Source organism: Microtus pennsylvanicus, chromosome 6 (genome assembly GCF_037038515.1).
Source record: "Microtus pennsylvanicus isolate mMicPen1 chromosome 6, mMicPen1.hap1, whole genome shotgun sequence".
NCBI classification, from domain to species: Eukaryota; Metazoa; Chordata; class Mammalia; order Rodentia; family Cricetidae; genus Microtus; species Microtus pennsylvanicus.
Window position 1 is genome coordinate 47051116 of NC_134584.1, and position 72089 is coordinate 47123204.

The 72089-nt window shown below is 41.1% G+C and overlaps 1 protein-coding gene across 5 annotated transcripts; it reads left to right on the plus strand.

Moving 5' to 3' along the window:
* The first annotated feature begins 9834 nt into the window (after positions 1-9834).
* Positions 9835-43858, plus strand: Srek1 (splicing regulatory glutamic acid and lysine rich protein 1). 5 transcript variants are annotated; one of them, XM_075976148.1, is made up of 13 exons: positions 9859-10119; positions 18389-18522; positions 20741-23339; positions 23627-23751; positions 26141-26305; positions 26758-26936; positions 28130-28260; positions 29080-29194; positions 32350-32469; positions 32788-33108; positions 37506-37601; positions 40650-40794; positions 41756-43858. In XM_075976148.1, the coding sequence occupies exons 4-13, from the start codon at positions 23680-23682 to the stop codon at positions 41894-41896; spliced, it is 1485 nt and encodes a 494-aa protein (XP_075832263.1). In that variant the 5' UTR covers positions 9859-10119; positions 18389-18522; positions 20741-23339; positions 23627-23679; the 3' UTR covers positions 41897-43858. The 5 variants fall into 5 exon arrangements, with proteins under 5 accessions (XP_075832261.1, XP_075832262.1, XP_075832263.1 ...); XM_075976149.1 differs by having other exon boundaries at positions 9881-10119; positions 23216-23339; XM_075976150.1 differs by having other exon boundaries at positions 9917-10119; positions 23216-23339; positions 23627-23742.
* The last annotated feature ends 28231 nt before the right edge of the window (positions 43859-72089 follow it).

Genomic DNA, 72089 nt, shown 5'->3' on the forward strand with positions numbered 1-72089 from the left:
CTGGAATGTGCCACCACATTCAGGGTGAGTCTTCCCTTCAGCAAATGTAATCCAGACATTCCTCACAGGTATGCCCATAGGTTAGTTTAGTCTAGACTACCCCCTCCCAAGTATGACCAATCTTGTCCAATAGATACTGTCAAGTAGACAATATCTCCCATCACACTTATGTAATACAGACATCACCAGACATCAAATATGACTAATAGCGTGGCACACTGGAGTAAGGCTGGAGGGAGTATAGCACACCCTGGAGATGAGGGCTAGGGAACTGACAAGGGCAAAGGGCAGCAGGCTTCGCATGCAGATCAGGAAATGATAATAGATCTCTTTGGGGGTGTTTTGAGTATTAACAATGGGATATCCGGAGGAGGTGACTAAGGGATTTCTAGATATTCAAATCTGGCTTGGGGTACCAGGTCTGGGTAGAAAGCACTGATTGTGAAATGTTGGTATAAATGTCAAAGCTAAAGACAAATATGAGCAGGTAGAAAGAAAAATAAAAAGTGGGTCAACACAGGGGTCAAAATATAAAAAGGAAAAGAAGAAAAAAGAAGTGGGAAATGGAGATGGGAAGGGGAGGAGGAGAAAAGTGATAAGATTGAGAACAGAAAACTTCTAGAAAAAAAAATCACAGTTCCCAATCCTACATGAGAATGTCTGATTTTATCTGAAAAGAGCTGTTTGGCTGGAGTGTGGAACATTCCTTTTATGGCACAGTGGAAGCTGAAGTTCAACAGTAAAGGAAAACGGAGAAGTGGGGTCCAAATATTAGAAATACTGGGTACTATGAGAAAATTGAAAACTGCCTATTACAAACACTAGGAAATTCTATGCAAAACATCAAAAATATTAAGTGCTTAACTAAATCCTCCCATTCTTCTGTTCCCTCCATCCCACCCACATATGCACACAGAAAATAGCAATGAACAACTTCCAAAAATAAAGCAGGAACTAGAGCTGGAGAGAAAATGGGGTTCGTACTGAATTTGACTAGGTGCTTGTCTCAAAGGCTGAGTCTTTGGAGGCTAAGGTATATCTCCAATATCCAGATTTAGGAAATCAAAAATTCTGAGGGAGGAAAAGAAATAAGAAATTCTTAGATAAACTCATCATAGTGAACCTTCAGAAAAGCTGATGATGAAGGTAAAATTTGCTAAAATTTGATTTTTAAAAAGTTATCTGAAAAAAAAAGTTATCTGATTCAGGGGCTGGATAGATGGCTCAGAAGTTAAGAGCACTGCCTGCTCTTCCAGAGGTCCTGAGTTCAATTCCGAGCAACCACATGGTGGCTCACAACCATCTATAATGAGATCTGGTGCCCTCTTCTGGTCTGGTGGCATACATACAGACAGAACACTGTATACATAATAAATAAATAAATCTTTAAAAAAAGTTATCTTCACAACTGGGCAGTGGTGGCACACACTTTTAATCCCAGCACTTGGAGGCAAAGACAGGTGGATCTCTGAGTTTGAGGACGGCCAGGGATAAAAAGAAAAAAACCAAAACAAAACAAAAAGGAGCCATATGTGATATACAGCTATCTTTGTTTTAATCAAAACAATAAGTACCTAGACAGCTGAGTCGTAGCAAGACTGATGCAAAAACAAAGAAAAATCTACAGAACCACAATAAACAAGCTGTCACTATACACAACAAGATAGGTGAGTCTCAAATGCATTATACCAAATAGTAAGCAGTCTTGACATGCTATGCACGACATGGATTCATTTTCATGACATCTTAGAGAAGGCAGACATGTAGAGATGGGAACCCGGTGAAAGGTGAGTAGTGTTTAACTACAGATGGGTGCATGAAAGAATACTTTGGGTGATGGGGATACTTTTCATGTTTGTTAAAATAGTAGCTCCATGAAACTCATTTGTTAAAACTCTTTGATGTCTATTGTAAATGGAGACTGCTTTTCTGTTTCCCAGCAGTCCAGACCCGAATAATCAAACAGATTATTAATTATAACACTGCTTGGCCAATGGTTTAGGTGTATTACTACCTAGCTCTTACATCTTAAATTAACCCATTTCCATTTTTCTATGTATCACCACGAGGCTGTGGCCTACCAGTAAGATTCCAGTGTCTTTCTCCTTCGGCAGCAATATGGCATCTCCCTGAGTCCACCTTCTTTCCCCTGCATTCATGTTAGTTTTCCTGCCTAGCTCTATTCTCTCCTGCCATAAACCAAAGCAGCTTCTTTATAAAACCAATGGTAATAAAACATATTCACAACATATGAACACAGAGAGGAATCTCACATCAGTCTATTCTAAAAAGACAAAGGCCTTATAAGAAAATTATTGATAGTATCATTATTAACATAAATGTGAAAAGTTCCAACAAAAATACTAGTACATTGAACCCAGAAGCATAGCCCAAGGATAATAATCACGAGCCACCCTTGCATTCCTGGAATACTATCATGCTTGATCTAGAAAAATCATTTGCCGAAATCCAACACAATTTTATGGTTTCTCTGCTTCATCTTTCCATCATCTTATAGGTGTAGAATCATCTATCTGGCACTGTCTGTGTAACAAGTTCTGGCCAACTGCTACAATCAGATATTTAGCTCCAGGAGTGAGATTCCCTTTGGATTCAATGTCCTGGTACATCTGTCCAGTGAAAAACATTTTCCCACCTAGATGGGATTCTGACTCGGAGGCACTCAGCTACAATTTCACAGATGGCAGCTTCACTTCATTGGCTCCTCAGTCATGCACATACACCAAATGTTTGGACCTCCAGCACTGAGTTCGATTGCCATGGCAATGATACTATCAGATTACCTCATTATGATTTAAATGAACTAAGGTCTGTACATGACTAATTGATCTTACCACATCCCTGTCTTGGGCCGTATGTGCCAGCAGCAGTCATGCATTTATTTCAGGAACAAAGAGGTTTCTCTTTCTGGTACTTAGTCTGACTGTTGGCTCACTGCTTTTTCTACATTGGTGGCCTTATAAGAAGATTCCTTCTGCACATGAGCTCTTAAGAAAACTTTCTAGTATGGGGACCCATGGAGAAATGGGACCACTTATACAATAGGTTAAAATCACACCCAATACCAGCCATTCTTTAAGGTAAGTTGATGACAAATACAAGATATATGACAGTATTCTTAAAGAAAAGAGTGAAATAACCAACAATAAGAAGAAAATGAATAACATTAAAAATTCTAAGTGGTATCTTCAAATTTTTGAAGCTCACGTGTTCATAAAGAACAGAGCACTAGAACACTGCTTGCTTTTTGCTCTAAATTCAGCCTTAATCTGTGCAAAGATTTTGGCCTTTGCTTCCTGTAGAAAGTTGTTGCTTTTAGGTATCTGTACCTCTATTTTAAATTCAGTATATGTTTATCAGGTGTCACGAACTGTGCCATGGTTTGGATATGGGTGAAGGGTGTTCCTCAAAAGTTAAAGTTCTAGAAAGTCCCCACTATGGTATAATATTGAGGTGGTAGAAGTCCTAATTGAGCCTAATTAATCAGGTCATGGTGATGCACTTCTCCAAAGGAACTAATGCAAGTTTTGAGATGCAGATTTAAGTCACATGAAAATGGGTTGGTATAAGGTATGTTGGCTATCTCAGTTTTCTCTCTTGATTTCTGTCTTATCATTGACACAGCTTCCAGCTCTCAGGCCACCAGCATGAGGTATTCATCAGAGTTGAGCTAGTTTCATGCTCTTGATCTTCCAAAATCCATGAGTTAAATAATTACCATCATAACAGCGCAGTTAAGGTTTAGACTGGCAGTAAACAGGAGGTACCGTATTACCTCTATATGGTGCAACTTAAGTTTTTAAGAAGTGCTTAACATTTTAAGAAGTGCTCCTGGATAATAAAAAAATTACAGATTCACAATAAAACAGATTCAGACATTTTGCAGATCACTTTTTAAATTCATATTCTATAATTCAAAACTGTTTTGGGATTTCAATCTGTTTAGCTTATGATCTTTGGGGTAGCAAGCTCTAGGGCGTGGTCTTGTCTGCCTAAAAGTTAAGGGGAGGGGTCGGGCTCTCTTGCTTTCTTGGTGGTTGGACCCCAGCACCCCTGGACAGAGCAGCAGGACATAGCAGCTGGACTGCCATAGCATCTAATCTTTATCAGTGAAGTGTTTACTCCCGTTTTATACCTAAAAAAATTCTTGAGACCCTTTAACGAACTATCGTGGTAACACAAAACCAAGGTACTAGCTAGGGTGGTGGTGCTTGCATGGAGTCCCGGCACTGCAATCCCAGCACTGGAGTCCCTGCATTGGAGTCCCAGCACTGGAGTCCCAGCACTGGAGTCCCTGCACTGGAGTCCCAGCACTGGAGTCCCTGCACTGGAGTCCCTGCACTGGAGTCCCTGCATTGGAGTCCCTGCACTGCAGTCCCAGCACTGAGTCCCTGCACTGGAGTCCCTGCACTGGAGTCCCTGCACTGGAGTCCCTGCACTGGAGTCCCTGCACTGGAGTTCCAGCACTGGAGTCCCAACACTGAGTCCCCACACTGGAGTCCCTGAACTGCAATCCCAGCACTGGAGTCCCTGCATTGGAGTCCCAGCACTGAGTCCCAGCACTGGAGTCCCTGCATTGGAGTCCCAGCACTGAGTCCCAGCACTGGAGTCCCTGCATTGGAGTCCCAGCACTGAGTCCCAGCACTGGAGTCCCTGCACTGGAGTCCCAGCACTGGAGTCCCTGCATTGGAGTCCCTGCACTGCAGTCCCAACACTGAGTCCCCACACTGGAGGCCCTGAACTGCAATCCCTGCACTGGAGTCCCTGCACTGGAGTCCCTGCACTGCAGTCCCTGCACTGCAGTCCCAACACTGAGTCCCCACACTGGAGTCCCTGAACTGCAATCCCAGCACTGAGTCACCGCACAGAGCCCCCCACACCCACTGGAGTCCCAGCTTGGTGTCCTTGCACTGGAATCTTTGCACTGGAGTCGCATCACTGAATAGATTGAAGAAGAGGCTCTAGAGTTGGAGACCAGTCTGTGGTAGATCGCAAGATTCCACCTCAAAAAGCAAAACAGGACTAGAGAGAAGCTCGGAGGTTAAGAGCACTGGTTTGCTCTTGCAGCACAGCTGGGTTCAGTTCCCAGAACCCTCACAGCTCATGAACATCTGTAACTCCAGTTCCTAGAGATTCAATGACCTCTTCTCTACCACTCTGCCACCCCCTCGCACCGTGGGAGGCATGAGGCACACATGTGGTGAACAAACATACATTCAGGCAAGATACCTATACACACATTAAATAACAATAAAACATCTTTAAATGCAATACAAAGCAAATACACAGAGGTGGGCAGAGAAAAGAACCTCCTCAAGTACCTGGAAGACCGCCTCATTTGATACAGAGATCCCACACCAAAGTGATCATGTTTGCATATATCAATGTATGTATATATAAGAAGCCTGGCTTTTACTTTAGTTATATTTATTAATTTTTTTCATACAATATATTTTAATCCTAGTCTGTTCCCTCTCCAGCTCCTTCCAGATCCTCCCTACCTCCCTACTCACCCAACTCCCCTCCCTCAAGTAAAAAACAAAAATCAAAACAAGTAATAATTCAAAAAAGCGTGTGCACATGTGCGCGGGCACACACACACACACACACACACACACACACACACACATACAACACAGAACCCTTTTAGTGTTGGCTACTCCTGGGCATGGGTACTGCCTTGGACTGTGGTTGATATACCAACTGTCACTCTATTGGAGAAAGCTCATTTCCCCTTTGCCAGAAGAAACAGTCCAGTTTTTAAGGAAATCATCACATATACTTAAGGTCCTTCTTGTAAACTAAAACTCATTTTTGGGGTACAGCTCAGTGGCAGGGCACGTTCTTAACATGAGAGATGGTCCTGAGTGCAATCCAGAGCCCTGGAGGAGAGGGGTGCCTCCCAGGATTCTTAATTCATATATTTTTTAATTACTTTTTTTTTGCTCCTTTGCCTTTTGAATAAACACAACACACCTGAATTAAAGTGAAATGTTTTAAAACTAGGTTTCCTTTGTGTGGTGACTAATTGCAATTTAATGAGATATGGAATGACCCAGGGCACAGGCCTCTGGGCATGCCTGTGGAGGACTCCCATGGCTAGGTTAACTCCATGGGAAGACATGCCTGCTGGGCTGGGATTCTGGACTGTATAAAAAGGAAAAAGTGAGCTGAACACAGGAACCCATCTGCCTCTGCCCCTGGATTGCAGGTCTAAGGATACCAACTGCTTACTCACCTGCTGCTGTGACGTCCCCACCGTTGTGGACTGTAACTTGGAACTATGAGCTGGAATAAATAATTCCTTCAAGTTTATTTGCCAAGCGTATTTTGTCACAGCAGCAGAAAAAGCAAAACACTTTGTCATTGGCTTGTGTTTTTGTTTGGTTGTTGTGCTGCAGACTGAATGCAGCTCTGACCTCTGCATGTGTTATGGCTATACATGCATGTGTTATGGCTATACATGCATGTGTTATGGCTATACATGCATGTGTTATGGCTATACATGCAGGCAAATAGCAAATAGGTGTGTCAAGTGTGAACACGGCCCACAGAGACCAGAGAGGTTGGACCCTTGCATCTGGAGTTCCAGGAGGTTATGAGCTGCCTGCCATGGGTCCTGGGTCTCTAACCCAGGTTCTCTGAAAGAGCAGTGCTTGCTAAGCCATCTCTCCAGTCCCCAATGGAAGAGAAGAATTTTAAACAACTACAGAGAGACATTAATGGTCACATACTGTAAAGGAGATACATTTGCTTTTCCAAATTCACCTTTGGTTTTCAGCATTGTGTAAATGAATGTTTGATGGTGCAATATTAAACACTGTCGACAGAGGGTGCTAGAGACTCAACATGGCAGAAAAGGTCTATTTCCCCACCCCCACACTATTCTGGTGGGCTTTTACTTGGGTACTCCTTGTGTAATGAATGATTTCATCAGAAACAGCAGTGGATGTGGCTTTAACAGCGTGGGCAGTATCATTAGTCTGGGTCCTACAGCGCATCCCACACAAGGAAACAAGTCTTGAGCAATATTATCAACCAGCTTGACCCAAGTGACAGGATGGCTCATTTTGCTTTTCAGCCTGACACATCTGCGAAGAGGGAGCCTTCAGGAATTACGTGTACCATATTGAAACCGTGGACATGCCTGTGGGTGTTTTCTTGCTAACTGGTAAGGGAGGGCCAGGCCTACTGTGGGCTGTACCATCCCTGGGCAGGTGGGCTTGGGGTATGTAAGGTAGCTGAGCCTGTGAACAAGTCAGAGTTCCCATGGTTCCTGTCTGCTCCTGCTTGAATCCTACTCTGACTTGCTTCAGCGATGGACTGTGATCCAAGGTGTTTAAGTCAAATGAACCCCTTTGCTCCCCAAGTTGCTTTGGTCGTGGTGCTTGTCACAGCAATGGAAAAGCAAACTAGAATAGTGGCCTAATATTCTGACTGCAGAAGGCACAGTCTTCTCAAGTGCACAAAGAGCAGTCTTCAAGACAAGGCTTAGCGACTTTAAATTCTTACAATATTCGAGGTGGCATATACAAGTTCAGTAAACCTTGTATTTCATTTGAAAACTCAGTAATACATGAGTGTTTTGCTGGGGACAGCTACTTTACCTGTACAGAAGTTCTTGTTTTGTTTTACATTGATCATTAAAAAAAAAATCCAGGTTCATGGTGGCACACACCTTTAATCTCAAGGATTTGGGAGACAGATGGATCTCTATGAATTCAAGGCCAGTACATGGTGCATTTGAAAAAAAATCAGTGTTGCATTTCTTTACAAGGAACTTACTTGAAATTTACAGCTAGTGTAGTGTGAGTGGACAGAGGTGAAGAATATCCAGAACTCAGTTTAGAAACAGCCTTGTTTCCTGATTGTCAGTCCTTTAACCTACCATTATATCTATCCATCCACCCATCATCCATCCATCCATCCATCCATCCATCCATCCATCCATCCATCCATCATGCATTACCCACCCATCCATCCATCCACCTGCCCATCCACCCATCCATCCATCACCCACCCATCCATCTTCCATCCATCCACCCACCCATCTACCCATCCATCCATCATCCACCCATCCATCATCCATCCACCCACCCATCCATCCACCCATCCATCATCCATCCACCCATCCACCCATCCACCCATCCATCATCCATCCACCCATCCACCCATCCATCATCCATCCACCCATCCACCCATCCACCCATCCATCATCCATCCACCCATCCACCCATCCATCATCCATCCACCCATCCATCCACCCACCCCTCCATCATCCATCCATCCACCCACCCATCCATCCATCATCCACCCATCCATCATCCACCCATCCATCCATCCACCCATCCATCATCCATCCACCCATCCACCCACCCATCCATCCACCCATCCATCATCCATCATCCATCCACCCATCCACCCATCCATCATCCATCCACCCATCCATCCATCCACCCATCCATCATCCATCCACCCATCCACCCATCCATCATCCATCCACCCATCCATCCATCCACCCATCCATCATCCATCCACCCATCCATCATCCATCCACCCATCCATCCACCCACCCCTCCATCATCCATCCATCCACCCACCCATCCATCCATCATCCACCCATCCATCATCCACCCATCCATCCATCCATCCATCCATCATCCATCCACCCATCCACCCACCCATCCATCCACCCATCCATCATCCATCCACCCATCCATCATCCATCCACCCATCCATCATCCATCCACCCATCCATCATCCATCCACCCATCCATCATCCATCCACCCATCCATCATCCATCCACCCATCCATCATTCATCCATCATCCATCCACCCATCCATCCATCCATCCACCTACCTATCCATCCATCATCCATCCATCCATATGTCCATCTATTGGCAGAATCTCATGTAGCCCACCCAGTCTCGCCTCAACTTGCTTTGTCTTCATGGATGACCTTGAATTTCTGATCGCCCTACCTCCACCTCCCCAGCGCTGAGATAACCAGTTTACGGCAGTTTCAGGTTTACCGGATCAACACCGGGCTTTCAAGGAGAACATTTACCGACGTGACTACACCCTCAGCCCTACTGTTGCTTTTAGCTCACCAGCACAAATGTTAATGTGAAAAGTCTCAATAATAGTATGTTTCTCGATATTTGGGCCTACAGGAATGGACTCCAGACCATGCACTTTGGAGATAGCCGCTCTGGTTGAATAGTATTGTGCCATATTAAAGTGCAAGTTCTATATGGACCGCAGGTGCCTTTGTCTAACAGTATAAATATCAAGGCCTGATAGTGAATAAATTGTATTTTATAAACAATGACACCTACTCATTTACTTTAATTCAGTCGGAATCTCCATACTTGGTGTGGAAATTTCCAAGGATTCTCACTATCAGGGTGCATGCCAACTTTAAAAACAGGTTAAGTGGGGCAGTAGCCTGTACTTAAGAAAGCTATAGTTTGGTCAGGTATTTATTTGTACTGTCCAGACGTTATTGCCTTTTCCCCCCAATGCAGCCCAGGCCTCTTGATTCCTCCTCGGTGTTCGTAGCCGACCAGCAGGAGCCGGGCTTCCTACGATGACGGACGCACAGAGTTTCAGGGGACAACCTCCGCTCCTCGACCCGCGGCAGCGGTGAAACATCTCTGGGGACACAGTGACGCCTAGCAGCCGCCGCCGCAACCAGGCCGGGAGGCTGGAGCAGCCAGGACCCGCGGGAGCCGCCGCGTTACCAGGGCGACACTTCCGGCCGGCGCGCGCAGCCCCCAGAGCAGGAGAGTCGCGCGGCGGGCGGCTAGACGTGCCCGGCGCCGCGAATTAGCCCGCGGGAGCGCGCTCGCGGCCGCGCGTCTGCGCTTCCCAGGCTCCGTCGCTGACGCGTCGTGGACGTTGGGGAGCGGGAAGGCAGCGGCAGCGGGGCCGGGATGAACAGCGGCGGCGGCTTCGGTTTGGGCTTAGGCTTCGGCCTCTTCCCTACGGCGGTGATTCAGGTGACGAACCTCTCGTCGGCGGTGACCAGCGAGCAGATGAGGACGCTCTTTTCCTTCCTAGGCGATATCGAGGAGCTGCGGCTCTACCCCCCAGAGTGAGTGCTGGAGCCCGGCGGGGGGAGGGGCGCGCCGCCATCGAGACCTCGGGCGCCGAGGCGTGGGGGAGCGCGGGCGTCACGTGACCGCGCGCTTCCCTAGGCGGCCATGTTTGATGAGGGCACCGGGCCGCTTGCCCGGTTCCCGGCGTTGGGATTTTGTTGATTAACCTCGACGCGCGGTGCCTGCGAAGGACTTAGGAGTGGCTTCCCCTTTCTAGCCTGCGGGACTGTGGTTGATGTCCGGGCTTCGAACTGGGTGCCCCCAGCCCTTAGGTTCCCCCCCGAACTTAAGATGGCCGCAGGTGGGCCCTCATGGCAAATGCTCATAACGTTTTTGCACTGGAAGAAATCGTGGAGAACGCCTGCTATGGCCCGGACCTCTAGGTTTTAGTGTCAGGGTGCTAGTGCTGTTGAGCGTGCCTTTGACAACACGGAATCAGGGCTGGTTTTGTTCCCCGGGGTGATCACAGACATTTACTATCTTTTTGGTGTTTCTCACCGAGCCCGTATCTACGATCTTAAAAGATCACGTCAATACCTCCTTTTGGCAGCAGCCTGAATTTTTCTCCTAGAAGGTCACACTGGCTCAAACCTTTCAAAAACTATAAGTCAGTGCGGAATTATCTCTGCTGCGTCTGTGTGTTTAAAAATCAGGGCTTAATTGGCATTTTTATGTCGAGATCGCTTCCCAGTTAGTGTACTTGAAGTGGTACATTTCCTTATACAATGTTAACTAATCAGATAACTCGTTAATGGTTTTCCCGTTCTTAAAATTCTCGTACTCACAAACTTTAAGAAAAATATTGCAGTATTTTGTTCTTTATGTTAAAATCATTTGGAGGAAAAGGGTACTTGTTACGATTTTTTTTTTCGTAAAAGAATTCGTCTTATTTCGTAGTGCTGCATATAGAGCGTTTTTTTCTCCCTACTATCTGTCTGTAAGTATTGGAACCACTGCATATTGATGTCCTATGCATTTGAATATTTAATTTTAAATTAAATATTTTCTTTTTTTTTTGATTTTTCGAGACAGTTTTTTTTCTTGGAAATATTTCACGCATCCAGAAAAGTTGAAATACTACATTGGATGCCCATCCAATTCACTGATTTGTTAGTACAGTTGGTTATTAAAATTTCATTTGTTCTAGCTGGGCGTACGCCTTTAATCCCAGCACTCGTGAGGCAGAAGCAGGTGGAGCTCTGAGTTCAGGGCCAGCCTGGTTTACAGAGTGAATTCCAGGACTTTTTTTTGTATAGGGAAACCCTATCTTGAAAAACAAAACAAAACGAAAGAGCTAACAACAAAAAAAGAGTTCATTTGTTCTAAAAGTGGGATTCCGCCTCCTCTCCTTTCTCTAGTGTATCTTCAAAGACCACTTGATTCCCCCCCCCCTTGTCTAGAATAGGCCCCTCCCTCGCTTTAAAAAAAGTCTTTCACTAAGTTGACCTTTTTATGAGGTAGTATCTTGTAGAAGGACGCTTAGTCTGTGTTTAAACAGGTTACTGGATCATGCTGAGATTCAAGCAGTATATTTTTGATAAGAGTACTGCATAAACGCATGAGCACAAGGTTTGAGCCGTGACATTACAAGCTGTGCTGTCTTAGCGGCTGAAGGTGCTTTCAGCCGTCTCACGTACTCAACAATTAGCAATGAGGAGTGTGCTTGGGGAGGACCGCGGCCTGGAAGGGTTGGAAGCCAGTCTGTAAAATACTCTGCCTTTGAGCTCTTTTTTTTGGGGGGGGGGGGTTCGAGACGGGGTTTCTCTGTAGCTTTGGTGCCTGTCCCGGAACTAGCTCTTGTAGACCAGGCTGGTCTCGAACTCACAGAGATCCGCCTGCCTCTGCCTCCCGAGTGCTGGGATTAAAGGCGTGCGCCACCACCGCCCGGCTCTTTGAGCTCTTGTAAATTAATTTTGGGACCGTAGAGTATTGAGGAAATATGTCACAGGATAAACTTCGTTCCCAGTGAGTCGCCATTGGTGTGGTGCTTGGAACTTGGGTTCAGGTGGCAGCACTGCCAGGTATTAACGACAGCTGGGAAGATGCACCTCGTTTTCAGGGCCGCAGCCCTGAGTAAACCCTCTTTCCTTTTCCTGCTTGGGAAAATGTTATTATTTGGGGTTTAAAGGTCAAAGGGAATGAAAAGGGTTGCTATTTGTATTAAAATAGAGTCATTATGTCACAAAGTAATCAATTCCTTTGGCAAAGTTGTTGCCAGACAAATGTTTACCTTTCACAAGTGCAGGAGTGGAGCCTGGTTCTGGTTTTGCAGGGACACTGACAACATTACTGGCAGGTTTTCCTCTCCATGATGCAGTTATGCAGTTTGGTGCAGTCGGTAGAACGTTTGTCAAACACAGTGATAGTTGTTTTGATTGCCTTATAGACATTGTTTTGTGATTAATATTTAGAAGTTGAGTGGTTATTCGCTTTAAAATTGGAAATACATTTCTTTAGTGAAATGTGAAAATAGCCCTATTTTGCGCTCCACCGTGTTTTTAAAACAGTCTGTCATGACCCTGAAACCGGCTTAGCTGGCTAACTAGGGATCTGCTGGGTTCCATTCCCTGGTGCTGAGAGGCATACCCCACACCTTGCTTTTCTGTGAATGCCAGGATCCTACAGATCCTTCTGAAGGCTTTGTGGAAAGTACTGTACTGTTTTCCCAGGGGCCAGTTTCATTGGAAATTTTTTTTGTGTGTGTGTTTCGAGACAGGGTTTCTCTGTGATTTTGGAGCCTGTCCTGGAACTAGCTCTGTAGACCAGGCTGGTCTCGAACTCACAGAGATCCGCCTGCGTCTGCCTCCCGAGTGCTGGGATTAAAGGCGTGCGCCACCACCGCCTGGCTTTCATTGGAATTTTTAAACTAAGCATTCCTGTAAACAAGTCAGTAACAGGCTCACCAGGTGAAAAGGCTTGCCTCTTAAGCCTGCTGTCTTTAGTTCAGTCTCAACCACCGTGGAAGGAGAGAAGTCAGCTCCTGAAGGTTAGACTCTTGACATCTCCGTACAGTTCACCCCACGTGCACACGCTTGCACAGACAGTACAGAACATTAAAGAAGAGTTTATGTAGACATTCATTAACATCATTCTTTTTTGTGTTGCTACATAATTAAGTACCCAGAATTACTGTCCAATTTTTTGCACAATAGTTGAATTTCATAGTGTATGAAAACCTATTTAAACAAATTGCTTTTTTCAGTAAGGTTTCATTGTGAGAAAATATTCATACAGAAAAATGGACGTCATGGTGTGCAGCTCAATGAATTTTTACAGAGTTAAACAGAGCAATGGAGCAAGCACACAGTGGGGAAGTACCTGCGTCCTCCAAGTTCCCCTGTGCCCTCCTTCAGTTGACTCCCCCATTACCCCACCACCACCACCCCTGCCCCCAAGGGTAATTCTTTTGATTTCTAACACTAGGGAGATTTTCACCTGTAGTTTTTCTTGCTTGCTCTGGTTTTCAAGTTCAAAGAACCAAAGTTAAAGTGTCTAACTACTTAAAGTAACTTAATTAAAGAAATAACATTCTGTGTCTGCTAGATTTTGTTGCCATGGCAAAACACCTAAGATCGTAAAGCAAGGAGTTACTTTGGCTCAGGATTTCAGAGGTTTCAGTCTGTGCTGACTGGCTCTGATTCAGCCTGTAGCCAGGCTGCTGGAAGGAGCCAGGGACAAGATAAAATCTCCTTAAAGCTACAGCCTAGTGTTTTAGCCCAGCCCCCACCTCCTAATACTACTAGTGCATTCACCTGTTTTAAGTAACACCAGCAGTTGAAGACCCAGCCTTCAACACATCAGAGCCCTTTGGAGGGAGGAGGCTGTTTCATAACCTAGCTTTAGCAGCCATTTTATGTAGAATGGAGAACAAGAAAGTCTGTAATTTTTTTTTCTTTTTTTCTTTTTTGGTTAAAGTCTGTGATCTTAGCATCACCCCACCAAACTCCTTTCATTAGCATGTTTTTCCTTCTGGCTCCCTGTATGTGCTTATTATAATACAGTGTAATCAAAGGATTTATACACTGTGATTATAAGCCTTTTTTACTTAATCCAAGCATTTTGCATATTACTGTGCTTTACAGTAATATCTAAAGACACGTCCTGTGTTGAGTGTTTTTTAAAATTCTGTTGTATGTTGGCCATCGTTTTAATTTTTAATTACAAATGAAGGAGTTTAAACTAGGTGCATTTGGAAGTGTTTGATCGTCAGTAGTGACTGGAAGGGTTGTAGGCAGTGTCAGCAGTTCATAAGAACGGCTTAGAACTGTCCCATCTAAAGCACTATTGGAGTCCTTAGATAATTCATGCATAAAACTATTTGTTCGTGTGATTTTGATAGTCTTTAAAACGGGGATTGCCAAGACCATTGGAAAACAGATAATTGCATTATGATTTATAACAGTAGCAAAATTATACTTATGAAGTAGCAACAACAATAATTTTATGGTTGGGGTCACCACAACATGAGGAGCTGTCGTAAAGGGTCTCAGCATTAGGAAGGTTGAGAACCACTGTACTATATACATTACGTGTATGTACCATGGTTGTGTTCTTTAGAATTGACCACTTTTAGATCCGTTCCCAGGTTTCTCAATCTTACTGGTACACCTTTCATGTAGTTTCTTTAAAAATTGGGCTGGTTTACTGTGTCCATAAATATTAAATTTAAAGTGAAGTGGAGATATTGATGATACATTTTTCATTTTCAGTAGTGACAATTTAGGTATGCATTTTTTTCACAAAAAGGTCTGCCAACTTAGGAAATGTAGTTCTAGTGATGGATGGCTTGTCAGATTCTTGATTAGAGAGAGGGCTGAACATATTCCTGTTTCAATTCCTAGGGCTTTAGTAGGCTTTTGACTCGCTTTAGCTGGGAAGGACAGAAAGTGTTACCTATCTCCTGTACTGGTGTTTGTTAAAAAAGATCTTTGCTAAACTGAAGAATAAAGGCTGTAATGGCCATAGAGCAGTGAGGCTTCCTGGGTCCTGGGCCTGGGAATCAGAAAGGTAACTGCAATCAAAGTGACTCTGCCTTTTTCTCTCAGGAGGCTGTTTGTCTTTGTGTATCTTCTTTGTTTCTTTATGGACCTACTCTCTACTCCCGCATCTGACACAAGCCTCTTTCTAGAAAGAGTCTGATTGTTCTGAGTTTGTCTTTTCAAGCCTGCCTACCCAAATTAGGTGGTGTGTTCAGCCAGTGAAGTGGACTCTTGTGGAAGGGGCTAGAGAAACTTATAGAATGTGTTGGGGGGGGTGTTCAAATAAATTGTGCTAATGCACTGCTGAAGCTGCATATGGTGTTCAGCGAGGGCTGCCTGAGGCCTGTGATATCTTTAGATGGTTTCAGAGGATTGAGACTTGAGTCTTAAAGAAAGGTGGAATTAGTGTAAAGGAGAGACAGAGAGGAAATCAGATTCCCTGAGTGCAGCAGCATGTCCAGAGTCCCCATGCCCAGAATATATGTCTGCAGTTTGGATATATATAAAATGAAGCCGGAACACAAAGGCGCCTCAAAGGAAATGTAATCTTAAGGGATGTGATGCAATTTAGGGTTTAAGGATCACACTGGCACTTTTGTGGAAGACCATTAATAAGGGATTAAAGTTAGACAAAGAGTGATTGACTTGGGAACTGTAAAATGATCCAGGTGTGCATTGCTGAGGTCCTGAACTAAGACATCAGTAGTGAGAATGAGGAAGGACTTAGGATGACTTGTATTTGGGAGATGAGGAAGTTGGAAAGGCCAAGGATCAGGAGTGACTCAGGATTGGCAATTCAAAGCTCAGTTTGACAAAAGAGGTTATTTCACTCAGTGAAGCACTCTGAGATGAAGTGAACCATCAGCTTTCTGTCTCTGGAACATTGCCGGTGGCTGTGGCAGAGGAAAGGGGCTAAGCTGTGGCTTCTAAGGCTTCTGCAGAACCCAGATGTTAGTTCTGTTGATCCACCAAGGCAAATTATTTGGACACAATTAAGTTCATGAAGTAGAAAAGTCTAATTTTACCGTGCACTTAGAAGGAGCATTGAAAATTTTGGTGAATAGTGTCAGTTACTGTAAAACTAGTGACTCCCAGATACCAAAACAGAGAATGTCCTGTTACTTTTAACTAAACTAAATAAGAAAATATAGGATACTGGCAGGACTGAAAAGCAGAGAAGGCAGTGAATGGATTGTGAGCTAACTGAGATAAGGGTGCATCAAAGTGTAATTACTATTCAGCAGGCAGACTCTTGGATGTGGCTGTTCAGATCTCAGGGTAGACCTAGGTTAGAGGTGTGGTCATGTAAAGGTGGTGGCTTAAATCTGAATGGGGTGTTTACTTATGTGACACCAGGTGATTGATTGCTGAGGAGGGATTTTAGTGAGGGCTGCTGTGAATTGGTGACCTTAGGTGGGTGAGAGAGAGGAAATTGAGCCGACTAGGGAAGAATTTGTAGTTTTAAAAACTACTTAAAGGGCTGGAGAGATGATTCAGTGGTTAAGAGAATTGCCTGTTCTTCTAAGGGTTCTGAGTTCAATTCCCAGCAACCACATGGTGGCTCACAACAATCTGTAATGAGATCTGGTGCCCTCTTCTGGCCTGCAGGCATACACGCAGACAGAATATTGTATACATAATAAATAAATAAATAAATAAATAAATATTTAAGAAAAACTTAAGTGGTCCCACTACTTATATACTTATATTTATAATATTGACTTAAGTTTTAAATGCAAATATTATTACAGTGTTTGGATATCAGTCTTTTTGCTGTGATAAAGGCAGCTTGAGAAAGGAAGGTTTTATTTTGGTTTATAGTTCTAGGGTTATGGTCCATTATGGAGGAGAAGATTTGGTAGCAGGAACAGGAGGTAGGTGGTCACATTAAGTCCACTGTAAGGAAGCAGAGACCTTAATGCTGTGCTCACTTGGCTCTTTCTTTTTTATGTTGTATATAGAACCTTAGCCCAGAGAATGTTACCCCTTCAACCACTGTAATCCAGATAATATGGAGTAGAACTTTCTCTTAGTGTTTGTGGATCCAGTTAGTTAGACTAGCAATGCTAACCATCACAGGTTAACAGTGTAACTGTAGCTTTAACCATTTAATGTCATTTTACATTGTTTCTACATTGCTTATGTGAAGGATTATAGAGAACAGATTTAGTAATAAATGACTGTGTAGGGGACTGGAAAGATGACTCAGTGGTTAGAGCACACACTAGTGTTAGGTTCTCCATGCCCTCTTAGGCAGCTCACTTGGGACTCCAGTTCCAGCCTTCTTCTGGACCTGATTGCCACCAGCATTCACATAGGTACACACACTTAAAAATAACATGTCTTTTTAAAGGGGTGAATTTATAGCCAGGTGGTGGTGGCACATGCCTTTCATCCAAGCATTCAGGAGGCAGAGGCAGGTAGATTTTTGTGAGTTTGAGGCCAGCCTGGGCTACAAAGCAAATTCCAGAACAGGCACCAAAGCTACACAGAGAAACCCTGTCTTAAAAAAAACAAAAACAAACAACAACAACACAAAGGTGACCTTGTAATTACTGGTTAAACAGTTAGTCAGTGTTTTAATGAGTAGTATCGATAACCCATGAAGGTAGTGATTTTATTTAATATAACAAGATCCTATTATAGACAAACTCTTTTCAACATGCTGTTTCCTTTTTATTATAGGTCTGTCTAGATTGAATTGAATCAAATGGTTTAGAGTGTCTACTGTTTTGCAAAATAAATTACATAAAATTTGTTTGTAAAAACCTTTTGTTTTTTTGTCCGAAAAGCACATTTCTCTGTAGCCTGAAGCCATCTGGTATATACAAAAACGCCTTGTTTAATTCTGTATTACCTGATTGTCTGATTATTCTGAAGTTTTCAGTGATTTCTTTTTCCGTTGTTGGCAGTGAACCTAGGACCTCCCGTGCTACCAATAGCTATGACTTTAGCTCTGTTTTTAGTGATATAAATGTTGGGTAATCAGTTAGGATTGGGAGAGACGTCTTAAGAACTGGATCTTCTAAAGAGATTTTACCAGAGAATATGTTAGCTGTTTTCAGATGTCACTCAAGGACTGATTGATTTTAAATTTCACTTGTCAGGTTTTGTAGATAGCCCTAGATTGACTTCTGCTTTGTTAGACAAGTCAGCAGTAAATGACTGAAATTTGTCTTCAGCCCATGAAAATTACCTAAGTCTGGTGAGAGAAAGAAATTGCAAATGAAAATTATAAAACCATGCAAATGTTTATTAATCCATTTGTTTTCTTTTTATCTTGCAGCAACACACCTCTTGCTTTTTCCTCCAAAGTATGTTATATTAAGTTTCGTGACCCATCAAGTGTTGGTGTGGCCCAGCATCTAACTAACACGGTTTTTATTGACAGAGCTCTGATAGTAGTTCCTTGTGCCGAAGGTTGGTATCTCATGTGTTTTTTTTTATTGTTTTAATATCTGTCCTGTGTGTTTGACTTTTCTAGAAATTGGCCAGTACTCTAAAAACACACCAGGTAGAAAATTATACTGAAGTGGTTAGTTCATTATTCATGGATATTTGAAATTTTACAACTGGACACTTAGAAAATTTATTGCATATTTGCCTTTTATAGTTGGCTTTGGCTTTTCTGTAACCAATTTGCAGATTGTAAGAAGAGCTTTCGACTTTAAAAACTTAAGTTGGTATGGAAAAGTATTTAAAATGCTTATGTAAGTGTATACTAATGGGACAGAATTAAGAGTTTCCCAAGCAAAATGCTACACATTCAGCCAAATTGGGGTTGTGACATTTTTATATTCATTTGAAAAATGCTCAGTTTATTTTTTCAAATATCCTCTTAAGGTAGTTTTTCTCAATTGTTACAAGACTATATGGTTTTATATTTAGTCTAATTTTTGCTATACACTTAGAACTTTTTTCTTTGATTGGCTTTTATTGGGGAGGGTAACTGGAAAGCAATTTTTAAAACCTCCGTCAAGGAGTGATGTCAAAGGTGGGAGCAGGGCCAAAGACCTTCTAGTTATCTGTTAAATTTTATGTCTTGCAGTGCTTTAAGAGCCAACTATTAAATTTTAGGTTTTCCCAGAGTCATTCGTGTATAATTAATTGGTTTCTGATTTCGACAATTTTAATGTACAATTAACTTAGAGTACTGACTGACTTACATAAATTTTAAAATTTGGTTATTTTCTAAATTTAAATGTCCTCAGAAATGAACTTTTTTTTTGCTGACTGATAGTAACTATTTTATAGCATAAAAGTATGCTAGAAACAATTTAATAGGCTTTTCATGTGTGATTTTAAAACTTGTTGTAATTACTAAGTTAACATTAAAATCACTTAGTGCATCAGGAATTTGTTGCACTCTGTGAGTTTTATGCTTGTTTCAGAACTCTTGCTTTAGAATGTTAAGAGCTATATAGCTCTTCCTAGACAGGTAATTTTGAAATTCCAGAACAGGAAGTTCTGGTTCCTTTTTTTTTTAACCCCCAGATAAATTAAAAGCATTTCTCTCATGTTTCAGGGGTTAGAGTAGAGAGGGAAGATGGATTGAAGTAAATTATTTGCCAAGTAGGTTTTTATCTGACACTCTTTGAGCGTAGTGAGCACCTACTTGGGGAGTAAGATGGGAGAGGAAGAGATATGAATTCTACAAAGTTTCATGCCATGAAACTGCACAGGAACTATTCTGTAGATTTCTTAACTGGAAATATCATAAGATTATAGCATAGGCTTTTATCATTACTGATTTTGAAAGAGGAGTTTTAAATCATTGGAACCTTGCTGTAATCCCATACAGTCAGAGAAGCTCTGGTTTGTAAGGAACTGTCAAGGTTATAAGCACATGGAAGTCTGTTGTTTATTTTACTTGGTAGAAATTTATAAAAACACAATCAGTTACAGCTCCTTAAATATTTTTATGCTATCATTTTGAAAGAAAATTTTTACCAATTTTGGACATGCAAATCTAAACATTTACTGCATTTTGTAGTTCCATGTTTATATTGGGAAGAAACTGATACACATTTTTTATTAGTTTTGTCAAATACAACTGATGAATTTCACAGCTGTTAAACCTGATTATGCACTGCCAACAAAGAAGTAATGCATTGCTCTATTAAAAAGGAGCGTGAGAGAAGCAAACGAAGGGAAGTGTGAGTGGAGGAAACTCTGAGTGGAGGTGTGCGGTGCTTTGTGTGCCCTGTGCACTTGACTCACTGCTCGCCTCCACGCCTTAGGAACAGCATTGTGGTGTAAATGGAAAAGGCCATGTAAAACATTTTACCTGGGTTTTCAGTTTCTTTCAGTTTGCTGGGTTTTAGTTCAGACAGTAATGTAGAAGAGGGTGGAAAAAAGTGGTGTTGATACCTATTGAGCATGAACTGTTGCTAATAAAACATGCCATTTTGAATAAAATATACTTTCATTATACTTGTCTAGATATGACCTTTTTTGTTGTTGCGTACATTTCAGATTTCCTTTTATAAATGTTAACACTTAGAAAAAATAAGATCAACATAGCAGGTGTCAGCCTAATCATCAGTCATAACTTTATGTCCACATTTTCTGGTAGATGGATTTTGACTATTAATTTGGTTTTGTATGTTTTCTCTATGTGATATTTGTGCATTATTAGATGACTAGACTGGCCAAGGCAGACCTGTTACACTTGCCTGAGTCAGGCATTGTTTGCCATGCCACTAAACCTGCCGCCAAGTGAAATCTTCATTGGGGAAATGAGATCGGAGTCTGAACCGCAGAAGATGGACGCCCTGTCTCTGTTTTTATTGTTTTACTTTAATTTCATTTCTTTTTATTTTGTCCCTTTTTTTGTTTTGTTTTGTTTTTGTTTTTGTTTTGTTAAATCTCTCTCACTTTTAGCTTGTGAGCTGGTTTTCCAGTTCTTTGTAAATGGTATTCCATTAAGAATTCATAACGTGTTGCAAATTTATGGGGGAATGATTAACAGAACTCAACCTTGAGATGAACTAAATTGTCACGCAGTAAGTTAGAGTGCAGTGCTGGGAAGATGCTCAGGGCCTTTTAATTGGTGTTTGTGGGTTGAGGTACATTTTGATCTTCAAACATTAAAACGCTTACTGGAATCGTAGGAACATTTTCTGATGGGCTCAGTGCTTATTATTTTCCCCAAGTCTACATCTCTCATAAACCCAACTGATGGCTTCAATTTTTATCCTTCCCCTAGAACTATAGGCATATAAAACCAGCAAGGAAAATTAAGTACATTTCTTTTAACAATCTGAAGGTAGGGGAAGGTCTTTGACTTTTATTAGCTTGGTCTTTAAGAAGCCTTTTGTTGCCTCTGTGGGGAATGGATATTAGAGAAAACTATTGGTTATTTACTTGCATGCATTTATTTTTTGTTTGCTTGAATTTTTTTTTTTTTTGTTGAGAATTCTTCAGAGGTTACTAGCTTTTTACATGGATTCTGAAGTCAGGACTCACAGTAGCGTGAGAAATGTTTCCCTCAGTTTTCTTTGAAGTATAGTTTGGGGAAAATGCTAAATGCTTATGTGTTTTATACTTCTATATACTCTGGTAGAATGTTAGAGGATAAATTTTATTTTGGAAATAAAGCAATGGAACTTTTCTTAAAATATCTTTAATAGAATAAGACAGAAATAATATTCAGCTTATAGTTATTGATTTTTAACAGTTTGTTGTCATGAACAGCAGGGAGAATCTGATAGCCTGCTGATACTTAAGATAGAACTGAGGCCACACAGTACTAAGTAATGAGCTTGGCTCATGATTGTGTAGCCTCTGTACTGTATGAATAGCTGGATTTAGTTACTGACAAATAATATTAAACCTAGAACTCTTTGAGGTGCGTGAATTAGGGTAATGAAGCATAGTGTGCCCACCTCAGGACAGCAGTTACTCATCAGATGTGTTCAGGTTTTAAACCTTAAAAAGTACTCTATATTTCTAATAGATAAAATGAATGTGATAATTATTATAATAGTATAGTATATGTGGCATATATAGATTTATAGTAATAGTGGTAACTGATAGTTCATTGTTATTTGATATCTTCAGTAAGGCCTACCTTGTTATCATTCTGCATGTTATGAAATTTATTCTCCAGAAGTTAAAGTAATAGCATCGTTTTTGAAATTAGTTAAATTAAATTTAGATGCTGTAAAATTAGAAAGTATGCATTTGCCCAAACCCCTAAACCAATTCCAATTTTCTTTCTATAGATAAGCTATAACCATTATCTAAAGTTTTAAATTCCAACTTGAATTCCATCCATCCTTAGAGATCTTTCCAGAAAAAGTTGTTTGGAGATTTCTCTCTTACATCTGGTTGTATTAAATAGGATTTTACCACTGAAAGCAGGCATAATACTTTTGAAAACTTGCCATATGTATTTCAGTCTTCGTAATTTTTTTTAAAGTACAGTTTTAAGATATTCTTAATTGATAATAGAAATGGTTATTTATATATGCAATCAAGTTTGAGAAATATTTTCTTTTTGCTAAAAAGTTAGGGGAAATGTGAAAGTTTTAGTTTGTCAGGTTTTTTTTTTTTAATTCAGAAACTAAATATGGTAGGACATGAACTTCAAAGTAGATTTTCCATTTTTTAAGTTGCAGGCATTTTTCTTCTTCTAAAGTGATTTTAGTTTATTCTGTTAAAAAGTTACAGACTTTATAAGAAAAGCATTTTTAAGTACTAGTTACTTTTATTCAGATAAGTATACATAAGTTGCATCTGAAAGTTAGAATGTTTTTTTATCAGTTGCCTAAGGATCTTTGGGATTGGATTCTTTCTGGCATTACTGATGTTGGTGAGGTGCCTTTTTGATGAATGGGTGTGGACCATTGAAGCTGATTGCCTGTTGTAGTTTCCTGTTTCTTTTGTTTATCTGAATTGAATGGAGGTGGAGAATTGTTAGAATTGTCTGCTCACAGTGGGTAGCTTCAGTACAGGGTAGAGACACTCATTATGGAGCAAATTTCAATTCGCACATATTTGTTTTTTTCTTTTTCTTTTTTTTTGACTAATTTGGTTATTTGCCATTTCTGGGGATTAAACTTTAAAAAATGTTCTTCTTTTCTGTATCTGATGTTCTGTGTGCTATTAGTGACGCAGCCAACACGAACGGTTGTCATGTGTAACACAACTTTCGATCACCGCGAAAACAGCGTCCTGGGAAAGCGTCCATGCTTGATATCGTTTGGTTCATGAACATTAAGTTTCCAGTACAGGTGACCCATAGCTCAAAGTGTTAAATAATTGTCTACATTATTCAGTTTTTAAAAATAATATTCCATTAATGAGATTGTTAGTCTTTGAAGTTTTGCTCACTTTTATTTTTCCTAGTAGAGCAGGATAAAAGGAAAGACTTATGTTCTTATTTGTTTCTTTGTACGGATCTGCTAGATAGATTCATTTATTATTATTATTTTTTAAGTGCAAGGGTAATTGTAAAATCATAGTGTAAAGTTGGTGTGGTGTTTCTGCTCGCCATAATATTTGGAACTTGCCTCTGCAGGTAAAATCCCAGAGGAAGCCAAAGCCCTTTCTTTACTGGCTCCTGCTCCAACCATGACAAGCCTGGTGCCTGGTGCAGGATTGCTTCCCATCCCGACCTCCAGCCCTCTGACGGCAGTGAGTAGTGTAAGTCGTCTTGGTGGGTGAGCACTGACTGTGAAAACTGGTGAGGAAGGAGGGGGAAGTTGTTTTCACCTTGTGTTAGTGACACCATCCAAAGTCCATACATAAGAACTTACCCCACATCATCTTACTTGAGCTTGTTTTGGGGATTACTCTGAAATAATTGGGACTTGTTTAAATTTGAGGATTCAAAAAGGGTTATTTGTTAGAAAAATCATTTCCAGGACTTGGTGCTTTAGATAGCACAGACTAGATTACTCCCCAGTTCAAGAGGACCAGGACTAAGAAATTTAAACAGGAACTTCGTGTTAGTCATGGGAGTGCCTTATGACTGAGAAGATGAAACAAGGTTTGACAAACACCTGAGATTTTTCTGTGTAGAATTAAACATAATTAGTATCTTGTGATTTCTTAGTAAAAGACTAACTTAATTATTACTGGACTTTTAGTTTTTGCATGAACTGTCCAGTCATACTCCTTTTAAAGGAGGGCCATTCGACAGGTAAGGACTGTGACTAGTGTTTCCTAGGGAGCACACAAACTTTGTGACTGTGATGGTCAGTTTGTCCTGATTAAAGAAGTGGTTTCTGAAACTTTGAATCTTGCCCAGCATTCTTCCCTGGAGACCTGCACTATCTATGATCCATGGAGCGACGTGATTTTTACCCTCCCCCCAAATGGTTTTCTCCTTGTGTAGCCCTGGCTGTCCTGGAGCATTCTCTGTAGTCCATGCTGACTTTGAACTCAAAGATATCTGTCTGTTTCTGCCTCCCAAGTGCTGGGATTAAAGGCGTGTGCCACCACTGCCAGCTTTTGCAAATTTTTTTTTCCTCGAAATGATTTTTAATAGAACTTCTGTGTTTGAGGAACCCATGCTGGTCAGTTTGGCTGCAGCATAGTGAGGAGAGAGAACCAGGTGTAGGGGGTGGATAGGATACTGACTTTGTAGGGCTTTTTAGATCATAGAGAGGCATTTGGATTTTATTTTTAACTTGATTAGACTCTAGCATGTTTTCCAAAGAATAAGACTGGCCACTATGAAAAGAGTAAATGACGTTGATTTTTCATCTTTAGGAACTGCTTTTATTTAATAGTTGTTAAATCTTGGTCATTTACAATATATTTGCACATATTTTTAGTTAATCAGTTTTATGGAATAGCACAAGGAGAAATGAAAGTGGTTGTATTTTTTCCTTGAAAAAAATCTTTTGTTTTGCCAAATGTTTTCAAGTCCTGAGATCTTCTATCTCTTCTAGTTTAAATATACCTTAAAATAAACATGTTTCCTAATATATGTTCTGAAAACTGATTTTATGAATGTCCTAGAAAAATTATCCATCCCATGGAGCCTAGAAAGATGACTTGACAGTTGAGAGCACTTACTGCTCTTGCAGGACCTGGGTTTGGTTCTGAGTACCTTTGTTGTGAGGTGCCTTACAGTCTTTTGGAATTCCAGTTCTAGGGGATCCAGTACCTTCTTTTGGCACCTTTGTGGTGCACATAAACTCATAAATGTACACATAAACATAAATGTTTAAAATTTCATGAAAGATGATACAGTGTTTTTTGTTTTTGTTTTTTTTTTCTGTTGTTACACCTGTGTGCCACCTTGCTTGAGTTAAGTTTTTCTTAATAAAATTGGATTTAGTAGTACTGATCTCTTAGTGTTGATAACAAGGATTATTTTTTAATTTATTCACTTAGTAATTGTGGACACATACTCTAGAGTAATAATAACTTCAGTCACATGGTGCGCATATTTCCAAGCACCTCCTTGCCCTGTTTCAGTACTCATGCTGCAGACAAGTGTGATTGTAGTTTCTTTTAAGTGTTTTGATTTGAAGTTTTGTTCTTTTTCTTTCAGTATGTGATTTTGCTCTTTAAATAGTTTCCCACACACAGTGCTTTTTTTTTTTTTTTTTAAAGAAGCTCAGTCCTTAATGATGAAAATGTAGAAAAGCTTCAGAGTTACTTTGACCGTGTATGCATTCTGTGTTAACATGTATTGACTGAGGGAGCATCAGACAGAAAGGCACTGTGTACTGAATGCTTGATGGAGAGGGGTATTGTGACTCCAGGCTCTTAGAAACTTAACCTTATCTCTTTGCTACAGTGTACAATAATAATACTGTTTATTTTATGGAAATAACAGAATGCAGCTACCTTGGAGGTTAAAAATTAGTGTTCATTTTTAGTGTCAGTTTAAAGGTAGTTAAAAACGTTGTTATTAAAAACTAATATGATTTCACGCTTAATAATTGAGATACGTGTAGCTTAAAGCAAGGAGTCCTTTTATACCTCCCATTCATGATGAGTTGATCTCCTGGTAGCAACAATAGTTGGAACACTATTGAAAACTGTGCCTTATGGTTTACTTTTGTTTTTTTTATAGCTTGGTGTTTCACTTAGCAGTTTGGGAGCCATACCGGCAGCAGCACTGGACCCCAATATTACAACACTTGGAGAGATCCCACAGCCACCACTTATGGGAAATGTGGATCCTTCCAAAATTGATGAAATTAGGAGAACAGTCTATGTTGGAAATTTGAATTCACAGGTAACTAGGAAGAAACTGAGTGGCACTATCTGCTTATTCATTCTTCTTACAAATTCTGTTGATAAAGTATTATTTACTTATTTTTAAATTTTATTTTTATTAGCATATTTTATATAATAGGTTTCATTATGGTTTTTATGCATGCATATATTTTGATGGTATTCATTTTTCCCACTATTCTCTTGTGATTACCTCACCCCATTGGTCCCCTTTCTCCTCCCAGATAGTCCCCCTTCTACTCTCATGCGTATCTTGTGACCCAGGAAGTGTAGTCAGGATCTTAAAGGAGCATAGGTAAGGGGCCATTGACAGCAGCCTGGGAACCTTGCCAGTGGCCCCGTCACTAAAGAAAAAGTACTTCCCTCTCCCTACAAGCATTAGCTGCTTTATTTACCTGATTTTAAAAAGAAAAAAAGATTATTCTGTATTAAAGTGTCACTCTGCTTCCTCAGACAACGACAGCTGATCAACTACTTGAATTTTTTAAACAAGTTGGAGAAGTGAAGTTTGTTCGGATGGCAGGTGATGAGACTCAGCCAACTCGGTTTGCTTTTGTGGAATTTGCAGACCAAAATTCTGTACCAAGGGCCCTTGCTTTTAATGGAGTTATGTTTGGAGACAGGCCACTGAAGTAAGAAATCTTCAACAAAGAAATTTTAATGGCTTTGAAAAAGTTTTAACATGTTTGATTTAATTAAGGCTTTAAAAAGAATAGTTATTGGCAATTTGTGGATAGGAAGAAACTATTAAGTATAAATGAAATGCATGACACCATAGCATGTTATATTTGAAGACATCTCTTTCTTCTGTGTTTAATATCTAGTTAGCCATTAACTCTTTGTATATAATACATAATGGCTTCAGGTATTTTTCTGTATAGTTTTGTAAGTCATGTTTGTTTTGTGAAGATTGCGGATTAAGGGCAACTTGTAGTCGAACTACAGAACTTCTTGTAATAAGAATATCACTTTTCAGATACTCAAGACCAGAAATTGTGTATTTCATAGATTATTAAAGTAAATGTGGGTTTGAGTTTTACAGGTTATCTCTTAATTAATAGTTTGATGGGATTTTACTCTTAAAAGATAAGTCACTGTTATATGCTCAGTCTTCTCAGTGGAGAATGGGTAAAGAGACGAAGCAGGTGTGCCTGTGTGTGTCACAAGAGCCACCTTACCTACAAGGGGAGGTTTACCAGATGCCTTTCAGCTCTGAAGCCGTGCCTGACTCAGAATGGGACAGTATTGAATAGAATGGTCATGTACTTAGCTTCCCTTTAATTCTGTTGGGGTATGCAGGTTATTAGCAGAATCTAATTAAGAATAGAAATGTTCCATGACTGGTGATGGTGGTACACACCTTTAATCACAGCACTCGGGAGATCGAGGCCAGCCTGGTCTACAGAGTGAGTTCTAGGATAGCCAGTTCTGTGCAGTAAACGATGACTCCATAAAAACCAGCAGGGTTGGGGGAGAAGTGGTCCATTTTAATCCTGGTATCAGCATTGTTATTTTTCTAAGGTATATGCATAAGCACTTGTAATTGTTTATTGTAATTCAATTGTCTATTCAATTGTTGAAGAAGTTAGATAGACTTCAGTTTTTCTTACTTTTTTCTTTGCTTAGCAAGAACTGATGGTAGGTTTAGATGAGCAATTAATCATGGTTTTCTGAGACTGCTGTTGGCTATTCTCTATTTAGTTATTTTATTTCCTTATGTGCTGTTGCAATACCCTCGGGTTCATAAATGTGTATATCTACTAACAATTGTTTCATGTTTTATAAACTATGGTGTGTTTGTGATATACTAATATTTTTAATTTAGAATAAATCACTCCAACAATGCAATAGTAAAACCTCCTGAGATGACACCTCAGGCTGCAGCTAAGGAGTTAGAAGAAGTAATGAAGCGAGTACGGGAAGCTCAGTCATTTATCTCAGCAGCTATTGAACCAGGTAAGGCCACAGTGCTGTTGTGTAGTCAGAGAGAGTCTTAGGACTGGAAGGAATTTTAGGATTATACTGCTCAGTTCCTTCAGTGTACAAATAAGAAGACTGAAACTCAAGAAATAGTAAGTGGATTATTCAGAATAAGTCAGCACAAACCGACATTTCCCTAATACTGAGCTGACACACTTTAACTTAGTGAGTTTTCTATGGCAACAAGTCAGTGTTGAGGTTGGTTTGCTAGAAACAGTATGAGTGTTATTATAAGGCTAAAAAGGAAAGAAAAAATGTGTAAAATGTTAAAAATAGGCAGCTTGACTTTCCCTCAAAGTTTTAAGACGAGAAAGGGCATATGATTTCAAAAAACACACTCAGTCTTACAAGATTAAAGGAAAACTGACTCATTTTGTGTTGCTAAGTGCTGTAAAATCCACTCTAAAAATGTCTATGTGATTTAGCTTTAATTAGATTTCCTAAATTAACACTTGGAATTTAGCTTCAATTCTAACAAAATAAATGCAGGAAGGTCTTAGCCTCAGTGTCCTAGGAATTGCAGACATGTTTTAATCGTACGTTATGGCAGCAACAAAATACTACGAACAGCTGTTTATAATCATGTGGTTTATATGTACTGCTGCAGGGTGGCTGCACTCAACGAGTTTATGCAATGACTTTCTTGGATGTTTCTGAAGGATAATTGCACAGGAGGAGGATGTACAGAGAGTAGGCCCCTTGCACTATATGTGGTATATTCCACTTGTGCCTAATTATTAACTGGGATCTTTAATTGTTCTGAGCTTACGCTGCAAAGTGGTTTTTTCCTCCCAGAGTCTGGAAAGAGCAATGAAAGGAAAGGCGGTCGATCTCGTTCCCACACTCGCTCAAAGTCCAGGTCTAGCTCAAAATCCCATTCTAGAAGGAAGAGATCACAGTCAAAGCACAGGTGAGACTCTCTACTATCAATGCTTAATGTTTTGTTTGTTTTGTGTTCCAAATAGTTAAGATGTCAAAGTATTAGAATTCAGAAATTTTCATTAGTGTTTGCTTACATGGTAGTATGCTTACTGTTAGCTAATGCTCTACCAATAGTGGTCTAGTTGTGGGTACACCAGTTACTGCCCTGCCCATTTCTTGCTTTATGTTCAAAGGAAAGAAAGTTTATCAAATTGGTTCTTTTCTCTTTGTTTGTTTGGTTAGTTTTTGAATTTTCGAGACAGGGTTTCTCTGTAGCCCTGGCTGTCCTGGAATTTGCTCTGTGGACCAGGCTTGTCTTGAATTCAGAGGTTGGCTTCCACCTCCAGGTGCTGGGATTAAAGGCATGTACCACTGCTGCCCAGCTCAAATTGTTTCTTAATTTTTCATATTTTTTTTAAAGATTTATTTATTATGTATACAACATTCTGCCTCGATGTATGCCTGCACGACAGAAGAGGGCGCCAGATCTCAGTACAGATGGTTGTGAGCCACCATGTGGTTGCTGGGAATTGCACTCAGGACCTCTGGAAGAGCAGCCAGTGCTCTTAACCTCTGAGCCATCTCTCCAGCCCCCATATTTGAAATCTTTAATTTTAGAAGTGTTTTTCGTATTTGCGTATGTTTTGTACTTGATTTTTTTGTAAGCTAGCCTTTTACACATACTTAGCAGGAAGTGTTTTCCTTGTACATTCTGAGAAAAGCTAATGCTGGAGCAGTGCTCAGGGTCTCCAGGCAGAAATGGCGCTGGAGAGGTAGCAGAGAGTTCTACATCTGCCTCCTCAGGCAGCAGGAAGAGAGAACAGCACTGTACCTGGCTTGAGCTTCTGAAACCTCAACCCACCCCACCTCTAGTGGCATACTTCCTCCAGTACCTCCTAAAAGTACCACTCCTTATTGGCCACCACAATGCCTGACATGTAGTGAGTCTTCATTGTTGCCGAGTCACTCGTGTCGTGAGAGAATGACATAGATGTGTGCATGCATGTGCAAAGTAGGGGATTAAAGGAGGAGGACTTGAGAAGCTACACACACCTTCCATCTTGTTTCTATTTCTGTGGTGATGAAGGAGATTCAAAGATGGGAAAATAGAGTGTTGTTCTTTGACTTTGGTAAACTGTATTTCTGGCCCTTTTAATGGTATGGTACATACATAGTTTACAAAATCTCCTTTGAGGACTTTACTGTCTCCAAGCTCTTATTGAGGTAAGCTCAAAATCAAATGCCTTATATTTAAGCCACTGTGGTCTACATAGTGAGTAAATACCAGATCTGCCAAACCTACATTATCTCAAAAATACCCAGAAAATAAGTGCAGTAGGGACCAGAGTCAAAGCAGGAAAGTAACACAGATACAATAGTATAAGACCAGGATGTATGATGGATGGATTCCCACATTTTGACAGGATAAAGAAGATTGAGGAAATAGGAAGCTGCTGAAGAGTAATAAAGACCGATGTCTTAGTAAAGGTGTCTGTTGTTGTGAAGAGACACTGTCCACGGCAGCTCTTATGAAGGAAATATTTAATTGGGGTGACTCACTTAGAGCTCAGTGGTTCAGTCCATTATCATCATGGTAGGACATGGCTCCATACAGGCAGATGTGGTGCTTGAGAAGTAGCTGAGAGTCTTACGTCTTGCAGGCAACAGGAAATTGACTGAGACACTGGACAGTATCCTGAGCATAGAAACCCTCAAAGTGCACCACCACAATGACACTCTTCCTCCAACAAGGCTGTACACTTCAGCAAAGCCACATCTCCTAATAGTCCTAATCCATATGAAATTAGGCCAGAGACATTCAGACCACCACAACTAGTTTCCTAAGTCTTGTTTTGAATGGTTATAAAGGAGATCCAAGCTCTAAGGTTGAGATAAATTAAAACTTGTTCATTAACATCAGTTTCTTTGATAATTCATGAAACTTTACATGCTTTTAAAAATTAGGGCAATAACTAAGGTCTTTGAATTTGCATACTATTTTCTCCCTCTAGGATAATGGTTCTTAACCTGTCTTCTTGGGTCACATATCAGATATTCACATTACAATTCGTAACAGTAGCAGAATTACAGTTATGAAGTAGCAGTGAAATAATTTTATGGTTGGGGGTCACCACAACATGTGGAACTGTATTAAAGGATCATAATATTAAAATGGTTGAGAATCACTATTCTGTTTATTATTTATAAATTGAAATTTGGCAGTTCTTGATATTCATGACTGAACTTTCATATAGTTGCATCTGAAGCTAATATTAGAAATAAGTGGCTCTTCATACACACACACACACACACACATACATGACCAACATATTTTACACATGCATGTTGAAATAGGCTAAAGACAAAAGAGAATGAGTTACCTCTGAAATAGAGGCATGGGATCACTCATTAAATACATAAGACTTGGAGGTTTTGACCTGAAAGAGTCTTCCTACACTTTCCCCTACTCCTCAGCTGACTTAGCAGGATAGTGTAGATTATAATGTCAGCTGTTTCTAGAACTTTGCTTCCCCAGGCAGAAAGCTATTCCCATGAAAGAGCTTCAAAAGTTGCTCTCCTATAAGTGCAGGACCATTTATCTACAAACAGCAATGTAGAGATTGCTAAAGTATATAACTTGTTCCCCTCAGGACTCAAAAGCAGTTTGCAAGGAAGCCAGGATTAAAGACAATTGGCGATATGAAAACTCAGGCAAAGGAAACGGTCTCTAGATTTGAGGCTTGTAATGCTGTGATGAAAGGGAAAGCTATCCCTGAAAATACTTCCTCTGATAGGAAATAACCATTAAATTTTTTTTTTTTCTAATTTTTCGAGACAGGGTTTCTCTGTGGTTTTGGAGTCTGTCCTGGAACTAGCTCTTGTAGACCAGGCTGGTCTCGAACTCACAGAGATCCGCCTGCCTCTGCCTCCCAAGTGCTGGGATTAAAGGCGTGCGCCACCACCGCCAGGCTCCATTAAATTATTTTTGTTTTGTGTCCTACACAGTAATATAGCTGGTAAATTTTCCAATAAATTAATTTCTGGTGTTATAACTAAAACATTATAGAAAGCTCATTTAAAAAACTAAACTTTTTGCAATTGAAATTCTAAGTTTTGATCTCCTTACAATTTGTTTCTCTTTAGGAGTAGATCTCATAACAGGTCACGTTCAAGACAGAAAGATAGACGTAGATCCAAGAGTCCACATAAAAAGCGCTCGAAGTCTAGGGAGAGGCGGAAGTCAAGGAGTCGTTCACGTTCACGGTGAGTTGCAGAGATATAAAGAAAATTTAAAATTTATCAGTTCTCAGTCATTTGAAATTGTGGTTTAGGTTTATCATGAGAGAAATAAGGCTTTCTTGTTTCTTTAGTGTCTAGGATTAATATTGATTGCCTCTGATGTAAATATGATCAGTGTGATTCAGGTCAGCCTGGTAATTGTCTACTCTGTAAGCTCAGGTCCACATTTGAGTTACACAGAAATTTCTAATGTCTGTAGCCATTGCAGATGATATTGTATTGGTAAAGGTCTCCCTTTTTGAGATAAAATTCTTTGAGCTCAGAATTTATTTTTTTTTCAAGGGACAAGAGAAAAGATACCCGAGAAAAGGTGAAGGAAAAAGACAGAGTGAAGGAGAGAGAGAAGGAAAAAGAGAAAGAGAAAGAGAGAGAAAGGGAAAAGGATCGTGAAAAAGACAAGGAACGGGGTAAAAACAAAGATAAAGACCGAGAGAAGGAAAAGGACCAGGAAAAGGAGCGGGACAAGGACAAGGAACAAGACAGAGACAAGGAGCGGGAAAAAGACAAATCCAAAGAGGCGGATGAGAAACGGAAGAAGGAGAAGAAGTCCAGAACTCCACCCAGAAGTTACAATGCATCAAGAAGATCTCGTAGTACCAGCAGGTTTGTGTGTGCATAGGCCCACATGCCTGTGGTTGTTTGTGTGTGGAGGTTATAGGGCAACCTGTGGTCTGTGTGTCTTCCTCCCCAGTACTGGCATTACAGATGCGTGCTACCATGCCCTGTTATGGTAACTCGAGTGCTGTGCTTTTCCATTTGGGCTCTGGAGGTAGAACTCAGGTCCTCAGGTCCTCGTGTTTGCACTACAAACTCTTTACTGACTGAGCTATCACTGCACCCTGCTTCAACTCTTTCCATGAGGTTGCTGGTGATCAGTGAGTACGTTTTTAATCAAAGGAGAAAGATTATTCTATGCAAGTATAAAAGTAGTAACATTTACCCTTAATTGAACAACAGAGGGGTCACTACATCATTGAACCTCCTGGGTGAGATATTTGGACCGACTTAGCTGTCTTTCATAATGCAGTATTTAAATAATATTACTTATTATTTTTCCTAGAGGATGACATGTGATGGGGAAGATATTTTTCTATTTAAAATTCTTTTTTTTAAAAGATTTATTTATTATGTATACAGTGTTCTATCTGTATGTATGCTTGCTGGCCAGAAGGGGCACCAGATCTCATTGCAGATGGCTGTGAGCCACCATGTGGTTGCCGGGAATTGAACTCAGGACCTCTGGAAGAGCAGGCAGTGCTCTTAACCTCTGATCCATCTCTCCAGCCCCTCTATTTAAAATTCTAATGTGTAATAGTTGACCTTCGAGGCTTTGGTGTTTCTCTAGAATGGTGTGGTAAATCTTAGCATGTCCTAATGATATCTAAAGTTCTAGTGTGAGTCCTTTCTGTCATCTTGAGTTAACTTTTACTTCTGTTATGCTTTGTGTATGACATTTAAGTTTTGTTTCTTGATTGATGTTTTAAGGATTAGATGTTAGCATTGTTGTTTCCACTTATTAATAGATACACAGCCACCAGGTGGCAGCAGGTTGCTATAGTAACAGCTACAAAATGAGAATATTCCTCTAGGTTCTTTAATCCTCTTCTTACCCCTTATTTCAGAATGTTGTATGATAAGTTAAGCTTAGTCTTTTAAAAATATTTAAAAACTAACGGTTTCAACTAATTTTAAAGTTGGCTTTTTATTGCAAACAAGTTGATAAAGGAATATATTTCCTTTTTTAAAAAAAGAGTTACTTAATGGTGGTTTTTTTTTTAAGATTAATTGTTTATTATGTATACAACACTCTGCCTCCATGTATGCGCACATGCCAGAGGAGGGTGCCAGATCTCATTACAGATGGTTGTGAGCCACCATGTGGTTGCTGGGAATTGAACTCAGGACCTCTGGAAGAACAGCCAGTGCTCTTAGCCACTGAGCCATCTCTCCAGCCCAATGGTGTATTTTTTTATACTAGCCTATTAAAAGATACTAAAAGCTAGTTGCAGTGTTTATTGGGAGTTGTTGTAAGAGGACAGTTCTAGTTCTTGGCTGACTTTGATGTTTCACCTTGTTTAGTCCTTCCAGCAAGCTGGTGAGACTATTACAACCTTGGTAAAGACAGGCCTTTCCCTTGCCCCCTGCTCTGCTGTCAGAAGTGGAATGCCTTGTTTTCTTCATTTAAGAAAGTGTGAAGTGGCCAGGCACTGGTGGCGCACGCCTTTAATACCAGTGCTTGGGTGGCAGAGGCAGGTGGATCTCTGTGAGTTCAAGGCCAGCCTGTTCTACAGAGTGAGCTCTAGGACTGTTTCACAGAGAAACACTGTCTCTGGGGAAAAAAAGAAAGAAAGAAAAAGAAAGTGTGAAGTATTTGTGCCCACTTTTGAAAAACTGCCACAGACTATGAAGTTGAAATTAATAATACCTGTCAGGATGGGTTTCTTGAAATAGAAACAGTGAAGCAGACTTACAGCCTTTGCCTTAGGGATCAGCTTAGACTGTCACTGCACCTTGCTTGCAAGTGAATTTGTTGATCATGCTCTGGGTACCTTTATATCAATGTACGATTCAGATATTCTGTTTACAGCATCAAATGATTGGAATTAATAACATAACCATATAACTGCAGTTTCTTACCGTTTAGCAGGTCCCTTCTTTTCTAATGTTCTGATTTGTTTATTGAGTGGGAAACAATTCTAACTGATCAAAAAAGTCTACTTCATGCTTTTATATTTAACATTGCCTCCTATTCTGTATTTTCAAAGAAAAATTGGTGGCTTAAAAAACTGTTTAATGGTGGCCGGGTGGTGGTGGTGCACGCCTTTAATCCCAGCACTGAGTAGGCAGAGGTAGAGGGATCTCTGTGAGTTGGAGGCCAGCCTGGTCTACAAGAGCTAGTTCCAGAACAGACTCTAAAGCTACAGAGAAAGGCTGTCTTTAAAAACCAAAATAAGGGGGTTGGAGAGATGGCTCAGCGGTTAAGAGCATTGCCTGCTCTTCCAAAGGTCCTGAGTTCAATTCCCAGCAACCACATGGTGGCTCACAACCATCTGTAATGAGGTCTGGTGCCCTCTTCTGGCCTGCAGGCATACACACAGTAATAAATAAATAAATATAAAAAACAAAAAAATAAAAACCAAAATAAATAAAGTTTAATGCAGCCAGGCATGGTGGCACATATGTTTAATCCCAGCACTTGGAAGGCAGAGGCAGGTGGCTTTGTGAATTCCAGGTCAGCCAGGGCTACACAGAGAAACCCTTATCAAAAACAAACAAATACCAATACTTAGAAATTGCTTTGAAGAAAGGATAGGGAAGGCAGAAAGAGTGGGTCAGTGCTTTCTACCATACGTGAGTAGATTTGGGTTTGATTTCTACAATACTCTGTTCGCGCTCCCCACAAGAAAAAAAAAAAATCTGTCTATTGAGCACCTGCTATATGCCAGGCTCTGTTCCTAATACTTTACAGGTGCTATCCGCTAGCCCTCCAATAACCCTGTAAGTCTTGAATTGTCTGTGTATTTTCTTTGTTTCCGTTAGGAAAAGTAGACCCAGTTTAAATAGTATTCGTGTTATTACAGATCTTTGCTTTTTTTTAGTCCTTTAAAATGGCAATGATGTGCAACTAATAATCCATGTGCTTATGTTTTATGAAAGAAAACTAAAAGCAATAGTAAGGAAGACTTGAATTTTAGAGGATTGCTGTTTTGGTTGTGTGGTCAGTGGTTATCAGAGCTCCTTTGCGTGTGTGTGGGATTGTGCACTTGTGTGTATGTGTTGCCATTAGAAGTCTCTGTCCATGTCTCCGTCTGTTGCTCTCCAGCTTATTTTTTGAGACAAGGTCTCACTGAACTTGAAACTCGCTGGCTAGCAAGTCTCCCAGTCCTCCTGTTTCTGCCTTCTGGTGCTGAATTACAGGTATGTGCCACCCTGCCTGGCCCTTTACATGGGTCCTTGGGCCACAAATACTTTACTTTTTCCACTGAAAAATCTCCTCAGCCCTTGTCAAAACTTCTTATATAAGATTATTGGCTATATTAATTAGTCATTTGATAAATATTTCCTGATACCTTATCCCTTAGGCATTGTGAAGTTTATTGTTTGACTACTATTAAAAATGATACAGTTTAGAATGTGCATTATATATTAATGTTAAATTTTTTTTATCACTTATCTCTCTTTTTGGTAATTATTTCCTTACCTAAATTTCAGATTTTAACTACTTGTATAAATTTTTACATTCAGTTTTAAATTACTGGGACAATAGTAATGATAGCAAGCTAGAGGAGAAAGTGGTTTTTCAATAAGTTTCTTTTTTTTTTTTTCAATAAGTTTCTTAAATGATTTTTCTGACACACCTCAACCCTAGCAAGATGGCTTATCTTTCAGTTTTGGCTGACTTTGTTATTTTTTTAAAAAATCTTTATGGAGGGGCAGAAAGGAAGAGCCAGAGGCACAATAGAGGATCTGATGCAAAAGATTTTAGTTGCTAAGAGAAGATATTTGAACATCTAATGAAACCCATCACTTTGTATACTAACTTGAAGAATTAGAAAGCATTTAAAGTATGTCAAATGAATTTCTCATGAAATTTTAGATGACGGTTTTGTCAGTGATAAAATTTATGGTTCATAATTTGTTCTGTACTAAAATCAGGTAATAAAACATGCTTGTAAAAAGAGTTTAATGGGCTCTTTGGGGGTTGGAGGAATGGCTCTTTGGCAAAGCACTTGTCTGTTTGGATTTGATCCCCAGAATCCCTTTAACTCCTCTCCCAATTATAAAAAAAATAAGCTAAACTGGTAGTATAAGCAGATTTAAATGTCAGTTCTAAGGAGCCTGAGACTGGAATCAAGGTCTGGAAAACATTAAGAAGATAAAGTAACCAAACTAGTCTTAGAGAGATGTTCTCAGTGAATTGGGTACCCTTTCGCTTTATAGTTTGAACTGTTCTTTATTTCAGTTGCTGATTTTAGAAAATGACATGTTTTGTCTTTCAGGGAAAGGCGGCGACGGAGGAGCAGGAGTTCTTCCAGATCTCCAAGAACATCAAAGACCATAAAGAGAAAGTCTTCTAGGTCTCCGTCTCCCAGGGGGTAGGTGGAAGCATTTGGTGAAACAAAATGTGGGAAAAAATTCCTTCTTTAATCTGCTTTCAAGTTATGTTTTTGAGTGGCTGATCCATTTGTATTCTTAAGAATTGATGTAAGATGTTGGTGTCTAAGACCATCAGCTTCCAGCCATGTGCTCATCCACTCAGTCCATGTAGGGACTGCTCCCCGCCTTTCCAGTTCTGTGTAGTTACAAGATGGAAGAGTGTGAAACAGGTGGGGACTATACTTTTCTGCCACTCTTAATTGTAAGATATGTCTCCATATGGTGAGAGAATGTTCCCTTTGCTTTTTATGATGTTGGGACTGGTTCTGTGGCAGTCCGGCTGACTTGAGTTCTATTTTCCTTCTGCCTTCTTCCCATTTGCTGTTTGCTTCAGCTTTTGTCTTTTTTTTTTTTTTTAAGTTAGGCAAATGAATATTTTCCAACTTTTTATTTCTCCACACAAAGGATAGCATATCCTTGTATATTTGTGTGCTCAATGACTAGGCCTCATTGGTGTTTACATGTTAGACCAGACTAACTTTGAAACATGTCATGAACTGTCATGCCTGTTTTTGATTTTTGTCTTTTATTTTTTATTGTGTGTGATATACATGGAGGGGCATGCCTGTGCCACAGCATGTGTGTGGAAGTTGAAGGACATCTTTGTGAAATTAGTTCTCTCCTACTTGAATGTGGGTTCCAGAAATCGGACACATGGATAAGGTCACTGGACTCTAGGCTGTTACTCTGAGCCATTTGATCAACCCTTTCATGTGTTTGGAGGTAACTTTTTGTATATGGTTAGAGGTAGGTTTTCAGCTTCATTCTTTAGCACATGAATTTCAAGTTTTCATGGCACCATTGTTAAAAACATCCATTTACCCATCTTGGAAACCATATGATGTGGTATGCAAGAGTTTATTCTAGGCTTTTCATAGACTCATATGTTTGTCCTTAGCACCATATTGTCAGTTAATGTAGTTTGTAGTCATTTTGAAATGAGAGATTGTGAGTCACCTAACCCTGTTTTTTCTTTTGCTTTAAAAATATTTATATACTCTTTGATTTTATCTGTATGTGCCTGAGTGTTTGTATGTTCACACATGTGCAGGAACCTGTGAAGGTGGGAAGAGAATGTCAGCTTCCCTGGCACTGGAGGTTGTAAGCCATGTGAGTGCTGGAAACCAAACAGGGCTCTTCTGAGAGCACCGAGTGCTCTCAACGACTCTGCCATCTCTCCAGCCTCAACTTTGCTCTTCTTTAAAAGAACATTTTGGCTATATGGAGAGTCTTCAAGATGTCACATGAGTTTTAGGACAGGTTTTTCCTGTATCTGCTGCTAATGCGGTTAGTGGTTTTTGTAGGAATTGCATTGAGTCTGTACATTGTTTTTGCTGGTGTTCTTAATGGCGTTCAAGTCTTCTGAGTTCTTTCATTACTGTGTTATGGTGCTAGTATACAGATTGTTTTGTTTTCATTATTTTTAGTTAAATTGATTGTATTTTCTTAAAATTTTTATTTGTAATCATATGTATGTGTGTGTCTGTGTATTTCTTCATGTGCACACAGTGCCTGCAGAGTCCTGAAGAAGATGGGGAGTTACAGGCAGTCGTGAGCTGTCTGACTGGAGTTCTGGGGACTGAACTCCAGTCCTCCGGAAGAACAGTACTTAACTATTGAGCCACCTTTCTAGCCCTTGCATTTTATTGTTTATGTTGTTCCTTAGATTTTGAAGCCGTATATGAAGACACATAATACACACAAAAATGCTTTCTTTTGAAGACCTAAGGTTTTGCTTTGTAGTTTTTTTTTTTTTTTTGCTTTGTTTTGCCTGTAAGGTTTCTTGCAAACAAATTTACAGATTTTTTTTGTTTGTTTGTTTTATGTATTTGGAGGTTTAGTTGTGACCAAAACTTCCTCTCACCTAGAATTCATCCAGATTTACTTCCAGTATATAATCATTTCATTTAAAAATAAGTTGGGTCTCTAAACCATTTGCTTGATTTCTTTTATGTAGAATAGCATGTGGATCCTACTTTATTACCAGTCGTCCCCAAACCTTCTATGATAAAAAAATGGTTTTCCCCAGTGGCTTTAAATGTTACCTTTTTAAAGCTACTAATAGGGAACTGCTCTAGTTCTGTTTTAGAGCTATCTCAGCTAGATCGGAGTACTTAGGTTTCTCAAATAATATGCAGAATTTCCCCTCTATAATCTTAGGGGTTTGTGATTTTGTTTTTCAGGTAGTGTAGTGGTCTGTGTGTTTTAGGTTTGCTTTCGAGTTGGTGGTTCTTGTTTCTAATAGTAGATGAGGTGGGCAAGCGATGTAGTAGGTTACTTGACATTCGAAGTTTTGCTAGTATCTGTTCTCACACATCTGATTCTCTGTCCTTTTATTCTCTGTTAAACTTTCTTTTTTCCTATTTTGTGTGAATGTGCGAGTCAGAAGATAACCTAGGGACAGTTGAGTCTCTCCTATCTTGTAGGTCCCAGGTCTCAAACTCAGGCTATTATGCTTGATGTCAACTAAGCCATCTCACAGGTCCCTTTTTATTCCCTCTTGGATGTTCATATATTAAGTTGAGAATGTGCATATGAAAGTGTTATATAATAGTATATTTAGAGATTCAGTGGAAGGGTTCCCTTACCAGGAAGAAAAGCGTCTGTGTTTAGTTCAGACGCAACTTTTCCTCCATATTGTTGATTTGTGGTTGGGTGAATCTAGGGACAAGGAATCATTAGAGTGTAGACTGACTATAGTTTGTTTTTATCTCAACCTTCTAGTAGAGAAAGTGTATCTTGAGCATTTAAAAAGTGGTAGGTTGACAGTACAAGTTGTGTTTTATAGGAACACATTGGTAGCTGCTGAGCAGAGGTGGAAAGAGGTCAGGTTGTAGGCCCATCTTTGTTACTTTCTCAATCCAGTTTATTATTATGCTTATTTACGATGCCTTGTTTTGGATAGCCAGTGTTAGATAAAGGACTGTTTTCAAGAGTACAGTGGGTCTTTAAATTCTTGAAAGATAACTCCTGTGTTTTCAACATAGCCGAAATAAGAAAGATAAAAAGAGAGAAAAAGAACGGGACCACATCAGTGACAGGAGAGAAAGAGAGCGTTCCACATCTACAAAAAAGAATTCTAATGACCGAGATGGGAAGGAGAAGGTGGAGAAGACCAACACACCGGTTAAGGTGAGCTCCTCAGCCAGGGCCCAGGGCACTGCTGCCTTACCTGTAGATTCCATTTCAGAGAGATGAGGACCTGTTGAAACATAAGCAGCTTAATCCCTTATTTGGAGAATCAGTAAGTAATGTACTGTGAGAAAATTGTAGAGAACTTCTGGGTAACAAGTGTATTAGATGTTTATGATACTGTGGTTGAATTTGTGTCTGATGCTGTTTTCCTCAGCATATATTTGAGCAAATTTGATGAGATTTTGTTGTCATTGATTTTGTAATATATAGTTAAGCTTAGATTTGTTCACATAATAATTTGTTCACATAATTAGATTCGTTCAAATATGTAATATATAATTGAAAACTATATTCCTTTACCAGTACAGAATTGAAAACTAAAACTCTCTAAACCTTTTCTTGGAAATTGAAAGTACTTGCGAATTATGTCAGGTCTCTTTACTGTCTTGTATAATTCTATTTGGAAATACAGGTTCTGGAATTGGCTTTGCTACTGATGGAGGGTTGTCATCATTAGTGACATTGGCGTTATTTATTAAGCATGTATTCCTTGTTAGGCATTCCTTGTTCTCATGTAATTCTTCCTTAGGCCTCAGCAGAATTTGTACTGCTTTTGAAAGCTTTTCTAAAAGGAACGGTGGCTTCCTTTGTACGTGCTCACACTTATTTCTTGTAGTGTTTTGGAAAGCACGTTGTCTTCTGGGGGCTTTTACAAGGCTGTTTGTGAAGAGCTAGAATTTCTGTTTACCTGTTGTATTCTGATTCTGTTACCATGAATTGCCCATCTTTTGTTGGAAATAACTTACAAAGAGAAAATTGATACATGTTCTTTCATGGGTTTTTAATGAAAGAAAACAATACAGTTTTATTCACAAGAGAGAGTTGGATCATTTAGCCATACATAATTACAGACAATTATTGTGCAAAATAGTGAACATGCACTTGATATTTGTTGTAGAAGGAACACAGTAAAGAGACAGATTCAAGTGTGAGCAAAGATGCTGACGAGAAGGACTCCCCAAGGACTGAGGAAGAAAACAAAGTGCAGCAGAATGGGAATTGCCAACCAAATGAAGAGAACAAAACCGACGTGGCATAGGACCGCCCGCTGCCACTCTCCCTCCACGGTGGGATCAAAACCCAAAGCGTTCAGTTTGCAGCAAGGTGTACATGGGGAAGAAACCCACATATGGGAACTAGCAGCTCTTCCGGCTATGAGGTGACATTGTGGACATCATGGAAATAATCAGATGTTACCCGAGTGCACCATCTTCTGAAGTCTGCATTTCCTTGGTGGCTGGCACACTTGTCATGTGGTTCATTAGTGTTTGCCAAGAAGCATTGCAAATCAATTGAACATCAGAGGTCCAGAGTTGAACTATCCCTTAAGACTGGAGATGAACATTGGAGGCTCCTAAAGAAAATGCTAGTTATTGAATTTTGTATTGTTTTACTTTTTTAAAAAAATTTTCAATATATACAGTTTGATGATGTGCTTGAAATTTGTGCAAATATATATACACACTCTTGTAAGTAAAGTGCAAAATATGTAAGGAGTTTTAACATTTACTTCACAGGACTTAACAGTGATTGTGGTAAATTCTCACTATTGTGGTTTTTTTTTGCTCACTGTTTTGGACGTCAGTTTTTCTTTAAAACAGTTTTACAGATTAAAATTGCTTAAATAAGTGGATTAAAAACCAACTGACAATGCATGCTACTGTTTGAGAAGAAGAGCAGCTGTCGAATACTAATAACAACGTGTTAGTATTCAGTGTTTAGAACCATTGGGTCTGCCACAAATGAGCATTTCTTCTTGAACTTTCTTTACATTTCCAAGCTCATGAATAATACTGCAGTGTGACAACTGTAGGCGGCAAGATGCCCTTATAAAAAGGAGACTGAGTTTTCAAAATGGGCTATGGGAGCACAAGCTGAAGCTCTAGTGCCTTCTGCAATGTGTGGTGTACTGCTTTCTGGGATTTTATATGTGCTAGTCATGCTCAATTCGTATGGAGTCTAGATGGCTGTATTCTGTTCACAACCATTGGGAAGTGTGCGAGGGCTGTGTCAGAAGCTTTTTCATTCAGTTAAGAGAAGAAAGTCCTGTTTATAAGACTTGTGAAGTTTCAAACAACAGCGTAGTTTTGGGACCACCAGTTTTCTACTGTGATGATTGAAATGGAAATACTTCAAATCAGAGGAAACTTATTATTTGACTTAATTGGATGGCCTTAATATTACCTCGCAATCATTTCTTCTAATGATACAGAAATTATACTTAAAGGAAGGACTAGGAGCATACAGAGGTGGTTTTTGTTCAATGATATGCTTATGCGAGTTTAAGATACACGGTCATCCACCAATCTTAGACTCAACTTCTCATAGACGGTATGGTATGCAAGTAGTAAAATGAAAACTGCTCATGTTTTCTGCAAAACTATAAATTCTAGTTAATGCACTATTCATTGTTACATTTTCAAAAAAAAACAGAAACACTTCATTCATAAATCTTACTTTAAAATCAATTTTAATTTTATTTAATACAACCTAAACAATCAAATTACTCAGTTGCCTTACCTCATGGGAAGGGTTACTGTCACAGATTTAAAAAGCCAAGTAGCGCTTTAGTTGCTTGGTTCCAACTTGAGTCTTGTTTTCATATTAATACTGTTGAAACTATAATTTGAAGAATAGAAAAGCCCTTTCTGCAAGTCATAAAGCCTGGTTCGATTATGAAGCTGCTTAATCATCTTCAGGTGTTCAGATTACTGTGTGTATGTGTGTGTTTTCTTTTCTGTCACTGTGTACATTAAACTTTTGGAAAATGCTTTACTATGTAAAGTATAAATGGCCATTTTAATCGTTTAGCCACATACAGTTGGCTAGTAACAGCTTATTCTGATAGAGAAATGCTTGGGCGCCTGTGGAAAGATTGTGAAGGAGTGTGTCTCACTTCAACCGCTGTCTTATTTATGATATGTAAGTAGACTAGAGCAAATGTTTGAATCTTTGCTATTTTTAGGACCATTTCTCTAATAAAGTTCAGTATTTTAGAGGAGTCTTCAGTTTCATCCCGCTCTTGTTTTGCGTGGCACACAGAGGGTTGTGACGTGGCCAGAGCAGCCTTGTGCACTGTCTAAAACAGCCCTTTAAGTGAAGTTGAGGTGTTTTCCTGTCCTCTGCACTATTCAGACGTTTTCATGGTGGAAAATAGCATTATTCTACCACTAATTACTCTTTATGTAGGTATTTATTTTACTCAAGTAATCACTAACGTAGAAGAGGTTTACAAATTCGGAATAAGTAGGGTTACAAGAGAAAGTAAAGTCAGAGGCTGTGGGATTGGTGTGTGTGTGTGTGTGTGTGAGAGAGAGAGAGAGAGAGAGAGAGAGGCATGCAGGGAGGCAACCACACATGTTCTTTTTTTAATTATTCATTTGCCGTTTTCTATTAATGTATTTTATTTCTTTCAAGAATATTGTCAACCATGTTGTGGTGCACGCCTTCAATCCCAGCACTCTAGAGGCAGATGCAGGTGGATTTCTGAGTTTGAGGCCAGCCTGGTCAACAGAGTGAGTTCCAGGACAGCCAGGGCTACACAGAAAATCCCTGCCTCAAAAAACAAACAAATATTGTCACTCGAGATACTGTCAGGAAAACCTGAGGTAAGATAAGAGAAGCTTCTCCCTCTGACAGCGAGTGTGGTGGTTCCTCTCCTCTCTCTGGACAGGATTTGATACTGTGATGTCTTCATGTGCGCACTGACCTGGTGGCTTTACAGGTAGACCGCAACAGGCCCTTAACTTCTGTGACTATTGCCATAATTGCCGTTTAATCTAGTTAATTTAGGCAGAAAAACACTATTCAGCCAGTAATCTCCCATGTTTAGAATTCTTTTCTGACAGATTTAGTGTTTTTTATGTATTTAACTTTATGTTAGAGAATTAAATTTTGGTATACTCAGTTACAAATAAAAACCAATGTTTATAATCGAGATGTTTATTTATTTATTTTTTGGCAGAGGGGCAAGAAAAGTTTCTCTTAGGATACTAATTCCTTTGTGTTGCTTTTATTTTCGGATTTTTAAAAAGACCCGACTTTTTATCTACACCTGTCTCAACCTATGAGAATATTTAACTTTAAGGGTTATGGAGCTCACTAGTAGGCTTTAAAATATTTCCCATTTATAGTGCATAACAGATGGAGTATGATTTCCTTTCATGTTGGTTGAGTTAGCAGCTAGCATTAGTGTTTGGAGGGATGCGTTGGGTAAGGGCATATCTGGGCGTCATTGGAAAGAGGGTTGAACCGAGTGGATTGTGACAGGGAAATGCAGTGACGGTTCGTTATATATTTATATGTTTTCCCGCCAAGATGGCTTCTCATGTTTACTTACTAATAGTTAAATTATTTTTAAATTCCAGGTTTAGTGCTCTTCAAAAGGCTTCATCCTATTTCTGGAAATAGAAGTCTACTATAAATGTAACAAAATAAAACTTGTTTCCTACTTAATTTTTAGGTCAGCTTTTCGGTTCCTTTTGTTTCTTATTGTACAGTTAATGCTGTTTTCCCCTGTGACATGAATGATACTTAATTAAAAGATTAGAAAATAAAGCCATTTGTGACTTCTGGTCCATAATCAGGTTAGAGTTAGTAATAGATCTTCTTACAAACTAAGCTAAGATACTTTTGTAGTTTCTGGAATTGATTGTTTATAGTTGATTCTTTTTTTTTTCCTTCTGGGTGTTTTTTTTTTTTCCCTTCTGGGTGTTGGGGATTAAACCCAGGGCTTCAAAGTACTCTCTTTCTCACTGAACTGCAGCCCAGCTTATAACAATTTTTTAAACATAGATTTTTAGTCTTTAGCCCGATACTTAATTTTATAGGCAGCTAACACTTTAATTTGGAAAATGACCAGTTTGGGAGATAAGACATACAAATTCCAGGATCAAAATGGGGTAGCGGTCTCTGTAGTCTTTTTTTGTTGTTGTTGTTTTTTGTTTTTCGAGACAGGGTTTCTCTGTGGCTTTGAAGCCTGTCCTGGAACTAGCTCTTGTAGACCAGGCTGGTCTCGAACTCACAGAGATCCGCCTGCCTCTGCCTCCTGAGTGCTGGGATTAAAGGCGTGCGCCACCATCGCCCAGCGCGGTCTCTGTATTCTTGACAGAGAATACAGACATTTGCTGACAGACATTTCTGACTAAGGGTAAGTTCAGATTCATCAAGCTCATACTAAGAGAATTGTAGGATTTTACCAGTAAACAGGACCAGTGGGCAGTACAGAATTGAGGAATAACGCAGAGGACTGATTTCCATACAAGATTGAATATACTGTGTAACTGTATAGGTCAATTTAGTAGTTAAAAATACTCTCTTGGTCTCAAGTAGTTTAATAGAACAGTGCTGTCGATCATCAGGGGAAAAGTTAATGTAAGCATAAAGATACTGCCTAGATGTGTCTGAGGAGGACTGCTTTTACATGGTACTAGTAAAAGTTATCAAAAGTTGCTGCTATCATGTTGCTATATTTTTAATAAAATGAAAATAATTGAAGTTCACTGTTGTGTAGTAATTTCATGTTTGGGCCAGATATTTGCATATTCACAGCTTGTTTTTATAACAGAAACGTGATTTTCTCTTCCAGGATTGAGAAATGACCACCCAGACAGGTTTTCATATATCGGGAACCCTGTCTTATGGTAACTATAATCGAGGCTTTCCATATCAAGCATTTGGTGGTAGTCTCAGTGATAGCTGCTCGGAGTCTCTTTTGTTCATGGCATCCACTTCCTGGAGATTTTTATGTGGCAACAGATGCCGCCATGTCTTAATAGCAAGTGGAATGCTTGCTCTGATTTTGGGGAAATGCAGTTCTCCATGAGGCCAGTGAATTGTGTGCTAAGGGTGGCCTTGGAAGTGAGACTAACCAGTTAGTCAAATTGCCTCCTTAATAATAAATTAACTAGACCTGTAAAGATGGTTCAGCAATAAGAGCATGTGCCAACAAGCCCCGAGACCAGAGTCATTCTCTAGTCTTGTTTGCATGGTGTGTGTGTACAGCAAATGCAGTAGACCGCCAGCCATGTAGACTTAGAATTTAGTGTGACCTTGTGGCTTGACTGGCCCATCCATGATGAGTGAGACCCTTGTCTTAGCTGCCCTCTCAGAGGAAACTAGGCCGTTTGGTTTTCCGGTGGGTTATAAGGCATATGCAGGGGCTGGAGAAGCTTTCTGGGAACAGACATAGGCTGCAGTATGTGGTTCTTACTGTTTGACTTCATATATAGGTACATCAAGTTGGAGTAGCCACTTCTGACAGACACTGGATCATAAGTATAATTATAGTATTATAATGTGTTTTTATAATAGAACCTTTTTTTAAACATTAGGAAAACCAGCCTAACTGCAAATGTCTAGCTAGTTCTCTTTAGAGTATGCTCCTGTGTTTAATGTGTTAGTCACAGTGTGCTCAGCTGGAGGTCCTAAGTGGAGTCACATAGGCATGGCCTTTCCTACTTCCTCCCCTAAGCTCCAGTCTCCAGTTATTTGTCAGTGTTACAAGATTGGGTAGATTACTAGTGACATCCACTGTTCTTTCTACAAACTTTATGATCATAGTGTGTGCCTCGGCTCTTCAGTTCACCAGTACCACCGTCCATTTTAATTTTCAGTTGCCACATCGATCTTTGAAGTGACATGACCCTCATTCACCTTTGCTACGTCTCTCAATTCTGGTTTCCTCTGAAAGGCCCTTGTTTGTTGTTTTGAGACTGAGTCTTGTGTAGTCTGTCTGAACTTGAACTCTTGGGCTGTCAGGCCTCACCACTGCCCAGTCCACCCTCCCCCCAAATATCTCAACACGCCTTTTATCAGAAATGATTGTAGATACATGGGATAATTCCTCTGGCAGAAAGGTAATTACAGTATTGAAGTTAAGTCCTTTTCATTTTAATTTATTTCAGTAGAGTCCTAATTGGTCTGACCCCGAGTTATTTCAGTGTATGTTGTTACTTAATTAACCTTTAAACTGGCCAGGCTTTCTCATTTTGATAAAAGGGTCGTGTTAATCTAATTGCTTAAGTTAAGTGTTCCTTCATCTTTAATTTTCTGAGAGGATTTGTATTTTATTGTTAAGTGTAATTCCCTAGTGAAGCTATTTGAGCCTGAAATATTATTTACAACCCATTGGTGTGTGTGTGTGTGTGTGTGTGTGTGTGTGTGTGTGTGTGTGTGTGTGTGTAGGTTGGAGGACAACTTGAGGGAGTCTGTTCTTTCACTACATGGGTCCTGGGAATTAAACTTAGGTTCCCAGGTGCCTTTATCAGCTGACCCATCTCACAGTGGAGGTTTATTTTTTTTATTTTTTATTTTTTTACTTAAAATTCAGTATTAACAAGCAGACTTAGGGTTACTTGTGGTATTTAAAATAAGCTGTTGTGTGATTCTTTTTAAATTTATTTATGTGAAATTGTTCGCATTTTCTTTAAACATGTTAGATTTGTTGTGGGGTCCTCATTGTTAAGCTTTTTATTTGGATCAGTTTAGTAGGACACTTGTCAGTTCTTTTTTCTCAAGTCACATTGTTTTCATTGTCTTTCTGTAGTTTTGTGTTACAGGGTTAGGTGTTTTGTTACTTTTTATCTTTATTTTCTCCCCCTAAAGTATGAATTGGAGCCCTTGACTTGAGACCTTTGCTATACTGACATTTTAATACCCTGCATCTGCACAAATCTCAATATATTGTTTCTTTGTTGTCATCAATTCAAAACACTCAGAATTTCCATGGGTTTTGTTTTTCACTCATGAGTTATTTAAATCTGTGTTATTTACTGTCAAAATATTTGGAAAATCCCAAAGATCTTTCTTTTCTTTTTTTAAAAAATCTATCTTAATTCCGTTGTAGTTAGGAAACATTTGTATGATTTTATTCCTAATTTTTGTTTAATGGTTCATAAATTCCATTTGGTAAGTGTTCTCGTGTACTTGTTAAAAAGATGTAACTTGTAACTTCTGTTCTTTTATATTCTTGTTAATTTTGTTTGCTTTCTGTCAGTGAGAGGTCTTAGTTTCATTTTTGTTTTATATGTTTTGAAGTTCTGTTATTTGGCTCATAAATGGTTAGTACTGTCAAATAATTCATATTACTTGACCTTTTCCTCATTATTAAGTTGCCTTTCTTGTTCCTAAGAATGTTCTTTGCTTTGAAATCTTTCTCTGATACTAATAGCTCAAAAATTTATGAAGATTTTTTGCATTTGTGTAATATCTTTTACCATTATTTTACTTCAATTTTTTAGCATACTATTGAAATTATTCACCTATGAGAAGTGTATAGGTTTTTTCTTTCTTTTTTTTTAAAACTGAGTCTTGCGCAGGCATGGTAATGCATGGTAGTGTATGCCCTAAGTCCCAGTATTTGGGAGTCAGGCAAGTGGATTGAACTTCAGGACAGCCAGGGTAGTTACACAGAGAAAGCCCAAAGCAAATAAACAAAACAAAAACAAAACACAAGGTGGATCTTAATCTCTTTCTTTTCAAGTTACAGTGTGGTGTTTATGAGTTTACAAGGCTGATGCAGGTATGACTTCTCACTAGCGTGTGAACAAAGGGATATGTACACAATAGCTCCAGTACCCCGCAGTGCACTCTTAGGGAAGAAGCTGGTGCATGGTCTGTCCTGCACCGTAATGCCATCGACAGACATGCTTGTAGTTTTTGTCTTTCATTGTTTGTTTGCCATATTGGGGATTGAACATTGAACACTGGTGCATACGGGGTAAGCACTCTATCACTGAACTACATCCTGAGCCCATGATTATAGTTTCTTATCTGCTATTAATCTTACCTAGTATACTTTAAAACTAACAACTGAAACCTCAGATACTGTGTTGTGCAATCCCAGCTCAAATTTTTATTTCCTTTATATCTTTACAGGCTTAAATGTGAAATATAGTAACATGTACTTTGTAAAATTTACTATATTGGGTATTGGGTATTTTTGTGCCTTGTGGATACTTTTGAGTAGGAATGTGTGTGTGTGTGTGTGTGTGTGTGTGTGTGTGTTTTCCCGAGGCACCTAAGTTCCTCAGGGACTTTCTTTCAAAGCGTAGATTTTAAAGTTTTGTTAAGGACGCCTTGATTGGCCTTTCCTCTAGGGCTCATTTTACCCCACTACTAAGGCAGAAACTCTTCAAGCACCTGCTGTTCTGGGAATTGTCTTCCTTGCCCCCCACTCTCCACTCCCCCCCCCCATGCTCTCTCAGGATTATGATTGTCAGCCCTGTTCCAACTCTGGGGAGACTGATTGTTCAGAGAATTTTTTTCATGGGGGAGGGGGCGTGCAGAAGTTATGGTTCTTCAGGAGACAAGGCCTCTCCCTGGAACTTGGCATTTGCTGGATCAGCTATGGTGACTGCCAACAAGCTCTAGGGGTGCCTGCCTCCCCAGTGTTGGTATTACCGAAGCACACCACCATTTTTCCAGGGGAACACTGGGGATCTAACTCAGGGCCTCATGTTTGGAATGCACCTAACTAGCTGACTAAGCCTTCTTTCTCTCAATCTTGGGCCCTTGATGGTTCCTCAGTTGGCAACACAATGGCCCTGTGGTGGCCTGCAGATCTTCAGAGCTTCTATGCAGACCTTTCCTCCACATTCTGGCCCATAATCTCTGACCACCTTGATCTCAGTGGACCTTCTAACTTCATCTCCTTAACACAGACGAATAGGTTGGGCCTGGGTTCCCCTCCCTTGCTTTAGTTGTCACCTTTCTACGGTCATCCAGAGCAGGCAGTGCCTACCTTGTTTGTTGATAACATGCTCACTGACTTGCAATGTCTGACATTCAGTTTCTGATTATCTTCTATCTTTCTGACTACCTGCCTATTGAGCTATTATGTCTCAATGATTATATGTTTTTTCTATATCAAATATAATGATACATGTAGTTTATAATTGTTGTTACTCTTATTTTAGCCATAAGTAGAAATCTGCTGTCATAATTTTTGGTCTATGGTTTTAGGCTGTATGCTGTGTGTGTATGTATATCGATATATCTATATGTAGATAGGCTTGTGTGTGGTATATGTGTGGTGTGCAGGTGCATGCCTTTTCAGGTGCGTGCAGAGTCCAGAGCAAGATGGCAGATGTCGTCCTCTCTGGCTCTCAGTCTTACTGCTTCCCAGACAGGGTTTCTCACTGAACCAGAAGCTCGCTAGCCAGTGATTAGCCAGCCAGTGAGCTCTCTGAATCCACCCCTCTTCGCTCTTCAGTGTTGGGGTACAAACATGTGCAGCCATCCTGGCACTTGACCTGGCTGCTGAGGAGGATTTGAACTTGCAGAGCAAGCAGTGTCACCCTCTGAGCCACATCCCCTCCCAGCTGCACACTGTTTTGTTTTGGTTTGTCACACACACACTGATTAGGTGGGTGTAGAGGAGCGTCTGTGGTTCAGGAAGTTAAAGCAGGAGAGTTGCTGTGAGTTCAAGGCCAGTTTGTGCATGAAGCAAGTAACAAGTCAGTGCTGCATAGCACAGCCCTGTCTAAAAACAGATAGCAACAAAAAAGGACTGTGCAGACGTATTGCCAAATACCCCTGGAAAGGGTCAAAACGTGTAGGTTTAACTATGGAGGCTTCATAGTGAATCTATGCAGACCTTTCCTCCACATTCTGGCCCATAGTGAATCCTTCCCAGGCCGGAAGAGGAGGAGCTGGTGTTAGCAGGGTTGATGCCTCCGCCCAGCCTCTTGAGCATCTTGACCTTGCAGGCTTTATAAGGCTTGCTTTCTGGGCAGATGACAAAAACTCTTTCTTAAAAGATTCCAGGAATCTTTGCCAGGGTTAGATTCCAGATGGCTCAGGAGCTTATGTAGACAGACACTCTTGATAGAAGGTATGAAATTGCAGATGTTGAATGGATATTAAACTAATGATGGGACAGGCTGTGAACTACTTAAGCTGAACAGTTTAAACTCTAGCCAATGACTTAGATGGGCTTATCGTAAAGTATTGTTTGCATTAGAATTTTGTGTATGTGTATATATAAATGCGTGTTTGCGGTCTGTGTGAATCCATGGCAGAGGGGTGTGATTGCACTAGTGTACACATGTAGAGTTGAAGGAAAGATGCCAGGTGTCTGCTCTCTAGCTTACTCTCTCCCTCGGGACAGAGTCTCTGTGGATAGCCCCAGCTGTCTTATTGTCTCCACCTGCCCCACCCAGCAGGGACTTTCCTTTTGGTCTTTGTTTCTTTGTTTTTTTGAGACAGGGTTTCTCTGTATAGCCTTGACTGTCTTGAAACTCTTTTTTTGTTTGTTTTTCGTTTTTATTTTATTTTTCTTCAAAATAGGGTTTCTCTGTGTAACAACTCTGGCTGTCCTGGAACTAGCTCTTGAAGATCAGGCTGACCTCGAATTTACAGATATCCTCCTGCCTCTACTTCCCAAGTGCTGCGATTAAAGGTGTGCACCACCACTACCCGGCTGTCAGGAAATCAGGCCCTCATAGTTGTGCACCGAGCATTCTTACTTTGCAAGCCTTCTATCCACTAGAATTTGATACAGCTAGTCTGTTTGGCCTTCAAGTCCCCTAAATTCATGCACTTGTAAGTTATTCACCAAGTCCTAAGAATAGTGATAATAAGCCTCGTGGTGGTGGCACACGCCTTTAATCCCGAGAGAGGCAGAGGCAGGCGGATCCCTGTGAGTTCGAGGTCAGCCTGGTCTATAGAGTAAATTCCAGGACAGCCAGGATTATTATTACACAGAGAGACCCTGTCTCAAAAAGACAAAAGAATAGCAATGATAAATGAATAAGAGCAATAAAAATAAGTGTATTTTTCCACAAAAATATGTTTCTTTCCAGTCTTCTTGGAAGCAAAGGAAGAACCTGGTGGCTTCCCACGATCTGAAGCTGATGACAGTAGGAACAAGGCTTCTGCTAACCTCTGGCATCCTGTGCAGTCAGGAAGTGGTGCTGCCTTTGGGTGCGGGGATTCTGTGGTGCGAGGCGTAGCAGGTGGAGCTTAGCTTCGCCTGTCTCCTGCGTTATGCAGTGTGCAATGTGCAGACTTGAACTGTAGAAGCACCTGTGGCTGGAGTTGGCATCAGGAATCTTTCCTCCAGGTGCTAGCATCTAGCCAGCCTGTATAGCATGTCAAGGCTGAGAAGTTAAAAAGAGATGTAATGAAATGAAAACTGAGCACTGTGGTGTGGTGCATGACTCTGATCCCAAAATTTGGGGCAAAGGCAGGAGGATCAGGAGTTCAAGGCCAGTCTCAGCTATTAGTACATAATCAATTTTAGGCCATTCTGGGCTATATGACAGCCAGTCTTAAAAACAAAGCAAAACATACCAAGTCTGAGACTAAGCCCATACAGATATGCCACTACTCTTTGGGCAACAAACAGTATTTTAGGGCAGGAGAGGATCATGGGAAAGGCCCCACTCTTTCCAGGTGAGGAGGAAGTGAGTGCCGCGTCTCACTACCAGCTAAGGAGCAGGTCCTGAGTAGGACTCAAAAATACAGACTTGTGTTTCACAAGACCCACTGTTTGCCACTCTAATAAATTAAAATTTGGATGCATTTTCTTTTAAAGTGCTGCTTAGCTTAAAAACCTATGTAAAAATTACTCAAAATGGGGGGCTGGAGAAATGGCTCAGAGGTTAAGAGCATTGCCTGCTCTTTCAAAGGTCCTGAGTTCAATTCCCAGCAACCACATGGTGGCTTACAACCATCTGTAATGAGGTCTGGTGTCCTCTTCTGGCCTGCAGGCATACACACAGACAGAATATTGTATACATAACAAATAAATAAGTATTTAAGAAAACAAAAAAAAAACAAAAACAAAAAAAACAACAACAAAAAATTACTCAAATGCAAGTTCTCTGGTGCCACATTCCAGGGCTTGCAAACATCACTGCTAGCATTTAAAAAAGACAATCTTCAAGGAAGCCAGGGCTGCTGCTGCTTCCATGAATCTTGGTGAATCAAGGGAGATGTCTGAGTTAATGCAATTTATGGTCAAAGATGTCCTGAAAGGCTGATAAAACTGTATCACCGGCATGTTTAGACTTTGACTTTTAGAAGCATTACAGACACTAAAATAGACAATGAGAACATATTCTGGCATTGCTGTAATGTGATTTTTCTTCTAATCCCAGATGAGGTAGCAGAAGTTTAATGAGCACTTTCATTGCGTGATGAAACAAATAGGTCTGATGTTTGCTCCAAGGGTTGGGGTGATGTTGGCTCAGATGGAACATGGCAGTTTTGCTTTGATTACTTTGCCTTCACAGACTAAGACCTGCTTTAGAGGTATCCTGATTCCCTGGGTCCTGTATTGTGTTCCAGTCTACTCTCCAACAATTCATAAATCACAAATCTTAGAGGTAGATTTTATTTGAGATATTTTCCTCTTCTCATGTTACCCAAGTAGTGGACAACAGGACTACAGGAACAAAGCACCATGGAGGAGAGGGTTTAAACTGACTGAAATTTCCTTCCCCCCAGTCCGAGTTAGGGGTCAGAAGTCAAAGTTCATTGGGGGCCTGCACTCGCTGAAGACTTTCAGTGTTTTTGGCAGTCTTGCACTTCTTGGCTCATGAGTGCAAGACTCCAGTCCTGCCTGCAAGTGACCTTCTCCCTGTGTCTCTTCTCTTAGTATTTTGTTTCTCTATGTGATATGGGGTGTGTGTGTATCTGTATGTGTGTGTGTGTGTGTGTATATATATGTGTAGGTGTGTGTGTAGGTGCATTGCCCTGGGAGTGCATGTGTGGAACTCAGATCAGCTTCCAATGTCTTCCTTTTTCCCTCTCCACCTTATTTTCTGAGAAATATAGTGGTATATTATTTATGTTTTAATAATAAAGCTTGCCTGAAGATCAGAGGGCAAAGCAGTCATACTCGTCAGCCATACAGGCCAGGAAATGGTGACACACACCTTTAATCCCAGGACTTGGGAGACAGAGGCAGACGGATCTCTGTAAAATCAAGGCCACCCTGGGCTACACAAGAGTGAATCTCTCTGAAAGAGAAATAGCTCACACCAAAGTGATCTCAACACATGAGATCTCATGCCTTTAATCCCAGTACTAGGGAGATGGAGGCAGGAGTGATATGGCTCATAGGAGAGAGGAATAAAGGGGAAGAGACAGGAACTCAGTGGAGTGTGGAGCCTGAGGATTTGTAGAGACAGGATCTTGTCTGAAAAATTGGTAGAGGTAAAAGGTCTCTGTAGAGGCTCGCTGCTTTGCTTTTCTGATCTTCAGCTTGAACCCCAGTATCTGTCTCTGGGTTTGTATTATTGTGCTACAGAGACAGATTCTCTTCAGTGGTAGCTCACCAGTTGGCTAGATTGGCGAGTCCCTGGAATCCTCCTGTCTCTGCTTCAGTGCTGGGGTTACAGGTGTGCACACGTACACACTCAACTTTTTTGTGGGTGCTGGGATATGAACACAGGTCCTCATGCTTGTTCTGCAGGCACTGAACACCCACTGTACTATCTTTCTGATTCAACCCCCACAACTCCCTCTAATGGGGTCCCTAAGAGTCCAGCTTCCTCAGGGTTCAAAAAAAAAAAAAACCCCAACTCCACAATAAGCGAAAAGGGGCTAGAAATCTCAGGGTTAGGAAGTCTACTCACAGCAGGTTCTTTGTATCCATCTTTCTTTATTCTTTTTTCTCTCTTCATCCCCCGCCACACAGGTTCCTAGTCATTTACGCCCTTATAACCAGCGATTTCCCAGCCCTAGCAGGTTCTAGGACCAATCTTTTGCCCCATAAGAACCAGATAAGAGTTTTCATGCACACAGATCCATAGCTGTGAGCCTGGCTAGTATAGGTCGTACACGTCAGGAGGGCTCCTTAGTGGAGAAAGTCAAGGAAGGAATGACATCATCAGGGGTTCCAGAAGGGAAGGCCAGTGTGCTGTACTACATTTTTAGGTGGTTGGTAAAGAGCTAAAAAGTTTATTTTCAGTAAAAGTATGAATAGGGCACAGATTGTATTTTAAATCAGTGCCCCACTTCTTTTCTCCCAGCATGCACAGAGGGTACCATGTTACCAGACAACCTACGTAAACAATTGAGGAAGCTAATGGCTCCTGATCTGATTAGCACATTCACCAGACACTGTAATTTCTGCAGGCCTAGGTCTGGAGTTAGGCTTATTGCTCTAAGCAGTAGAAACGAAGACTAGACCCAGGCCTCTAAATTATCAGTTCCAGGATATACTGTTATCAGCCATTCTGATCATGGTCATTGTGGGTCTTTCTCTGGATTATGGTTAATTATCTCTTCTACTGTCCTTGAGAGTAAAACACAAGCAGTAAATTTCCTGAACTAAAATCATCAGTAAACTAAGGTGAAAGTGAGCGTAAGGAGTTAGGAATTTTTTAAGTGGGGTAAAATCAGAGCATACTTATTCTGTCTAAGTAGCTATGAGTCAGCGGGGGGGGGGGGGGATCTGTGAATGTCTTAAATGGGGTGCTTTTGCTTGGACCCTAAACGCCGACCGAATGCCTGCTGATAGATGATTGCAGGAAGGCAGATCTCTGTGTTTACCTAGGAGAGAGGAACCAAGGCCTGGCAGTGGGGAACTTTTCACAAATATCTAGGGCAATGTGATCACTGAGCTCCAAAGGCTTAGAAAACAGTTCTCAACTGTGGGACCTAATTCCCAAACATGTAGCAGAAAGAGAGTTAACTACAGTGAAAATGTGCAGCACAAGACAGCAACTTTATCTACAAAGCGATAATGCCAAAATTTCCTTGAAACTTGGTTTAACCTTTACCAAGGCCCTTGACTCGCTCGGATAAGTCACTCGTGAAAAGATAGCTGAGCAATTACTGTATAATGTTGTGGCTTGTATTATCCCTCTGCTTCTTTTGCAGACAACAGTCTTACTAGATTCAGGGACCAGCTTATGCCAAAATGATTTCACCTTAGCTGATTGCATGGGCACACCTGCAATGACCCTGTTTCCAACTAAGGTCCCATCATTAACAGTGGTGAGAATGTAGACTTTCTGAGGACATACTTCTATGCATTATAGCATGCATCCTTACTACTTCTGTACCATTACTGGCACCAATCCCCATGGTTTTCCATGGGCCTCTTTAGGAGCCGGGAGTAAGGTGTGCCATACACAAAATCTGTTCCTGACTTCAGCATACACTCCACTGGAAGTATGCAGATCAACCCACAGGTTTCCATGAGGAAAAATTAGCAAATGCAGTCTTTGTTTGAATTGCTATAACTATAAAGAAATACCTTTGCCTGGGTTGTTGAGAGCCCACTTCCTCATAGATGATGCCTTCTCTGAGGTCTCACATGGTGGAAGGAACCAACTACTTCAGGCCCCATTCATAAGGGCACTAATCCTATTTATAAGGCCTCCATCCCCAAGACCGATCACTCCTAAGGGTCCTTAATAACATGATGGGACAATGAATGGCTTCCAAACATTTTTGAGTGCTGGACATAAAATATCTTAAGAATACTTCCTAGTCCACATATGCCAGCATATTCAGTGGGAAATAGAAATGAAGATAGTGAATTTTGGTCACCTTTGGAGGTGGCATGTCAGGATACCAAAATAGAATATACGTGGGAAAGTGAAAGAATTTTATGGTGATGATTCTCGGGGCCTGAGCAGTTGGTTGAAGGTAGCACCAACATGTGGACTAGCAAGTCTTGGGGAGTAAAGGATCTTGAGGACAGAGTGCAAAGAAATAATTTAGTGTGTGATACGGTAAGGGGGAACATCTGTCCAGCTGGAGTGAAACAAATGGAGTGTTTTTTCCTGTGCTGTCAGTGTTCAGCCTAACCCCTCACCTCTGCTCATCCAAGTGTGTTATGGGATTGCCACCAGCAATCCATCCTCCCACAGACACTGCACGAGGGTCCTCGCAGTCAGACGTTAGCCTCTGGGAGTCTCAAATCTCATGGTCAAGGGCTCAGTCCCGCAAGACTGCTCACTTCAGATGCCATCTCAGATCTCAGCTCGTGCTTCTGACACAATGATTTGAACTAAGGGTTCCCATGATCCCCTCCTCAAGCATAGTGATGTGCTGGATGGAGTGTCTCCAAGAACTTTGAAAAGCCCTCAACAGGTAACAGGCCCTTTGTAAGGGATGTCACAAGAGATAACAGAGATGCTGCAGATGCCAGAAAAACAGGTCTGTCTCCCTCCTTCCTTCCTTCCCTCCCTCCCTCCCTCCCTCCCTCCCTCCCTCCCTCCCTCCCTCCTTCCGTTCCCCCCTCTGTGTGTGTGTGTGTAGACTTTGGAGGTGCTTTCGTCTATGTGTTCTGCAGCCCAGATTCTCTCAGAATCCTGTTCATTTGAGTTTTCATGAAGGCCTCTTTCTATTCACCTGGCTGATTGAATGATTACTGATGATTTATGACTTGTATAGGCACCTTTAAAGACTTGAGTATGTATGGGGTGTGTGCAGCCAGTGGCTCATTTGAGAGATGGAAGCAAGTTAAGTCTTTGGGGATTAGGAGCCCACCCCCTTGCTGTCTGTCTTTCCTGACCCCCAACAGCTTTACTCTGCCATGTATCGTTGCTGTCTGTCCTGCTTTGACACAGGCCCCAAAGCAATGGTCAGCCATCAGAGTCAGAAACTCAGAACCGAGTGAAAACAAGTCTTTCTCCTTAATAAGATTTTGGTCTGAGACATGTTGTCATAGTGTCAGAAAGTTGACTGATGGCAATCAACTTTCAGCCCCCCCCTTTTTTTCTGAGGGGGTAAGGGATGAGTTCCTACCTTTTTATTTTATGGTTGGTCCCTCATATTATTGAGGAGACTTAGCTACCAATCTTCTTCTAACACTCCAAAAGATACTCAGAACTTGTGATGGTAATTCTTGGTTGTCATCTTCCCATACCTGGGAAGAGGGAATCTCAGCTGAGGGATTGCATCCATCAGATTGGACTGTGGGCCTCTGTGAGCATTTTCTGAATTGCTAATTGACGTAGGAAAGCCTAGAGCCCACTGTGGGCGGTACCATCCCTTAGGTGGGTGGACTGAGCTGTGAAGGTGAGTGTGGGTTTGGAAGCAAGCCATTAAACAGAGTTCCTCTGTGGTTTCTGCTTGAGTTCCTGCCCTCAGTGGTCGAGTGTAACTTGGAAGTCTAAGATGAAATAAACACCTTTCCTCCCCCAGATGCTTTTGGTCATGGTGCTTATTATAGCAAAAAAAAAAGAGAGAGAGAGAGAGAAAAAAAAAAGAAAAGAAGGAAGAAAAAGAGGGGAAAAAAAGCAAAACCAGAACAGAGCACAAGAGAATCTAAAAGTCTTAGGAGCTTGGACAAAGACCCAGTAGACACATTTCTCTAACATTTAAAAAAATTACATTTTTTAAAAAAATTTTTGTGGGCTGTTGTGTTTTCTTTTACTCCCATGTTGAAATGCCAAAATGTAATTGGTTTTCTTTTAATGTTTTTACTCTTTTGGTTTTTTTGGGGAGCCCACCACCCAGTTTCCAAAGAAATCACACATGTAGAGGCTTATTATTACTTATAAATGTCTAGCCTTAGCTTGGCTTGTTCCTAGCCAGCTTTTCTTAAATTACCCCATCTATCTTTTGCCCCTGGGCTTTTGTCTTCTTATTTCTGTGTATCTTACTTTCACTCTTTCTCTGTGACTTGCTGAGTAGTTGGGGGCTTGCACCCTGATGTCCTCCTCTCCTTCTATCTTGCTCCTTCGTCATCACCTCCTCCCAAGAGTTTGCCTCCTATATTTCTCTCTGCCTGCCAGGCCCGCCTAGCCTTTCTCCTGCCTCGCTATTGGCCATTCAGCTCTTTATTAGACCATCAAGTGTTTTAGACAGGCAAAGTAACACAGTTTCATAAAGTTAAACAAATGTAGCATAAACAAAAGTTATACACCTTAAAATAATTTTCTACAATAGTGGGGGATGGAGGGAGACATGTTACAGCACCTATGTGGAGGTCAAAGGTCAACTTACTGGAGTCAGGTCTTGCCTTCCACCTTACAGCTCCCAGGAAATGGACTCAGGTCATCAGGCTTGGCAGCAATGCCTTTTAACCCACTGCGCCTTCTTGGTGTTTCATGAAAAGACGCAGTTCTTAATTATAAATCGTACTATCAGTTACTGAGGTTGAACCCACCGATATCATTTCCAAAATGAAGCAAGCTTCCTTTGCTGCTTTTGTGTTGAATACCCCCGAAAGCCAGTCTACAGTTTCGTGCCCACAACACAGTATGTATGCAAACACACACACACACACACGCACGCACGCACACCCATGAGCACACGTGCTGAAAGGCTTTTCTAAGGCAAAGTGAAGTTCATGAGCCGAGACCGAGCCGAGCTGTCCAAATTAGTTTCAGCTGACGGCTTTTGTTAGCGGCGACTGCGCTCCTGCTGTCTGTCTTCTTATGGTTTTCATTTTCTTTCTGAATTCATTTCTGGAGCTCTGAGCCTCAAAAATAACAAGCTTGAAAATGGCTTCGTGCGCTCTCTGGATTCCCAGAGCCCAGCTGCCGCGGCGGTGTGTTCTGAGCAGGACTCGGTGGGAGGGAGCCAGGGTTGTTATGCTCTTAGCTGGTGCCGTGGTGAAGAGACCAGAGATGCTGGCAAATACTGGCTAAATTCCAGCATTCCCTAGCAATGTAAGACTGAGCCAAAGTCAGGAACTGCCAAGCCAATGCCTGTGGAAGAATTCTGTGCTCTGGCTCATGCTTGGTCTTTGTGGTAACTGAGGGAACCTGCCTCACTCTTAGAAAAGTACTGCCTCAACCTGGGCAGTGGTGGCGCTTGCCTTTAATCCCAGCAATTTGGGAGGCAGAGGCTGGTGGATCTCTGAGATGGAGGCCAGCCTGATCTACTACAGAGAGAGTACCAGGATGTTCAGGGCTACACAGAGAAACCCTGCCGGGTGGTGGTGGCACACACCTTTAATCCCAGCACTCGGGAGTCAGAGGCAGGCGGATCTCTGTGAGTTCGAGGCCAGCCTGGTCTGCAAGAGCTAGTTCCAGGACAGGAACCAAAAAAAGCTACGAAGAAACCCTGTCTCGAAAATCCAAAAAACAAACAAACAAACAAAAAACAAAACAACAACAAAAAACAAAAATAAAACCAAAACAAACAAACAACCAAAAACAACCCTACATGCACAGCCTTACAAGATGGCATTTGTTTCCTCCAAGATTTGGCTACTGACCTAAACTGGAGTTGGCTGCAGTTCAGTCCGATATAGATACGATATACTGCATCGAGAGAGAAGACTGCAAGATCGAAACTAGATGGGTTGGCAAACCTTGGGCAGAGAGGGGCTGAGGGTGGTTGGAGGGTCTGAAGTGTGGGGGGGGTAACTGACCTAAAAGCCTTCCTGGCATAGATACCTGGGGTAGAACACTGAGACATGGACACAGAGAGGATCTGAATATTTTGGAGCTGAGTGCCATAGTGCTCTGATCTCAGGGCCAAGGAAGGGTGCTTAAGGGAGCTGGCAGCAGCCGGGCGGTGGTGGCGCACGCCTTTAATCCCAGCAGAGGCAGGCGGATCTCTGTGAGTTTGAGACCAGCCTGGTCTACAAGAGCTAGTTCCAGGACAGGCTCTAAAACCACAGAGAAACCCTGTCTCGAAAGAGAAAAGAAGAATAAAAAAAGGAGCTGGCAGCATTAGAACTGATTTCTTTGGTGAGGCCAGAGAACCTTCACCAGGAAATCAGTATGTACCGGCAAGCAGAAGACGCACAGCTTCTAGAAGCTTAGGTAGAGTCAAAGACCGGGATTGACAGGAGCCATGCGCCACCTAATGGGCTGCCAGGCTTCCCTGGTTCTCTGGCACCAGGATAGACTCTCATTCTATCACAGGGTGTAAATAGGTAAAGAGCTAGAACTTTAGACGTGACCTCCAGAAAGCAGTCCTTCCCGCCCTCCTCCCGGGAACAATGTCACCATCCCTCAACAGCTTAGTCTCTCTCCCATCTGCGTCGCTCTTATTTGCTCACTGGTCTTTCTAAACCCTGCGTAAAGTTTAGTGGTTTTCCCGTGCCTGCCAAACAAAGTCCCCAAGAGATGGCATGCCAGGGGACGTGACTGAGAGCAGTCCCCGCACTTTGGTCACCGACCTATCAGTTTGCCTGGAGGAAGACACCCGCAGGAGAGTCTGGCTGAGGCCAGTCCTCTTGGGAAGCATAGCTGAGGCCGGGGAGAAGAGAGAACAAAGAAGGAAACGTGTTACACCTGCACGCAAAGCACTGGTGGCCTGCCCGCCCCCGCCCAGCTCCACACACACCCAGTTGAATGGGAATGAATTCTCCACCTTTCCTTTGATCCGCCTAATTTGAATTGCTTTGCACCTGCCCACAGAATAACCCTGCTAGCCAAAGCTCCCAGCCATGTTCCTTTTGCCTCCTTTAATCCTGTCTCTGTATGTAATCCATACTCTGGCCCACTCTTCTTCCGTCCCCCGCCTCTTCGTCCCCCCCCTCCCCCACTCCCTGTTCCTTCCGTGTCTCCGCCACCCAGAATGCCTTCTGCCCCCATTCCCTCCAACTTCATTTCTCCTTGATGGCCCTGCACAGCGGCCTCCGGATCAAAAGTTCCCTGGGATGTTGTAACCGGATGGATAGATGTGCTTGTCTTTCCCTGCGCGTTGCAGGGCAGCCTAAAACATCCCGGGGTAAGAAGCACTTGGGTGCCAGGGAACGCTGCCTTTCAGGAACGAATATGCTGCGCTCTGATGGGACTGCCGACAGTGCCCTAGGACAGCATCACAGCCACAGCATTTATCATAGAAATCGATTTCCCTCCTCCATGGATCGCTAAGATGTATCCATCTTACTTTGAACTTGAAATGTTTTGCTGCACAAAAATCACGGTCAGTATTTAGCAGCAAGGTCAGTCGAAGGCATCGATGTTCTGAAACAGAAATTGCTTCATCTTGATCTCAGAGAGAGTCAAGGCTGGCTTTGCAAGCGCACAAAATGCCTTCAACTCACTCAGCCTTTCCCTGTTTGGGGAGCCAAGAGGTGGCTTAAGAGCCACGGCCGGACCTATGAATTCACACACGTTTTATTGGCCTGTACTTCTTTCAGGTTTACCGGCTGAACTCAATTTCAAAATCATCTCAACCAGGCCGAGTCTGCCAGATGTAGAATTAAGAATTCTAGCACAAGCATACTGCTAAGGTCATTTCAGCTTGGCTTCTTTGGGCCCGGAAGATGCTCCAAAATGGGTGGAACTCAGTTAAGACTAATTAGAACACTGTAAAAATCATTATAACACATTTGATTGGTTTCTTCTTTTGTCAAGTGAATACAGTATTATCTATATCTCAGTTAGGATTAAGATAATGCTTGTTAAGAGCTCAGCACAATATTTAGTAGAAAGAAAATACTTACTAGGTGGTTCCTATTGTGGTTATTATGAGTTACTTTTATTTTTTAAAAATTGTGATGACTGTAAATGAATGGCCAGAGAAGGAGGGTACCGTGAAAGCAGGCGGGGAGGCTTTGTGGATTTGTAAGGAAGGAAGGATAAAGTTGGGTCCCAGAGGGAGGATGCAGGTAGGGCCCTTGGTCACGGGACTTTGTGAAGCTAGAGTGAGCTCTAGCTCACACCAATATCACAAGTGTCTTTCCAGTTTGTAGCAGTTTGATTATGAAATGTCCCCCCATAGGCTTCTGTATTTAACACTTGCTGCTGGACCGGGAAGGCGGCTCAGTTAGTAAAGTGCTTGCCTCACAAGCATGAGGACCCAAGTTCAGATCCCAGCACCGACTTAAAAGCCCCATATAGTGGTGCAGACCTGTAATCCAAGCCAGAGAGGTAGGAAGATCCTTGGGGCTTGCGGGCCAGCCAGTCTGCTCGCATTGGTGACCTCCAGATTCACTGTCTCAGTGAATAATAAGGTAGAGAGTGATCGAGGAAGACATCCATTGTCAACCTCAGACCTCCACCCACATACCTGTGCACACGTGTACAGGTGCCTGCGGCCACAGGTGCACACACAAAAACCACACACACCCCAGCAGACAAAAGACAAAATCAAGAGGACCTGGTCCCCTGTTGGTGCTGTTTTGTGATGCAAAACCTTCAGGAGGTAGAGCCCTGGTGCAGGAAGTGGGTCGTGGTTAGCTCAGCTAGCTGACATCCTGTTGGATTTTCTGCTTCATGTTGCACAGATGTGAGCAGGTAAGGGGCTCCGACCACACAGTCCTGCTTCTGTGGAGCTGCCTGAGGCCATGCCTTCTCGGGTACAGTGGACTCTACCTCTCAAACTGCAAGCCCAATGTCTTCAAGTTGCTTCTGGGAGATATTTTGTCATAACAAGACAAGTAACTAGTAGACAGCCCATGAAGTCCTCATAGCAGCATCTCCAGAACAGGTCCCTTCAATCCCTGTTTATGCTGCAGTCACCCGAGAGACTGCCTTTACTTATAACAAGCCCCCATCAGACACAGTGATCACCCTAGATTTCAACTGCTAAGTGTGTTTCTTCTTCCTCCCTCCCTTCCTTCCTTTTCTTTTCTTTCTTTTTTCTTTTTTTGCTAAGTGTGGTTTAAAATGGGGCTTTTAAAGTTTTTCCCTCTCACCGACCCCTTTCTGCCTGATTTTTTTGTTGTTGCAAAACCTCTGGTTATATAGTATATAAAATAGGAGCGCAAATTAGACATTTACTGTTAATAATCAGAGACATTTATTTTAAAACACTTCTTTGGCATACATATAGTTTTACCACTATTTAATGACAAAACAAACATGCATACTAATGAGATATGCCATTTTTATATGGGGAATTACGTCTCGGCTGAACGTTTGGTGCCGCAGAACGCAGGCCGTCTTCACCTCTGTTCAAAGTTGACAGAGATCTTGAACTCATCACTGTCAGTGGTGAAGAGCCTTTTAGCTTCTGTGGAGAACACCATTTCACATAGAAACACTGCCCTAAAATACAGGAAAGAATTCCAAAGGCCTTTTCAGTAACTCTTGAGCACTATAGGCGGGTGACATCACCTGACAGAGGAAAAATTATTTAGAGTAGCTACTTTGAAGTGCTGTTGCATTGCATGCAGGCAAAGCACCTATACATGTAAAATCATGCAAACATTAAAAAGAAGATGCATGTATATTCCGTGCCATTCAGCAGCACTCTGTAGTACATTCTAAAGGTTGCGTTGTATCGTGTTTTCCTGTTTTGTTGGTCCTGGGGGTTGAACCTGGGAACTCATCCGAGTAGTTCAAGGTGACATCATTGTATTCTAGTATGCGCATGCATAGGAATATACTTCAATAAGCAGAAATTACAAAATGATGTTGCTCATAATTTTTCATTTTACAAGGAAAAGCCAACTATCATTCCTTGCCCCTTAGAGCCATAGAAGTGACTTTTATATTTATACCCAACTTTAGGACAAATTCTAGCATCTGATTGTGAGGACAAAGGCATTCTGAACTTATTCTCAACTCATCCTTAAGCAAGAATATACCTGCTCCGAATGTGAAAATAACCCATGCATTTTTATCAAATTGTATATCATCTCTTAAAATACATGTTCTAATCTGACAGACTAAAAGAGGCAATTTAAAAGTTCCATTTAGGTTTCCGTCTCGTGCATAACTGCTGAGACTAGCACTTGACGCTTGGGTGAAGGTGTTTCCCCAAGTGGACTGTGTATTCTGTTACCTTTGTGTGGCTCACAGTTCTGTCCCAGCACCAGCCCTGCGGTGCAGCTCTGTGACTGATTTCTCTCCAGCGCATCCTCCCATACCCTCACTCCCGTCCTATGCACACCGTTAACTGCTCTTCCTGATTATTAAAGCACGCCCTTTCACTATAGAACATTTATAAAATGAAGATTAAATCCCCTGTGGCAAAAAGGCTTCCTGTCCACTAAAAATCCCGCTCCTTTTGTCTATAATTAGTCTGGGAATATATTTTCCAGCCCACACCTGCATCTAGGCTTGTGGGAACAGGTCACTTTAAGCTAAGACTTTGAGGTTAGGGGTGTATTTTCTTCAGGATCTTTCTCTGCTAGGAGGATGCAATTGTTAATGAGGCCCTAGGGAACTGGAGAAACTGCAGCTGAAGTAGGCCTAGAGTTGGAGAGAGCCACCTGCTGGCCAGACACTGGGCTACCCTGCTACAGGAACATGGCAGGGACACTCTGTTTACATTACAGAAATGCAGGAGTGATTCAGTCTTTAGAATTATTGTTAGCACTTTAGTCCAATTTCCTGTTATTTTCTTTTGTATTTTTATTATGTTTCTCTCCCTCCCCCCCCCTCTCTCTCTCTCTGTGTGTGTGTGTGTGTGTGTGTGTGTGTGTGTGTGTGTGTGAGAGAGAGAGAGAGAGAGAGAGAGAGAGAGAGAGTGAGCGAGCACCACGGTGCCAATAATTAAGAAATGAGGTTAGTAGTTAATCTATAATAATAAAACTTGTAGTCATATTATGTGTGTTTTCAAGGTTAAACAGGAATACTTTAGACAGACAGATGATTTTCAAACACTTCAAAGACCTTCAGAATATGGCATTTAAGATGCTTCATAGCCTAAGGTTTTTCATGACAATGAGACACTTCTGCTCCTGGCAGCACCAATTTACTTCATAAAAAGATGATGGACATTAAAAAAAACTCCATATAGAGTTTTCTTTCAGTGTGGCAAGGCTAGCCATTTGGGAAGAAACTGTACTTGCCTTGATTGTTGACAGTATGCTGTACAGACTGGACTAGTGGGACACAGGAAAAAAACTTGAATTTTGCCATGACAAGGTAGGACAGTCCTTTGAGAGTTCTGCTTCACAGAAGAGTCTGCAGGACACAGAGGAAGGCAATTGGAGAACTTTGTTGATATAAGGCAGGATAGTTCTTCAAATTTTCTGCTTCACTGAAGGGTCTGCCAGATATTCTAGGCTTGTAGGCTGAAGATGGATGCTCCAATGTTGCAGAGAAACTTTGGGTGACTGTACAGGCAGCCAGATGTTTCTGTTGTTAGGTAATATTACATCCTAGTAGGGTCTTTGATGGAGTTAAAGTCTAAATAGTTAGAGTTATAGTTTTTCTTAGTTATGATAGAAAGTAAATTAGGTATAAAACTTTGGAATCACTAAAATAAGATAGATAATGGAGTATTTTCTCTGAATTTGCTAAACACAAGTAGACTGACTACCATAATTCTTGATACCTGCTTTTGTTGTATGTTTTACTATGTTGAAGTTAAAACCTTTCATTTTTACTTAGATAGAAAGAGGGGAATAGTGTGGAATATTAGTTAAAATGTGTTACATATGTTAATACTGTGGAATATTTGTTTGGTGATGCAAAGATGTGTTGCATTCTTTAATGTTGCATTTGTTCAGCTCTGTAAAGCTTTGTTACTTTGCCTGCCTGAAACACCTGATTGTACCAGGTGGTAGTGACATACGATTTTAATCCCAGCACTCAGGAGGCAGAGGCAGGCAGATTTCTGTGAGTTCGAGGCCATCCTCATCTACAAAGTGAGTTCCAGGACAGCCAGGGCTGTTATACAGAGAAACACTGTCTCGAGAAACCCAAACCAAAACAAAACAAAAGATAACAAAAAAAATCCCACCCAATTGGTCTAATAAAGAGCTGAATGGCCCAAACCTAGGCAGGAGAGGGGCAGGCAGGGCTGCCAGGCAGAGAGAAGAAATAAGAGGAGAAACATATACATATGCTTGAGAGAGAAGAGCGAGGGAGGAGCGAGAAAGGGAGGAGGAAAGGAGGACACCAGGGGCTAACCACCAGTCACCCAGCCAGACACAGAAGGAATGATGAGGTATAAGATATATAGACTAAAGAAAAGTAATAAGCCCAGAGGCAAAGCATAGTTAAAGAGAAATGGGATAATTTAAGTTAAAAAAAAAGCTATCTAGAAACAAGCCAAGCTAAGGCCAGGTGTTCATAAGCAAGAACAAGTCTGCTTGTATTTACTTCAGAGCTGGAAGTGGGCCCCAAAAGGATCAACATATCAACTCTACACATGTACACCTGCACACACAGGCCACCATGCATGCACATGTGTGTACACACAATATACAAATGTAAAACCCAAACCAAAATCCCTTCCCCTCTCTCTCTTTCCTATCAGAACAATTGTGCTTGGATTCAGGGCCAAGATGATCTCTCTGTCAAGATTCTCCATTTAATTGTGCCTCCTAAGGAAATATTTGCAGGTTCGGGGAGTCGGAATCAGTGCTTGATCGTCTCAGCGGCTATCCTTGTGACCCCAGCCACAGCACTTATATGCTCAGATGATAATCTCTTTGTGTTCGGTTTTGCTTTTTAAGAAGGGTCTTAAAAAGCTGTCTCCACATTTTCCCCACCCCAGCACACTTTGCCACTCACAACCCCAGTGCTTCTGGGACTTCATATTGTGAGGTGCAGACCGGGTAGGATTCCTTAGACATTTGCCTACCGACTTTCCTCTGTTCCTTCCTTCCCTGTTTTCTTCCCGTGTCCAGGTCTTGCACCAAAAGAGCAAAAGCTAAAACTAAAAATCTCTTTAAACAAACCTGCTAAGTCTAGGCTTCAGGCCAGACTATGACCCTTACAAACACAGTGGATGGAATACAGCCCCTACAAATACAGTTGATGAGATACAACCCCTACCAACACAGACTCTGGAATTACAGTCCCTACAAACACAGCTGATGAGATACAACCCCTACCAACACAGACTCTGGAATTACAGTCCCTACAAACACAGCTGATGAGATACAACCCCTACCAACACAGACTCTGGAATTACAGTCCCTACAAACACAGCTGATGAGATACAACCCCTACCAACAACAGTCCCTACAAACACAGCTGATGAGATACAACCCCTACCAACACAGACTCTGGAATTACAGTCCCTACAAACACAGCTGATGAGATACAACCCTTACCAACACAGACTCTGGAATTACAGCCCCTACAAACACAGCTGATGAGATACAACCCCTACCAACAACAGTCCCTACAAACACAGCTGATGAGATACAGCCCCTACCAACACAGACTCTGGAATTACAGTCCCTACAAACACAGCTGATGAGATACAACCCCTACCAACACAGACTCTGGAATTACAGTCCCTACAAACACAGCTGATGAGATACAACCCCTACAAATACAGCTAGTGGAAAACAGCCTTCACACATGTCCTACAATAGACAGAATGACATGTTTTCCTTCAGCTGGGATGCCCACTTTAGACTCCAGGATCTTCGAGATGAGCTCTGGGTTGCTAGGGAGGCTACACATGGTGCCAGCTCAGAATGTGTCAGGATTATAGGGGAGGGTACTCAGGACATCGTATCAGAAGGCAGTAGGACCGCTAGGTAGGCACTTGGGACAGTGTTCTGACTTTGGCCTAGGAAGAGGTATGTATACTCCTCTGACTGTTTGGGTTAGGATTTAACTGGAACCTTGGCTGGTTTACATGGTGTTGACACAATGACACCAACCTAATCTCCCCCAAGTCTACTTGCCAAACGGTTTCTGGTTTTGTTTACATTGTTCTAGAACATAGCCATATATGGTCACAAGGAGAATGGATGCTAGTGGCCGGTAAACACTGAATTATTGCAAAGGATCTGTCTTTCCAAAAGCAAATTCCTTGAAAAAAATTTTTTTGAGTTTTTGAGACAGGGTTTCTCTGTGTAGCCTTAACTATTTTTTTTAAACAGACTTAATTTCCTTTATTTTTCTTGTATAAAAAAACCTTATGTGAACAGAGACTCTGATGTGGGTTTTCACACGATGGTCAGTGAATTCCTATTAAAATTTGGTGAACACAGTGTCTTTCCAAAGGTCGGCGGTCAGGTAACTTGGTCTTGGAGATGGCATCAAAGGCGGCCTTGGCAGAGTCACCCGGAGTGGCAGTGCAGCCCCTGGCTGATGTACTGCAGTCCTCAATATCAGCCATCATCAGAAGCTTCTTGGGCACAGGAGCAGAGATGATGTCAATGCCTCTGGGGGCAGGGATGGAACACACCAACACAGAGCCACAGTGACCTGTCTGTCACCTTGATGGATCCGTGTGAACTTGCCAGTCTTGCTCCCCCAGGAGCCTCTCAGCACAGGAAGGAGGGAAAACTTGCCCATGATGGTCCCTCAGATGGCAGTGGCTACCTCCTTGGAGCACTTCACCCCAAGACCAACATGATCATTGTCATCCTCAATAGCAACAAAAGTCTTGAACCTGGTCCACTGGCCAGCCTGAGTCTGCTTCTATAGTGCTGTTGCTGGGTGTTGAGGGAGGTTGTTTCCTAATTTTCTGAGAAATCGCCACACTGACATCCAAAGGGGTTGTACCAGCTTGCATTCCCACTAGCAATTCAGCAGTGTTCCCTTTACCCCACATCCTCTCCAGCATAAGTTGTCATCAATGTTTTTGATCTTGGCCATTCTTACAGGTGTAAGATGGAATTTCAGAGCTGTTTTGATTTGTATTTCTCTGATGGCTAAGGATGTTGAACATTTCCTTAAGTGTCTTTCAACCATTTTAGATTCATCTTTTGAGAGTTCTCTGTTTAGGTCTGTACCCCATTTTTTTTATTAGATTATTTGTTCTTTTGATGACAAATTTCTTGAGTTCTTTGTATATTTGGAGATTAGACTTCTGTCTGCTGTGGGGTTGGTGAAGATCTTTTCCCATTCTGTAGGCCGTTTTGTCTTTTTGATCTTGTTCTTTCCTTTACAAAAGCTTCTCAGTTTTAGGAGGTCCCATTTATTAATTGTTTATCTCAGTGTTTGTACTGCTGGGGTTATATTTAGGAGGTGGTCTCCTGTGCCAATACATTCAAGTGTACTTCCCACTTTCTCTTCTATGAGGTTCAGTGTGGTTGGTTTTATGTTGAGGTCTTTGATCCATTTGGACTTGAGTTTTATGCAGGGCCATGGATATGGATCTGTTTTCATTCTTCTACATGTTGATATCCAGTTATGCCAGCACCATTTGTTAAAATGCTTTCTTTTCTTCCATTTAATATTTTTTGCTTTTTTGTCAAAAATCAGGTGTTCATAGGTGTGTGGATTGATATCTGGGTCTTTGATTTGGTTCCATTGGTCCTCCTATCAGTTTTTATGCCAATACAAGGTTCTTTTCAGTACTGTAGCTCTGTAGTAGAGTTTTAAGTCAGGGATTATGATATTTTCAGAATTTTCTTTATTGTACAGGATTTTTTTTCTATCCTGGGTATTTTGCTTTTCCATATGAAGTTGAGTATTGTTCTTTTGCTGGGCATTGCGTTGAATCTGTAGATTGCTTTTGGTAAAATTGCCATTTTTACCATGTTAATTCTACCTCCCCAAGAGCATGGGATAACTTTCCATTTTCTGATGTCTTCTTCATTTTCTTCCTTCAAAGATCTAAAGTTCTTGTCATACAGGTCTTTCATTTGTTCGGTTAGAGTTACTCTAAAATATTTTATGTTATTTGTGGCTATTGTGAAGGGTGATGCTTATCTGATTTCTTTTTTCAGCCCATTTATCATCTGTGTAAAGGAAGGCTACTGATTTTTTCCAGTTAATCTTGTATCCTGCTACTCATAAACATTACTGAAGGTGTTTATGAGTTGTAGAAGTTCCTTGGTAGAATTTTTGGGATCATTTATGTAAACTATCATGTCATCAGCAAATAGTGAGAGTTTGACTTCTTCTTTTCTGGTTTGTATCCCTTGACAGTGATTGTTATCACCTGTTTTTTTAGTTTTTGTTGTTGGTGATGTTATTGTGTTATTGTGTGTTTTCCCTTCTTTGAGATTTCCTGCTGTGAGGTCATCTATTGCATGTGTTTTTGTGGATGTAGCCAACTTCCTTGGGGTGGAGTTTTCCTTCTAGTACTTTGCGTAGGGCTAGGTTTGTGGCTAGGTATTGGCTAAATCTGGTTCTAGGACAGGACAATTTATAAGCTGAGGGAGAGGGTCTCACTGTCTCTTGCTCCTGCGCTCTCTTGGGTGGTCAGAGTGGAGCAGGTGGCTTGCTCTTCACCCCTGGACAGAACAACTGGACGAAGACATTTGGATCTATGGTGGCATCTAAACCGTTCTGTCTCAGTGAGTGTTTACCCCTATTTTATACCTAAATAAATTCTTGAGAACCCTTAACAGATTCTAGTGGCTTTGTGTAACACATGTACATATACACTTACTCATACACACACACACACACATACATATATATATATACACACACATACAGCCCCATATATAAACATCTATATAGTCACATAATAGACACATGTAGCCCTGTATACCCTCTCTCTATCTTACACACACATATTCCCATAATCCCCATATG

Coding starts and splice junctions, on each gene's coding strand:
- Srek1 (XM_075976146.1), top strand. CDS start 9,959: ATGAACAGCGGCGGCGGCTTCGGTTTGGGCTTAGGCTTCGGCCTCTTC. Junction 29,195..32,349: donor AGATCACAGTCAAAGCACAG/GTGAGACTCTCT, acceptor GTTTCTCTTTAG/GAGTAGATCTCATAACAGGT. Junction 37,602..40,649: donor AGGTCTCCGTCTCCCAGGGG/GTAGGTGGAAGC, acceptor TTTTCAACATAG/CCGAAATAAGAAAGATAAAA.